The 61,562-nt window shown below is 45.8% G+C and overlaps 1 protein-coding gene across 1 annotated transcript; it reads right to left on the reverse strand.

Moving 5' to 3' along the window:
- Positions 1-22,266: 22,266 nt before the first annotated feature.
- SH2D7 (SH2 domain containing 7) lies at positions 22,267-54,692 on the reverse strand. Its single transcript, XM_065412702.1, has 7 exons — positions 54,480-54,692; positions 45,407-45,600; positions 43,010-43,099; positions 33,779-33,944; positions 25,324-25,542; positions 23,046-24,041; positions 22,267-22,317 (listed from the first exon to the last, which is right to left on the reverse strand). The coding sequence occupies exons 1-7, from the start codon at positions 54,690-54,692 to the stop codon at positions 22,267-22,269; spliced, it is 1,929 nt and encodes a 642-aa protein (XP_065268774.1).
- Between the last annotated feature and the right edge of the window lie 6,870 nt (positions 54,693-61,562).

Here is a 61,562-nt window from a genome sequence, read left to right on the forward strand (position 1 = left end):
CATCTGGGAAGATTTACACTGCAGAAACCCAGTGCTGCTTACGGTTCCACTATTCTCCAGATGTTGAGTGGGTCATTTTTCTTTGAATAATTATCCTGTCATTTTTCTTGAAACAGAAGTCAGGCTTATGGAGCAGACATTGGAAGGCATCCCTTTGCTTTCCCCTTTTGAAAATTAGTCTGTTGTGCCTTCATTCTGGCTGGCCTTGATGGTGGATTCCAGGCTGCAGGCTCCCAGTGATGGAACGTCCACCTGGAGGGGAGGACACAAAGTAACTGGAGCTACTTAAGACAGCCCAAAGCGTGAGCAGTACTGGGCAAGGAGGGTTTGGGCCAACGCACCATGTCTCTTGGGCAATCTCTCCTAGCAGGGTTCCAAAAGACACCTGTCCTGAACTTAAAGCTGCGCTCTACTAGCAGAGAACCTGTGGCGGGATGTCCATGATCCTTATGCCTGGCCCCATTCTGAACGACTACCCTGGAACAGCTGCCCTGCCCCCCACAAGCTTGAGGGGGGGCACATTACCCTCCACTGCACTCATGGTCCATTTTAGGATTTGGCAGCCTTTGCTAGACAGATGGATTTTATTCATTCCTCCCATTATATTTACTCCCAAGGGCCCTGGTCCAACTCCCGATAGAGCCAAAGAGTCTTACCAGTGACTCAGTGGGTTTTGGACAGGGCCCCAATCTTAATTTCTCAATATTTGTTTTGCTGAAATCCAATCCCCTGGTGCTATTGTGTCCTGTGAACCCATTCATTTATTAACCCATTCCTGGTTATGCTGCCTCCTGTGAACCCATTCCTCGCCACACTATTAACCTATTCCTGGCTATGCCACCTCCTGTGAACCATTCCTTACCTAGCCACGCTGCCTCCTGGGAGCCCCTTCCTCCCCACGCCGCCTCCTGGGAACCTCTTTCTCGCCACGCTACCTCATGGGAACCCCTTCCTCCATGCCACCTCCTGGGAACCCCTTCCTCGCCACGCCGCCTCCTGGGAACCCCTTCCTCCATGCCGCCTCCTGGGGACCCCTTCCTCGCCATGCCACCTCCTGGGAACCCCTTCCTCATCACGCCGCCTCCTGGGAACACCTTCCTTGCCACGCTGCCTCCTGGGAACCCCTTCCTCCACACCGCCTCCTGGGAACCCCTTCCTCACCACGCCACCTCCTGGGAACCTCTTCCTCCACACCGCCTCCCAGGAACCTCTTCCTCACCACGCTACCTCCTGGGAACCCCTTCCTCCACACCGCCTCCTGGGAACCTCTTCCTCACCACGCTACCTCCTGGGAACCCCTTCCTCATCACACCGCCTCCTGGGAACCCCTTCCTTGCCACGCCGCCTCCTGGTGACCCAATCCTCACTATTCTGCATTCATATTGTGTTGTAGTTCATGGCCACTACTTCTAAGCTTCTCTCCTACACTCACATACTCAGTGAGTTCCTCCCTCTTATCAGTTAGAAGTAGATCCAGTGGTTTCTCCTCTGTAAGGAAAAGAAAGCTAGAGGGTGACAGGGAACAAAGAAAAGGGGGAGGAAACAATAGTAAAAGTGCTAAAATGCATGTCAGCTGCTATGTGGGGAGTGGAATAAAACAAAAAAGACTTTAGTAGGAGCTACAAGAGCTCAGCACCTTTGAAAAGATTCTCAGCACCCTGCAGCATTGGGCCCACCAGAGTAATGGAAAAGTCTGGAATAGTTTCCAAGTAAATAATTCTCCATCAAGATGAATAAAAAGTGACTGCTCATAGAAGGTCCATGCCCAGCCAGAGGGAATTTGTTACTGAGCTAACTTTCAGAGAGAAGAGGGTTGGGAGAGGCAGCTGGCTAATAGAGGATTTTCTCATACAAGAGAGGTTATTAGACTCTTGATGTATTATGATGCATCTGAAGAAGTGAGGTTTTTACCCACGAAAGCTTATGCCCAAATAAATCTGTTAGTCTTTAAGGTGCCACCAGACTCCTTGTTGTTTATGATGTATAGATGTTATCAATTTTGATGTCATCAGCCGATGTTTACAATCTTGTTCCCTACTAAGGGATAATAAGGAAACAAGCCTCTTCTAGACATAAACAAAACAATACAATGGAAGGAGAAACGTCTCTTTGAAGATGACTCTCCCTGTTGGATGCAGGTGCAGGGTTGGAAGGCTGCACCTTCCATATAGCAGTATCAATGGAAAAAGCATAGAGCCAGGTCTTGGGGAGAGGGTGCAAGGAGCCTGGAGCATTCACAGTCCTGGGTCTTGCACTTTCTGAGTCACAGTGGCCAATGTTACTGAGGCCTGGTCTACACTAGGAGTTTATGTCGAATTTAGCACCGTTACATCGAATTAACTCTGCACCCGTCCACACCACGAAGCTATTTAGTTCGACATAGAGGTCTCTTAAATTCGACTTCTGTACTCCTCCCCAACGAGGGGAGTAGCGCTAAATTTGACATGGCCATGTCGAATTAGGCTAGGTGTGGATGGAAATCGACGGTAATAGCTCCGGGAGCTATCCCACAGTGCACCATTCTGTTGATGCTCTGGACAGCAGTCCGAGCTCGGATGCTCTGACCAGCCACACAGGAAAAGCCCCGGGAAAATTTGAATTCCTTTTCCTGTCTGGGCAGTTTGAATCTCATTTCCTGTTTGGACATCGTGGCGAGCTCAGCAGCACTGGCAACGATGCAGAGCTCTCCAGCAGAGATGGCCATGCAATCTCAGAATAGAAAGAGGGCCCCAGCATGGACTGATCGGGAAGTCTTGGATCTGATCGCTGTGTGGGGCGATGAGTCCATGCTTTCCGAGCTGCGATCGAAAAGACGGAATGCAAAGATCTACGAGAAGATCTCTAAAGCCATGGCAGAGAGAGGATATAGCCGGGATGCAACGTAGTGCCGCGTGAAAATCAAGGAGCTGAGACAAGGCTACCAGAAGACCAAAGAGGCAAACGGACGCTCCGGATCCCAGCCCCAGACAGCCCGTTTCTACGAGGCACTGCATTCCATCCTAGGTGCGGCCGCCACCACTACCCCACCACTGACCGTGGACTCTGAGGATGGGATATTGTCGACGGCCGCTTCCTCGGACATGTTAGCGGACGGGGAAGATGAGGAAGGAGATGAGGAGGACAAGGCAGTCGACAGCGCTTACAACGCTGATTTCCCCGACAGCCAGGATCTCTTCATCACCCTTACAGAGATCCCCTACCAACCGTCCCCAGGAGTTAACCCGGACACAGAATCAGGGGAAGGATCAGTCAGTAAGTGTTTTAAACATGTAAACATTTATTTTTAACAGAACAGGAATATTAACAATATTAACAATGGCTTTTTCATGATTACTTTGCCCTAGGCGCTTAACGTTTCAGTCCTTGGCAGTGCAACTACTGAAAAAAAAATCTAACAATGTCCGGTTTAGCATGATTGTTTTGCCCTAGGCGCTCTACTGTTTAGTCCTTGCCAGTGCAGCTACAGTAAAATCCGGTCTATATGTCCGGGGATAGAGCAGAAATCCTCCTGGGACATCTCCACGAAGCTCTCCTGGAGGTAATTGGAAAGCCTTTGCATCAGGTTCCTGGGGAGAGCGGCCTTATTGGATCCTCCGTGGTAGGAAACGTTTCCGCGCCAGGAGACAATCAAGTACTCGGGTATCATTGCCTTGCAGAGCATGGCGGCATACGGCCCTGGTCTTTGCAGGCTTTCCCGAAGCATCCTTTCTTTCTCCGTCTCTGAAATCCTCATCAGAGTGATGTCGCTCATGGTGACCTGCTTTGAATTAGGTAGGGGAATGTTAGTATTGGGACTGCTTGCCTGTTCCTTTACAAAACTGTAACCGGCGGTTTACAGCCACGCGGTGGAGGCGGGAGAGGAGCAGCATACAGGGATCTTTCCCTGGGACAGCCGCGAGGGGGTGGGACAGGGGCAGAGTTCATGCTTGCCGGATTGCTGGCAGCAGGGACTGGCATTGCTTTGAACGTGAAAGGAGGCCAGTGCTATTATTAAAGTTTTAAGCAGCCACAAGTCTACGGCTTACCATGTCAGCCTGTTACCCAAATTCCGCTGTCCTGTCCCGCTTGTCTGATCTGCACTGCAAGACCCCAGGCACTGAATGCGAAGGCTGAAAATTCGACCTTGTCCTGAGTGCACATGTGATAGGTGCAGTGCATGGTCTTGTTCACAGAGAAAGACTATGTTCTTTGTTCAACCAAAAATTTATCTTTCTGAGGAATTCACTCCCTTTTTCCCATCCCACAGCTGCGACTGTCTCCCGAACTACCCTGGCATCACACTCCCAGAGGCTAGCGCAGATTAGGTGTAGGAAGAAGAGGACACGGGAGGACATGTTCTCGGAACTTATGGGCTGCTCCCGAGCCCAGGCAGCCCAGCAGACCCAGTGGAGGGAGAACTTGTCCCAAATGCACCGATCACACATGGAACGGGAGGAGAGGTGGCGGCAGGAAGACCAGCAGGCGACTCAAACGCTGCTTGGACTAATGAGGGAGCAAACGGACACGCTCCGGCGCCTTGTGGATGTTCTGCAGGACCGGAGGCAGGAGGACAAAGCCCCGCTGCAGTCTATCTCTAACCGCCCTCCCCCGCCACAAAGTCCCATACCCCCCTCACCCAAAGTCCCAAGAAGGAGGGGCGGCAGAGTCCGTGAAAACTCTCACTCCACCCCTGCAGACTGCTCAAGTACCAGAAGGCTCTCATTCCCCAAAATTTGATAAGTCCTTTCCTTCCCGCCTCACCCAAGCCCCCGTCCCAGTTTCATCCCCCAGTTTCATGTGTAGTTGCTAATAAAAAATACGTTTCTGTTAATTACTGTTTCCATCATGTTCTTTTACAGGAGAGTCTGTTTGAAGGTGGGGAAGGGGGTTGGTAATTGGACAGGACAGTCACCTTTACCAGGGTACAGACGCAGGGGCAGGTTCAGCAGCAGGGCACACACACATTGCATTCACTAGTTACCCTGGTCAGTCTGGGAGGTGGTTTTCATGTTCGGGGGGGGGGGGGGAGGGCTATGTGACTTTGTGGCGGGGGAGGGCGGTTAGAGATCTTATGCAGCGGTCCTTATCCTGGATCACAGAGCCACGCAGCAGGGGATCTGTAACCGTCCTCCCCCTGCCACAAAGTCACATAGCCCCCACACACAGAGTCCCGAACAGGAGGGGTGGCAGGCTCCGTTGAAACAACCAGTCCACCAGTGCGGAGCCTGTCATTCCTGGAGTTTAGAAGCGTCCTTTGCATCACTACACTACACCCGCTCCCCACCACAGTCTGCGTCCCAGGTTCAACACTTTCCCGCGAAAACAGTAATAAAGAAAACGGTGTTCATTAACAAATTTCAAGTGATTTTATTTTTAAACGTGTGTTGGAAGGGGGGGAACGGGGTGAACGGGGTATGTAACTGGAGAGGATAGTGAACATTTACTGGGTAAAGAAACGGGGGCAGGTTCAGCTTCTCTGTAAACAAACTTAATAGTCACAGGTTACCCTGCTCACTCAGGAACCTAGCTTTCAAAGCCTCCCGGATGCACAGCGCGTCCCGCTGGGCTCTTCTAATCGCCCGGCTGTCTGGCTGGGCGTAATCAGCAGCCAGGCTATTTGCCTCAACCTCCCACCCCGCCATAAAGGTCTCCCCCTTGCTCTCACACAGATTGTGGAGCACACAGCAAGCTGCAATAACAATGGGGATATTGGTTTCGCTGAGATCAGAGCGAGTCAGTAAGGTTCTCCATCTCCCCTTGAGACGTCCAAAAGCACACTCCACCACCATTCTGCACTTGCTCAGCCGGTAGTTGAAGAGTTCTTTTTCAGTGTCCAGGGCGCCTGTATAAGGCTTCATGAGCCAGGGCATTAGCGGGTAGGCTGGGTCCCCGAGGATGACTATAGGCATCTCCACATCCCCAAGAGTTATTTTGTGGTCCGGGAAGTAAATACCTTCCTGCAGCCGTCTAAACAGACCAGAGTTCCTGAAAACACGAGCGTCATGAACCTTGCCCGGCCATCCGACGTTGATGTTTGTAAAACGTCCCCTATGGTCCACCAGTGCTTGCAGCACCATTGAAAAGTAGCCCTTTCGGTTAATGTACTGGCTGGCCTGGTGGTCCGGTCCCAGGATAGGGATGTGAGTTCCATCTATAGCCCCACCGCAGTTTGCGAATCCCATCGCGGCGACGCCATCTATGATGACCTCCACGTTTCCCAGGGTCACTACCTTTGAGAGCAGTAGCTCAATGATTGCGTTGGCTACTTGCATCACAACAACCCCCACGGTAGATTTGCCCACGCCAAAGTGGTTCGCGACTGACCGGTAGCTGTCCGGCGTTGCAAGCTTCCAGAGGGCTATGGCCACTCGCTTCTGGACAGTCAGGGCTGCTCGCATCCGGGTGTCCTTGCGCTTCAGGGCAGGGGACAGCAACTCACAAAGTTCAAGGAAAGTTCCCTTCCGCATGCGAAAGTTTCACAGCCACTGTGATTCATCCCAGACCTGCAGCACTATGTGGTCCCACCAGTCCGTGCTTGTTTCCCGGGCCCAGAATCGCCGTTCCACAACATCAACATGACCCATTGCCACCATGATGTCCTCGGCGCGGGGTCCCATGCTTTGTGACAGGTCTGTGCCACTCTCAGACTTCAGGTCCTCACCGCGCTGCCGTAGCCTCCTCGCCCGATTTCTCAGCATCTGCCTCTGGGAAAGGTGGACGATAAGGTGCGAGGTGTTGACAACGGCCATAACTGCAGCGATGGTCGCAGCGGGCTCCATGCTTGCAGTGCTGTGGCGTCCGCGCTGTCACTGACCAGAAAAGTGCGCAAACTGATTTCCCGCCGGTGCTTTCAGGGAGGGAGGGCGGGAGTGACGGTTGGATGACGAAAGTTACCCAAAACCACCCTCGACACATTTTTTTCCCCAGAAGGCATTGGGGGCTCGACCCAGAATTCCAATGGGCAGCGGGGACTGCGGGAACTGTGGGATAGCTGCCCACAGTGCACCGCTTCCACTGTCGACGCTTGCCCCGTTAGTGTGGACTCACAAAGTCGAATTACTGTCCTTAGTGTGGACACACACGTTCGACTTTGTAATATCGATTCCACATATTCGATTTAAGTAAAATCGAACTACTCTCGTAGTGTAGACATACCCTGAGTAATGTGTGGTTAAGGATTAATGACAGACTGGAAACTGTTGGAAATATATGCCTTCTAAACTGGTGGAATTAATTTCAAAAGCCATGGGGGTTAGTTGAACCTGTTAATGAGAATTGAAGACAGGTGGAGCTTTACTTTCCTGGAACAGCAGGAAGCACAATCTATTTTGTCTGTTCATGCAACCAGACATAAGAGCACCAAACCCAAGCTCTGGGCACCTTTGACAAACTCTTAAAATTACTTTCATACATAAACAGACTCTGGCAATTACCCACAGACAGGGCCGAGTCCAGGTTTTCTGCCGCCCCAAGCAGCGGAAAAAAAACAACAGCTGATCGGCGGCACTTCGGCGGCAGCTCAATCGCGCCACTCCATTCTTCGGCGGCACTTCGGCGACGGTCCTTCACTCCCTGTCTTCCTCTTCGGCGGCACTTCGGCAGCAGTTCAAAGAGGAAGAGAGGGACTGAGGGACCCGCCGCTGAATTCCCGCCGCCCCAATCACGGACCGAGTGCCGCCCCTTTGTATTGGCCGCCCCAAGCACCTTCTCTACTCCCGTAGTTTAAAGATGCAGTGCAATTTGGTAATCCCCCATCTGGATTTCACAATTGCCAGAGAGGTGGTCATGTGCCTGTGATATGTAAAAAAGAAAGTGCTATGTGGGAATAGAAGAAGAGAGGAGAAATTAGAGAGACTGTGTATTGGATCCCATAGTGTGGCATATGGAGTGAAAAGTTAAAAGCAGATTTCAGAAATGCACTAGATTAAAAGAACATATAATGCGGCCTCTCCTATCCCTTATCACCACCTTATTAATTGTGATTCTGAAATTTAAAAAACATAGATATGGATTCAACCCCCCTTGTACTTTAAGGAAGTTTTCATTACTGAAAAGTAAGTTGTAATTAAAAATATTTCACTTGCAAGTTTCAGAGTGATCTGATTTCGGCCTCTCAGGGTTAATTACTTCATCACTGAAATTGTTCATGGGCAGGAGGAGGAACTGAAAATCTTTGATTGTACCATAGTCAGTCATTATACAAATGGTCTTCCCTTAGATTTGTATGATGAAAATGTCAATTGACATAGACTATGTCATTGACATAGTAACCACACCAAGATCAGGGACCCATGCTCCATTCTCCCTTTTCCTCCAGGACTCAGATTTGTTAAATGCTCTGTGAATGATTCAAAGGTCTTAGTGGGCATAAGACATAAGAAGACATAGACATAAAACATAAGAATGGCCATACGGGGTCAGACCAAAGGTCAATATCCTGTCTTCCGACAGTGGCCAATTCCAGGTGCTTCAGAGGGAGTGAACAGACCAGATAATCATCAAGTGATCCATCCCCTGTCACCCATTCCCAGCTTCTGGCAAACAGAGGCTAGGGACACCATCCCTGCCCATGCACAATGCCTAATATATGCTTACAATCCAGAGGGAGCTCCTGCATAGGCATGTGGGGAAACTATCCCTGATTTATGCAGGTAGTGAGCATGTGCAAGTCAGGCCTGTGCATTCCTCAAATGTAGGCTAAAGTGTCCTCCCTTTTTGCTGTAACTTTTTCCTTCTCAAAGCCACTGTGTCCTTCCTTAGGCTCCAACTGACCTCAGTGGGCATTTTACCTGTGTATGGACTTCAGAACTAGGCCCTCAATTACTATTTTCATGTAAAGCAAGAAACTCCAAATAGTTGTATACTAGTAGTGTAAGTGTGGTGGGCTTTTGAGGGAGAGGATTGGATAAGTTCCTATAGGTTAATGTCCTAGCAAGCATCTATATAGGATCATTAAAGTGAGTGATGGAAAAGACCCATCACAGCATCTGGGCCATTTCCCTGCAAACATATGATATAACCCCCGAAAGAGAGGCCGGGTGGATAGTAAGCTAATGCTAATGTTGAAGTAATCCTTACCAATATATCCATGCTACTTTAACAGTGCTTAGATGTTACAGAGATAGGTGCATTAGAAATGCCTTTGATAGATTCCATTTAAATTTTCTGCAAACTTTTGTTTCCCTAAAAAAGCAAATGGTCTTCTGCAGATCCAGTAGAGAAGTCTACTCCCCTTTGTCTTCATGTCAGGATGGACTGTTATAGAAAAGGGGAGAGTGATGGGATTTTAGCTAAAACAGAAATTTTGTTTTCAGAAAATGAATTTAGGCTCTGATCCTGCAATTGACCTCAGTGGGTCTGCACATGGGAGGAGAACTTCACACAAACAAAGCCGGTTGCAGGATCACGGACTCAATTGGAACATTATGAAGCAAATGTGAGGGAGGTTGCTCCACCTGAAGAAAGGGAATAGTAAACATGCATGATCTCAGAAGAGGGTTTGATTCCAGGAAATTCAGTGAGGCTCTTCAGTTACATAGAAGCCCTGGTGTGTTATATAGACATTTCAATGACCATAATTATTTGAATGGTAAAAACACAGATCAGAATGAAATGGAGATACATTCTCTAGCATAAATTTACATTTCTTAATGATGTCAATGGCACTAGGCTTGATATTTTCACTGGTCATTCTTTATGCACTGATTTAGCTTTGGCCTTCCATTGAACTCTCTAGTAAATGTTCCTCGTAGAAGCTGGGAATGAGTCTTATAGGAGTAATTCACTGCCAGTATTTTTCCATTTTCAGTTATTTCCTGTCATTGACATTACAGAAGCCAGGGGGGGTGCGCATGGGAAGAGAGGAGTCCAGAAGGCTGACTCCACATCACTGGGCTTTTTGGACCTTCTCAGAAATTCACAAAGTCTGATGCTGAGGATATTGATGCTGTGAGTCCAGCCTAAATCTGGCTAGAAAGCTACGTGCTTATCTCAGTGTGGTGGAATCAGGATGGATAGCTGATAGCCAAAGACAGACAGATGACTTTTAAAACCTTTTAAGCCAATGGAAGTCAACAAAAAACCTCCCATTGACTTCAGTGGGCTTTGGATCAGGTACTTAAATAATATCTTCCTTTATTCAAGCATATGGGTGAATAAAGCAAGTAGATGACAAACCAAAGAGGGCAGATGACAAATGGGCTCTATTTTCTGTAGAACATTAGTACGGATTCCCCCCTCAAAGAGGGTATGAAACGAGGTTTGCTGCAATGCCAAGCAACCTTCATTATTGTCTCATTGCACTGTTCAGTGGGTGAGGTGCAAGAAGAGAAGAAAAGACGCTAGGCTCATTTTTAGAAAATATGTTAAGGGAAGGTTTGGATTGTAGTAGGCACTAGAACTGAGGGGAGCAGTGAACTTTTGTGGTTCACAACCAATCTGGTAAACTTGGGTCATTTTTAGGTAAGGTGGGACTGGATTTCAGGCAACTCACATTCTACTCACTGGGGGAGGGATTTCCAGTGTCAATTGGTATTCACATGAGACTCAGCATTTTCAGCCAATTCCCCTTTGGCTTCTCCAGCCAGCACCTTCAAAAGTCAAAGCAAAACTGCCAAAGTGTGAACCCTATATATGAAAAATGAATAAGGAGAGTTACTGAATACCCCATGAGCCAGCACTGCTGAGGCCCGGTGCCCTAAATCTCTCACATAGTTACAATGAAATAGTTCACTCAATCTGTTCAAAGCAAACTTCTTTGTTATGGCCTGCTCACATTTAATCACATTGCTTCCTTCAGAAGAAAATAACAAACTTTCTATTGAACCCCGTAATTTCTGGTATAATTAGGCATTCAGGTTTATAATGTTAATAGTCATGCCAAGTGAGTCACCAAATCATCATCCTTTTCTCCCAGGAACATTGCCCTTGGTCCTGCAGCCCAGGACTCAAGCACAGAGCTGCACTCATGTGCTCTGCGGGTACCACACAGCAGAGAAAAATGTGCATCATGCCTAGCAGGAAGGCTATTAAATTAATAATTTTCTGTTAGTGGCTTTTTCTACTATGTCCTCTCTTTAAGTTACACCAATTTCAGCTACCCTATTGAGATGTACACAAAACCTCTAAATTTTGCCCATTGAGGGCCCAGTTATGTTTCCCTTTTACTCACAATGAGTAGCATCATTTTGTACAATAAGTCCCATTTGTTTCACTGGGTCAGTTGCAGACTAAGGTGTTAATCAATGCTGGTAAAGCGGAGACAGAATAAAGCCCTGAGTGTAGTGTGAAATGAAACTGAAACCAGAGCTGTCTAACCTCATTGTGCCTGGTGCACCTTTCCATTTGAGGTTTGTTGAGTGTACGCTACCCACAGCAATGAGCACTGGGGTTTTTATGAAGAGCACTGTTCTTTGAATGTGCATTGTATTCTCATTTCCTGTAACATTCTACAGTGAACTCGTCTAGCATTCGCCATCATGCCCCTAGTTGAGATGAGTACATCTTGTACATATGGCGGCTGCATGCTGCTTGCCAGCAGCATTTCCTTTTCCTTTGGCATTACTGAACGAGCACTTACTAAAAGTGTACTGATAAAATATTCACTAGGAAATATATAAAATAATGAACAATATTTTGAAATTATCATCAATAAATGCACCCCAACTCCAACCTCAGCCTTTTGAGAATTCCAGCCTCTTATTTGCTGCTTTAGAGGTTTATTCATTAGTTACTCTCATTTCTTTAGAGCCAGTCAGAGGACTGAGTTAGTGGAATAGGTCTGGCATTAATATCCTTGTCTTTCTGGGCCACATTATGTTTTTCAGGCGCTACAAAGGGAATTTGCTTTTGGGTCTGATTCTGATCATGCTGATGTAGCCCACGAGTAACTCCCCTGAACTCAATGGATTGGTACTGGTGTAAAAGTTACATAAGTTAGAGGAGACTCAGATCCACTGTCTGTATGTTTATACATTTTATTTTGATTTATTATGTGTACTGCAGTAGCACCTAGGAGTTCCAGTCACAGGCCGGCACTGGGCACTCCATTGTACTAGGCGCTGTACAAACACAGAACAAAGAGCTGAGAAGGCAAGTAGCATCTGCATTCCATCAGCTGGCAGCTTTTTATTGTCCCTGTGAGCAGATGTCTTTCCCAGCTTGCCCTAAAACAAAGTCCATGCATGGTATAGAGTCAAAACTCCACACTTTTCCTTTGGCTTGACTTTATTAAGAAATTAGTAACACATAGTTACTTCTCCTTAGGTTTGGCTACTCCTAGGGTTCTGATTTCAGGCCTGATCAGTTTATACTTTAAATCCTCTCTCCTCCAAGAGCCACTCCTGCCTCCCTTATAGCCAGTGGGGTAATGAGTCACCTGCCTCAATGAGTCATCAGGATCCACTTAACCCTTTCCCCAGCAGAACAAACATCTGCTCACAGGTTGGGCGGTTCAAGAAAACACTGCCATCTTGTCCAGATTCAATTTTGTAAAGTATTCTGATTAGTAATGGCTTTAAAAATGCATTAGCCCTTTAATAGCGTAGGGGGCTGGGCTTGATGATCTCATGACATCCTTCCAGCCCTACATTTGTATGATTCTATGATTCCTCTCCAACAAATTCTTGGCCCATCCAGCATATGCAACCCAAGTTAAATGAATGCAAGTATTTTGTTAGCAGCCACCTACTACATAAAAAGATTTAAAATATTATTTTCCATTTCCTTAGTGCAATATGGCCACACTCAAACATTCAAAAGTCATGAATCAGATTTAGCTTTAAAAAATTATGAGATTAAAAAAAAAAAAGAATGTTGGATTTTTTTTCCTTCTGAGCTTTTAGCCTTAACTTTACAAGCTTTTCTCTACAGTCATGGGGGCTAGAAACATTTTTTTTTTTAAATGAAAGCAAAAATTCTTACATCATCAGAGAACACACAGGAACTGGGGCTTTAAGAAAAACACCAAATATGGCAAGATTCATAATACAGTCACAAAAGCTAGCAACATTGCTAGCACCTCTCACCTAAGTGTCTCAAAACTCTTTATAAAGATTAACTAATTAAGCCCTTGTCTATCCACTCCAAAATTGTGCCTGCGATGGGGCATGTGACTCCACACAGGCTTCAAAAGGGTTAATGTGTATCTGAAATGCCAATTAACATACTGGGCTGTACCTGGAGGAAGAGCCAGGCTTAACTGAGGATGAAACCCAGCTGGTGAGGGGCTGGGTGAGTAACTATAAACAGAGGAAGTTGAAAGCAGAAAGGAGCTGGGGGAAATAGTGCAGATAAGAATATTGGACAAATATCTGAGGAATGCTGGGCATTAAGCAGATGAAATGCAGCTCAACACAATAAACTGCCTCATGCTGTTAGTGTTAAAGTGTGAGTAAAAGAATTATTTGAAAAGAAATGACTAGAAATTAAAATCTATAGTTACAGGGGTAGTAAATCATATCTGCAAAATAATCTCTCTGGATGTGGATTTAGAATTATATGATTAAAATAAAGGGGAAGAAAGAGTCATCCTATGTGGCAGGTAAAGTTTATGACAGTGGCACAGGAACCAGGGGGCCAGGGCCCTCCCACTTTTTGAAAGTGGACAGGCCTGGCCTGGCCTATCCACTTTTTGCCAGGGCAGACCCCGCCCCCTTCCCCTCCGAAGCCCTACCCTGTGTCCAGGCCAGTGTGGAGCCCGGCCAGGGAGCCTGGGAAGTTGGGAGCCACGCAGACCTTCCACCTGCCCGCAGAGCGGGGAGGGCTGAAAGCAGCCCCCTGCCCATGTCCCTGCCCCCTGGTCCCCAAGCCCAGGGCAGGTGGAGGGACCCAGGCTCCCCACAGCTGCCCACGTGGCTCTCCCCGACCTGGCTCCGGCCAGGGCGGTGGGGCTTTGGAGCCACAGACTGGCCATGGTAAGAGCCACACCGCAGGCAGCTGTGGGGAGCTGGGGAGCCTCTACCTGCCCTGGGTGGAGGGTCCGGGGGAGTCCTGGGGGTGGGGGCTGCTCTCAGTTGGCCCCCCTGCACCATGGGCAGGTGGAGGGTCCGCCACAGCTCCCCACAGCTCCGGGCATGGCTCTTATCATGGCCGGGTTGTGGTTCCAAGGTCCCGCCTTCAGCGGGAGCCAAGTCGGGGAGAGCCATGCGGGCAGCTGTGGGGAGCCTGGGTCCTGCCACCTGCCCTGGGGGGTGGGGACATGGACAGGGGGCTGCTTTCGGCCTTACCCCAGGCGGGCTCCCCAGTCCCGCTCTGGCTTCCAGCTTGGCGAGGCCTCGGGGACGGGAGGGGCTTCGGGGGGGGGGTGGGAAGGGGATCCCAGCCCTCCCACTTTGGGGAAGGCTCCGGCACCCTTGGTGTATGAGTTTACATATGATAAATGGAGTCACTTTTGCGTTGCCAATATATACTAATGGGTCTAAAGATGAAAAAACAGGACTAGTGGGAGCAGCCTCTTGCCTCCCTGAGGTTGGAGTTAGGAAATCTAAAAGAATATCTACTTTTGTAGCAGTTATGACAGGTGAATTGGTGGGAATACTGTTAGCATTAAACTGCATAAGTGATGTACTAAACTGATGGCTAAACTGAGACTGTGAGATTAAGGGCCTGATACTGCAAGGTGCTGAGCTCTTGCAAAGTCCTTCATTGGGAGTTGAGGGTGCTCAGCACCTCACAGGGGGCTGGTAGCACTTAGAAACCCAGAATCCTGACTCCCTGTCCCTCCGCTCTAACCACTACAAAACATCCTCCCTTCCCCATCCCCTCCCCCCCTTCACCTCGGGTAAAACGTAAAGGGAGTGGAATGTCTGAATTACTAGCTAATCTGCTGCTGCAGAATCTAATCGAGTCATTATTACAAATAATGTGACTTCTGTGTTTGGGGCTTTGGCTTCTAATTAATCTCCATCTTCCGTCACACTAAGGAGGGGAAATGATGCATTGGCTGCCGAGGAATAGAGTCAAGAACACTTCCCTGGTCTCTGTATGACAGATTTATTCTGCCCCCACGTAGGACCCTTAATCACCTCCATGGCTGCTGAGGCAGCCAATTTCTAAACTCTTTTTCAGTTTAAAAAGTCATTATAAGTACAGGAAGAAAAGTCAGCTGGGGTGAGCATTTTTAATCAAGATTTTTAGAGCATTTTTTTTTCTTGCAAGGGATTTCCCCCCCCCCCTAGTGTGGTTTTTAATTCTCTGAATGTCCCCTTTACTCTTAAGCATTCTGTAGATGATACTGACTGTGTATGTATCTCTTTATGATTAAATTCATGTATATATTTAGGACCCAGACTTTGTTTAGTTTAATGATTCTTGTTGGATGAAAATTAACCTCTGACTTTTTGCTGTTTTCAGTTATGATTTATAGCCATCTGCAATGCCTAGTAATGACTCATAATCTGAACTCTTCTGACTTTTCTAGCTGTGTTTTTTGAGATTGTGAAATATATCTTTAAAAAATATAAATAATAGCTGTAGGCAAGCTTGAAAACGTCAAGGAAGGTATGGGAGTTTGGCTCTGATATTTCTTTGAACAAATGTGGTCAATAAATCAAACTGGCCAGAAATTATACAAGAACAGGCTTTATTGCAAGATTTCCAGTGCTTCTAGATTTGGATGAGAATTGATGTATCTTTTCATGATATTTCTCCCTCCAGTCCCTGCTGAAATGAAGTTCAGAGAGATGCAAACTTTTGCTTTTAGTTTTGGGCAAAGATTCTGATGGGTTGTTATGACAGACAAGCCCAAGGTACAAAGTTTAGATTTGGATTTTGAATCTCACAAAGTTTTGGAGGTGTTCAGATCATGGGTTTCGGCTTAGCCCACCATACAGCTAGGTTGCACAGGCAAAATTTGGATTTAGAATCTCCCTCAGTTTAAGGGGGTTGGATACAGTAGATGGGAAAGCCTGATTCTTCCCTCAATCCCACTGATGTAAATTATGAATAACTCCACTGAAGGCAGCAGTGTTATAGGTGTAAGACCAGTGTAATTGAAGAGAGAATCCAGCCTGGGCATTTGGCCCAAGTTTAATTGTTTTACCTGAACATGTTTACCCACTAACTTAAAATGGTCTTCACAATAATTTAGAAGGAGTGTTATGTTCTTTAAGGACATCTGAACAGATAAACAATAAATTACCTAAGCTTCAGTAGGGGAAAAAATGTTGTCTGCCAGACTGGGTGACTTTCACTCCAGTTTCCCAATTAATCTTCCCCATGCTGTGGTAGTTTCCATTCATACTTGTATTAGAGTAACACATGGAACTGCATAGGACGTGGTACAATTGTTTCATATTCCACTTGTGCACAAAAGACCTTGCATGTAGACAGCCTATATCTGATCTCCCTGTGGGGAGGAATCAGATTGGCTGGGTTCTCCATAAATACATCCTCAGAAGAAGCAAATTGCCTCATCTCTGACACACTATAGGCCAGATATCTCTGCTCATGCTTGACTCCCTTCCTGACTAGTCTGGAGCCTGAGGAGCATGAGCAAGGCTGGCTCCTCTTTGCTGATCAATCACTCACACCAGGATTAATAATATCTGGAGGATGCTTCTAAGATTATTATTTATCTTCTGCAGTTCCCTGTGAACGTTGCTGTGGGTAGTCTCCAGCAGCTGTCTGCGTTCTCAGGAACAGAAGGGGCTGTGTCAATACATTCCCATTAGTCCCCGATAGTTTCCATTCTGGACTACATAGGACTCTTGGGATGATTTAAAACATTGTACATATAGGCAGCAAGATCCAGGAAAGGATAATGCGTCTGAGCCTGTGTGATGGCTACCATCTCGCCCAATACACTGGGGCTTGAACTGGGGACTTCCAGAGCTAAAAGCATAAGCTGCTATAACTTGAGCTCAGGAGCCAAGGCTCATTAGCTGGGGTCTGTAATAACTCCTCTCCTCTGCGGATTGGCACAGAGGGGACCCATAAGACACACTTACCAGTGGGTTACATGCAGTGATGAGCTCCCAAAATCCTAATACCGGGTCCTCGGCGGCACTTCGGCGGCCGGGGGGGCCTTCACTCGTCCGGGTTTTCGGCGGCGGGTCCTTCACCCAGAGCGAGTGAAGACACCCCCACCCCCCGCTGCCGAAGTGCCGCCGAAGACCCGGTAGGGAACCGCACGGTGAGTACAAGCCCCATGTGCCTGTCTTTCCCCCCCCCCCATCCAACCCCAATCCACTTCCTGCCTTCGACTGCCCCCCTCAGAACTCGCAACCCATCAACCCCACCGCTCCTTGTCCCCTGACCACCCCCTCCCGAGACCCCCCCCACCCTAACTGCCCCCCAGGACCCCACCCCCTACCCAACTCACCCCGCTCCCTGTCCCCTGACTGTCCCAACCCCATCCACCACCACTACCCCGACAGATCCCCGGAACTCCCACGCCTACCCAACCCCCCCCCATTCCCCGTCCCCTGACTGCCCCCCCAGAACCTCCGCCCCCTCCAACCGCTCCCTGCCCCTTATCCAACCCCTCTTCCCAGCCCCGGCCCCCTTACCATGCTGTTCAAAGCTGCAGGAGCTGCAGAGCTGCCCAGAGTGCTGGCGGCGCGGCGCGCTGGGGCTCTACGAGAGGGGGGCAAGTGGGGGAGGGACCAGGGGAGCCTCCCCAGCTGGGAGCTCAGGCGGGCCGGACAGGACGGTCCCGCGGGCTGGATATGGTCCGCAGACCAGACTTTGCCCACCCGCCGGCCCCTTTACAACCGGTTCTACACCGGCTTCTACATTTAACAACCGGTTCTTGCGAACTGGCTCCAGCTCACCACTGGTTACATGACCTACTTCCTCTGCTCAAAGAAACTTCTCCAAGTATATGAGGTCCACAGTGGTTTGAATCCAGGATGGGCCCCCACTTGTGTCACAGCTGCCATCTTGCCTGACACACCAGGGGCTGAACTAGGGTGACCAGATGTCCTGATTTTATAGGGACAGTCCCGATATTTGGAGCTTTTTCTTATATAGGCACCTATTACTCCCACCCCCGTCCCAATTTTTCACACTTGCTATCTGGTCACCCTAGGCTGAACCAGGGACCTACAGAGCTAAATGCACACGCTGCTACAGCTTGAACTAAATAGGTTGCACCAAGCTGCTATACCTGGGGACTGTAACAACTACTATCCCCTGCACATCAGTACAGAGGAGGAACTGTAACACACACACATACACATGGGTTACACCTGAAGTCAGTGTCAAAACTCTGATTAACTTCCAAAGGACTAGAATTTGGACCAACGTCTTTAGAAATGCAGTGAAGCTGTTTGCAGAATTGGCCAGGTGATGAAAAAGCCCCTTGGCAATTCTTTTTTACATGTATTGTGAATCTGAAACCACCTGTTGCACTTATGGGATCAAAGTCTCAATAGGCCTCCTCAGTTACATGCGCAAAAATTCACTTTTGCGGCCAACAGATGCACTAGCAAGTCTTGTGGCTGCAGCAAACGAGGTCAGTTGAAATGTAGAACGTGACACAACATGCTGTTGGAGCTCTAACTTTGAGCTACTGAACCACTAAAACTGCAAGTACAAGAACTACTAGAGTAAAGAATATTCAAGATAAAACCATGTTGCTCTGGATCTTCTGTTTAATGTGGCCAATTTGAGGGGTGTTGTGTGCATGCACATTTAGATTTCATGTCCCACAACACTCAGCTCAAACTAAGCCTCCCCTTTGAGTTAAAATTTTTGGTTATGCCCCCCGCAACCCAAACAGGCTGGGTGGCCTGCTGAGGTGAGTCAGGGGATGGAGGTGGCATGGACACTCCCTCCCTGAGCCCCATAGTGCAGGGCTGGCCCAAGCCACCTGGTGTCGCTGCTCCTGCCCCCCAGATGTTCCTCTGCACTCCCCATGGGAGGGTGTGCCCCACAGTTTGAAAACATCTTGAAGCTGTTGCTAAATAGAAGGCAGAAACCTAGGGGGTACGTGCCCCTGTGTGCCCTCCTGTGTCGCCTCTGGGGTGTACGTGATAGACTACATTATTTGGAAAGGGGTACGCAGCCGCCAACATTTGAAAACCACTGCCTTAGGGGGCTGTGGGAACAGAAAAATGTGAGGCTTAACGTTACACAACTGCTGAGTAATCCTTAAACAACCCCAGGCACACATGCCAATGTGAAGATTAACTAACATAATGGCTGTGTAGCATATTGGTAAGCACCAGCCACACACTGCCCACCAGGTTATAAGGCAGGGACTCAGAATATTCCCCAAATAACACAGATCCACATTTGAGTGTGATGCCTCTGTAAATCCCGGCTGCGTGGTGAGCTGATGAATACCTACAAACAGCCCTTTCTAATGGCAGCACTATTCGGTCTAACTGTAAGATGCCTTCCAACAAGAGTGGGATCTAGCTAGAAACTGTGGATCACCCTGTTGGCTTGTGCTAATGCCTGCTCTGCAGTAAATTGAGAGTAACTCTGTTTATGTCTATTGGCCTGATCTCGCAACCCTTACATCAGCAGTAAACTCAGTTTCAACAGGATCACTGCCATGAGTAAGGACTACGGGATCAAGCCCACTGATTCTTCTCTCACACCAGTTTTACACTAGTCTAACTCCACTGTTCTGAATGGAGTTGTTCTGGATTTTGTGCTGGTGCAATTAGGATCCAGAATAGGCCCCTTAGGTTTTACCAAAAGAGACTGCAGTTTGCTGTATCACACTTAGGGCATTTCTCCTTGATTTGAAGATGGGCAGCGGCTCCATCACTGAAACACAGGCACACTGACAGTGCACTGGCAATGGACCTGAGCTAGGTACAGGGATACGGCTATAAAGAAGACTTCTTAGAAGGAGGCAGGTGGCTTTGTGACTAACTCTCCTGCCCTGTCCCCATCACATACAGTATAGTGATCTGTTTCTGAAGCTGTTCCACAGAACATGCAATATCACCATTATTGTGTGAAATGAACCACAGGCAGTGAACAAAATTAATTTTAATGGCTCTGAACAAATTACATACAGGATATGAATGTTTGTATCTTTGCAAGATGCAATCTTTATAGCTCTGATTGAAAAGATACATGCAGGAAAGAGGGCACATTTCCAAATAAGCTACAAATAGCAGGATAATTTATTTTTCGTTACTGTGATGGGGCGTCTGCCCCACACTGGTGGAGAAAGGGTTAAAAGCAGGCCTGGGGAGGTTGCGCAGCAGACAGCCAATCAGAGAGGGGCTGCAATGAGCAGCCCATCAGGGCAGAGCAGGCCCATATATAAAGAGAGCTGCAGGGCAGAGGGGACAGGGCAGAGAAGGTGCTAGGGATACGGGGAAGTGGCCAAGGGAAATGGATGGCGGGAGTTGAAGTAGTGGTTTTTTAATCTCTTGACCACCCTAATAAAAAGGTGGGTATGTGTGATGTGAATTGTGGAGCCCCAGTCATAGACCAGAACTTCCTTGTTTTAAGCACTGTACAAAGAACAAAAGCACTGACAGTCCTTGCTTCCAAAGAGCTTATAGGCTAAGAATAAGAGTCACAGGTTTCTACAGATAGATGGGGAACATATGTTCATATATGCCAGTAGTTCTTATTACAACAAGGTCTGCAATATTGTTCATAAATTTGTATGTTCAATAAAGTTGTTGTTGTTGCACTGCAGGTCCAGGATTGCTTCCTAGCTGAATAGCTCTAAATTGGTTCCTTAGAAACAGATATAAAAACAGTGCTGTCCCTGTTGCCCTACCCAACCAGGGACACACAAGGCAAGATGATTCACACTTTCAGCTAATCCACACAATCTCTCTCTCTCTCCCCTATTCCAATTTAAAACTGTCTGTGATTGAGGGATTGCTTCTAATAATAATAATAATTAATGGAGATATCCCATCTCCTAGAACTGGAAGCGACCTTGAAAGGTCATCGAGTCCAGCCCCCTGCCTTCACTAGCAGGACCAAGTACTGATTTTGTCCCAGATCCCCAAGTGGCCCCCTCAAGGATTGAACTCACAACCCTGGGTTTAGCAGGCCAATGCTCAAACCACTGAGCTATCCCTCCCCCCACAGGCTTGGGGGAGAATTGGCATGGGGTGGCCAACTTCCACCATGTGCTTCATGCTCCTGGGCTTAGGACTCTAGGCAGAGGTGAAAGTAAGCCAGTACGCCCCGGTACGGCATACTGGCAAGAGCCGGTATTCCGTACCAGACCGGCTTCCCCAGGCGGCAATTTAAAGGGCCTGGGGCTCCCAGCTGCGGCTGAATCCCCAGGCCCTTTAAATTGCTGCCAGAGCCCCACTGCCGGAGCCCCAGGTAGCGGAGGTGGCCGGGACCCCCAGGGCTCCGGCAGCGATTTAAAGGGCCCGGGGCTCTGCTGCAGTAGCGGCGGCTGGGAGCCCCTGGCCCTTTAAATCACCGCAGGAGCCCCACCACCACTACCCCAGGGCTCTGGCAGCAGGGATCCAGCAGCAATTTAAAGGCCCCGGGGCGGCTGGAGCCACGGGCCCTTTAAATCGCCGCCTGAGCCCCGCTGCTCGAGCCCTGGGATAGCGGCAGCTGGGCTCTGGTGGGAATTTAAAGGGCCCGTGGCTCCGGCTGCTGCTACCGCCCCGGGCCCTTTAAATCTCCACTGGCTCCGGGAGCGTGGCTTGGGCAGTGATTTAAAGGGCCCGGGGCGGTAGCGGTGGCCGGAGCCCTGGGCCCTTTAAATCACTGTCCAAGCCCCGCTCCTGGAGCCCTAGGGTAGCAGCAGCAGGGCTCTGGCGGCAATTTAAAGGGCCTGGGGCTCCGGCTGCCACTACCGCCCCGGGCCCTTTAAATCTCCGCTGGCTCTGGCAGCGGGACTCAGGCGGTGATTTAAAGGGCCCAGGGCTCCCAGCCGCCACTACCGCAGCCGGAGCCCAGGGCCCTTTTAATCTCGATTGAAAGGGCCGGGGCTCTAAAGGCCCCGCCTCTTCCAGTTGAGGCCCTGCCCCTTCCGGTTGAGGCCCCAACCCCTGCTCAGGACTCCGGAGTACTGGTAAGTCCTGTAAGTTACTTTCACCCCTGACTTTAGGTCAGTGCCTGAATTTGGTCCTAAATTCACATAGCTCAAGTGAAAAGAAAATTGAAGTTGTGCAGATTTCTATGAACTGAGGGCTTTGTAACTAGCTGACAAACAATAGATATTATTCATTTTCCAGCATGTCATCTCTATTTTTGCTTTCATAAACAGTACAGGCTAAACATGTCCCTGGTTAAACCCACAGGCGTTGGGGAAATTACACAAGGAACAAATTTGTCCTTGCATGTTTTTCTATGATCTTTAGTCTAGGCTAAATGGAACAAATTTAAAACTCTCCTTCATGATTTATTCTTCTTGTCAGCAAAAAAAAATCTTCTTCGCTTGTCCATCTGCCAATAAAAAAAAAGGAGAAAGTATGTATTTTAGATAGATGGAAAGAAATAGTTCCCAAGTCTCTGACAGCACAGTTGAATATTCTGTATATTTACAGTCATTAATACTTGAAAACTAGCAAATACACAGATTCAGTGACTGGAACAAACCACCTCCAGATGTTAAACTTTTAAATGTACTTTTATGTATTTAACCATAAACTCATGTTAGAGATTAAAAAGTTCTATTGGGCCCATCTGGTCCATCCAGTCCTGACTGTTTTATACAGTAGTTATTATACAGTAGTTAATGCATTGGCCACTGTAGTTTTGTATGTCCAAACCAAGGGTCCACCACCTCTCTTGAGAGAATATTCTACAGCCTAATGCATCTCCCTGCCAAAAAGTTCTGTTTTCAGGATATATGGTGATTTCTTTTCCTTTATCTTGCCCTGTAATCGGAATACTGCCTATAACAACAAGCTATAATTGCGAGAAATGTTCATTTTTGGTCATCCTGATGCCTGGCTTTTTTTTTCTTTTGATATCTAATCACAAGCTAAAGATGTTTATAACTTTGAGCTTTCTGTCCTGAATGGTATCCTTTAAACAACCCAAATCATGTCCTAAGTGCCTAGAGGTTTAGGACTTTGGAAATTTGCCTGAGGAAAACTGGATCTGATCCTTTTGAATTATTCTGAATGGTACTTAGGTTTTATTTTTAAAGTCTCTTAATTGTACTGTACCTTCTGGTTTGGTTTTGCTTCTTCTCCCTTCACAAGGTCTAGGGAAATTTGCTCATACGTGTTATCAGGAGCAGGAATTTGCTTTGCAGATGAGCCTTTCTGGAAATTTTCAGGGATCTTTTCATATGTATTTTCAGTACAGTTCTCTGTTTTGGAGGATCTTGTGTTCAAAGACACCTCATCATAAGTATCATTGGGTTGTACTAGAGAAGACTTAGAAAGTCTCTCAGAAGCTTGATCATGGGTAGATGACTTTGGCCGTCCGACAGGAATCTGTTCATAAGTATTGTTTCCATTATCAGAGCCAGAAGCAAAAGGCTTACAAGCTTTCACTTTCTCAATCTGCCCATATGTGCTATGTGTTGATGAATCATAAAGAATCTTGTTGTTTGGTTTTCTAAGCCCTTCATTGCTTTGGAGGGAGGTTGCATAGGTTGCAAATAGCTGTTCTGAATCTTGGGACTCCACAGAGGTCCTAGCTTTAATGGGTAACTTCGGAGACAACTTAGGGGGTGTTGTAGCAGGAGTACTTAATGTCAACTTCTTTGTGTCTGCAGAAGTTGATGGACAAAGGGATAGGGAATGGACCCTTTGACTCCAAGGAAGTGAGGAATTGCTTTTGCCTTGCTCAAGCATAATTTCAGAATAAACAGTTTCTGGAGGTGATGGCTTTATAAGATCAATTTTTTTGTCATAGAAACGTTCGGCTTGCTTAGCCAAAGCATACACTGAGCTGATTTTTTTGCTAGGAGAGTAGTTTGCTTGGTCTGGTTCTCCTGGTTTTTGCTGGGTGTCACCTTGTGATAAACAGCCTGATTTCTCAATGAGGATTTTGTCAGTGGCAGAGTGGGTCTCCAAACTAAGGCCTCTGCCATTCATATGGTGTTTGTTCAGCTCCGCATATACAATGTTTCCTTGATCGTTTAAATCTAGCTTGAATGTCTCCTGCATAAGCAAGCTGCTCCTATCCGGCAGTGGTGGGGCTATGTCTGGATCCTGATATGATGGAGAGGAAAGAGAGGAACATAATTTTCAGGAGTCAGTAATGAATATAAAATGCAATGCATCAACAAAGGTGATGAGATACATTCAGACCATGGTTACTCCCAGGCAACTTCAAAGAAATCAAAGAATCCTTAGGCATTTAAAAAATCCTGTAGCACTTACTACATCCTTACTTAGATCCGAGTCCTTCCTCAGAACTCTTATTGAAGCCAATGGGGAATTTGGCCCGATTCAGAATAAAGACAGTGGTTGAGATTTTCAAAGCAACATAGGGGACTTAGCTCATTAATTTTCAAGGAGGATGTATGGTTACATTCTCTCTAGTATTTCTATGAAAATCTCAACCAGCAAGAATTTGGGCCTGTCTCTAGAAGTCAGTTCCTCACCCCTGAAAAGCGGCAGCTGTTCAGCAGCTCTCTACCCTTTTTTTTTTTTTTTTGGTGGCTGGGGTGGTCAGACGTGGGCCTTAGTGCACTGTGGAGAACCACAGAACCAAATGTTCTACTCTAGGTAAGGGGTCACCAGAGCCATACAGTAGAAGAGACCATCGCCTCCTTGCTCTGTGACTTGATGCCTCTGCTTATGCAGCCCATGATTGCACTGGCTTTTTTGATGCCAAGTCACATTGCAAATTAATATGCAACCTGTCCACAATCACTGCTAGATCCTTCAGCATCACTGCTTTCCTATGACACTTCTGGGAAAAACAGGGGATATGTGTTTATAGGATTACATTCATCCCCGTGCGAAAGGCCAGTTCAAGGCCTGTGTACACTTAAGTCCCACTTAAAGCTCTATTTTGAGAACCCAGGCCTTACACCTGGACCACTGCATAGGGGTGAACTTCACTCTTCACTAGTGGCCAAAAATATGATCACATTTTGTTTGCCTAGTAAAGTCACCTCTGGCAGAAGCTGAGAATGGATGATAGGGGATGGATCACTTGATGATTACTTGTTCTGTTCATTCCCTTTGAAGCACTGGCAATGGGCACTATTGGAAGACAAGATACTGGGCTAGATGGACTTTGGTCTGACCCAATATGACCATTCTTATGTTGACAGAAAATAATTCCAAGGGCGATGTTACAATGTTACTGAATCTGTATTTCTGATTCTGAAACATCACCAAATTGGTACGGCACTTCCTGGAACATGGTCGCAGCACAGCAGATCACCCTAGCGACACTAATTAATTCAAGATACCTGCTGTCTCTGCTTCAAACAAGTCCCCAACAGCGGGACATTACTTCTGCATTCTGCATAAAACCTACCTGGGAGTTAAAGTTCTTTCTTTCTCCTGATAAGTTTTTGTGCTCTTTCTTTGACTTTGGAGGTAGAGAGGTGGCTTCCTTCATTAGCACAGTGGTTTGTGAGCTGCCAGACATTTGCCTCATCAGCAAGGGATTGACTTCTCCACTGTTTGATTTACTTTGCTTTGAAGAGGTTTGCTGATCCAAAGCGATCTCATCATATAAACTTTTCTCAATTGGCTGTGGGGGGAAAAAAAATAGTAGTTAATTACTAAAACATGTCATGAATAACTACTATGGTGGTAAGTGGGATGTTCATGCCTTTCCTGAGAGATCAATAGCATGAACTCTTCACTTTTTAATAATGATATAAATAAGTTCAGTTAGCAACTTTGAATTATTCATTCTGCATAAGGCAATACCTTCTTAAATAGCTTTATATAATACTCCACAAGAAGTGTTAGGAACATCAAATTGCTGTACCCGAACAGACCCATGGTCCATCTAGTCTGATACCCTATTTCTGACAGTAGTTGAGGTGGGATGCTTCAAGAATCAAAGCCTCAGGAATTGTACACACTACCACTTATGTTGGTGCAACATATGTCGCTTAGGGGTGTGAATAAGCCATCCCTCTGTGCAACATAAGTTACACCAACTTAAGCACTGGTGTGGACAGCGCTATGTCCCGCCAACATAGCTACCACCTCTCATGGAGGTGGAGTAGTTATGCCGACAGGAGAGAAGTGATGCACCAGACGTGATGCAGCAGCATAGCTGCATTGGTTCAGCTGCGCTGATGTAGCGCTCCTAGTGTAGACTAGCTTTCAGATGCACCTATTTGCACCGGGGGATATTTCTTCTTTTTGTTTTGTGCTGTAGAAATAAGATGTGCCGGTAATCTGAAATTACAGCCAAAAAAGGCCAAATTCTGCTCTTAAGTATGGTAGTTCAAATCTTTAGCAACTCCCTTGACATCAGAGGAGCTATTTATGATTTACACTGGTGAAAATGAGAGCAGAACTGGGACTAAAGTGTATCTATTCTCCATGTCTGATAACTACCTATGGACTTAGACGAGCAAGAGCCTTTGACAGCAGTGAATTACCAGCAACATCCACAGTGAAAAGAGTGTTTCCTGATGGGCCTCTGATCATTGAGACACTGTGATGTTCTCTGCACTAAAGCAACAGTGCTTATATTTTAACATTCTTTTCTTGAAACATTACAGAACTCTAACACAACAGCAACCAAAGCCTGCAGCCTCAGCTGCCCTGGGCCCCATTTTCCAACACAGAGGAACTCTTTAGTCATACCCATGTGCTTACACAATAACAGCTACTTCATATATCCTTCCCCTTATTAGTAAATAAATAAATAAACTTCTGTTCTTTCTCCATCAAACTATTCCTCAAAGATTCAGCAATGTTCAGTGAGTCTGTGGGGTTTAACTACTCTACCACTGTGTGTTTTTTATGGGAGTTGCATCAGGCCAGTCAGCAGACTATACTGAAGATGTAGCTGCTTCTTGTTGTAGCCGACATCATTAGTAAGTGAGCCCAGTGGCTCTGTGCAGACGGGTATGGCCCTAGACAAGTACACAGATATTGTGATGGGTGAGTACACAGAAGAATGTGCCTGTGAAAACTCAGGTAAGTCATTTGTTCAGTGGATCACTGGAAGCAGCAACAGGTGTTTGTGTTTTTGTTTCAGCAAGTGTGCTCTGACTTAATCTAGTATCATCTTGGGGCAAGCAGGTATCTGACCTCAGCCCTGTCTCCCCAGCTGCCATCAGTCCAAATTCTAACAATTTTCCTGGTTTAAACGTCCTTGGGTATACAGCAGTTTTGGCACAGTGATAGTCTTTGTTTTTCCTTTTTATTAACTCTCACATTTGTTTGTGAGTTTCTCTTTGAGCTGTACCCACATGGGGAAGTTTTGTCCTGATCTGACATCCCAGCAGTAATTTAGCATGTAGCATATCGCTTTTTAACAGTGTTGCCAAGTAATTTAGCAAAATAATGAGAGAACCTTCCATTGTATGTGTAGTCTTTAACAACTTTGTAAAAAAATTAACTCCATATTCTGCCAGTTTATTATGCTGAGGGTATGTAGGACTGCAGGTTACATGATGAAATCCCAAATCTTCTGTGAAGGCCTTAAAATCTTTGCTGGCAAACTGAGATCTGTTAGTTTTCACTATTTAGAAATCCCAAATCTAACAAAATAGCTCTACGCTTTAAGATCATCTGCACTGATGTGGCCTCCTTTAGCTGAGCCACCTCTACATAGCTTGAATATGCATCAATGCCAGTTAAGTATTATCTGTCCTCTAAGATTAAAATATCCACAGTGTCCCAGACTCCAGCTAATGTGCCTATACTTTTTTTTAAGGTAGGGATGATCTGTATATTTGACACGTGACACAAGCATTTACTATGCGAGTGACAACTATGCTTACTCCTGGCCAATATATTGCTTCTCATGCCCTCCTTTTGCATTTTCCATTTCTATATGCCCTCATGAATGAGCCTTCACATTTATTTTGAGTACAAATGGAATCACAAAACCCTTTCCTAGAAGAAGAACACCATCTGGAATTGAGAGAGAATGCCTGCAATATACACAGTGGTTGGCCATGAACAATTTTTTCCCTCTGGAATGTTCAGCATGCAGCATGGACTGTAGTGTCTCATCCTGTGCTGTAACACCTTGTAACTTTTCCCATGTGTGACACAGCACCTGAGTATTTTCTGATGTTGATGTCAATGTCCAATTTACTTGCTTGATTCTGATCTCAGTGGATCTCATGTCAGGTGATGAACAAACTGTCAGCTACAATTAAAACAACTTGCTAAATACATTCAATAGTGTAGTCATATTTTTGAAGCTTCGGTAGCAGGCTTTCAATTCTGGGTGGGGCTTCCCACAGACCCTTCTTTGAGATAGTTAATGGGGATTTGTGATCAGTTTATGACAAATGGTATTTCATAGACAGAACTCTGAAAATCTTTGTGCCCTAATGCAAGTCTCAGAGTTTCCTGTATTCTGCTGCATGATAACCTCACATATGGTTTCTTGACTCTCCCCCTTCCTTAAAACATATGCAACTCACTGATCAGTGTGTTACATGTTCTTCTCTGTGCCTGATCCACTGAGCCTCCAGGTACACAGCCTGGTCCTTAGGCTCAAGCTGTAGAAACTCATGCTTACAACTCTGAAGATCCCTGGCATCGGCCAAGATGGAGCCCATCGTACCTGCCTGCATCTGCAAGTTTGCCAGTTCTGCTGCTTTGCAGAGCTGTATGGCTTTTTCTAAAGTTAGCTTATAATCTCTGATCAAATTTACTCCTGGGGGAATTCTGCGGGAAGCTGCACAGGGGGACGATCATGGGCGGTTTTTTGGGAGGGGGATTGCCTCGAAACAGCGGCGAGGCATTTGGGGCACACGGGGTTACATGCCACTGCCCCCACTCATTTCTGTAAGCATAGAGCTGCCCAGTTGAAGGAGGCTGTGTCTGGGCTCCACTGACTCTGCAGCTGAACGTCACCTCCTGGGTCCTACTGCCAGTCGTGCTTCCCTTCGGTGTGCGGGGACCTTCCTGTTTTCTGTGTGCAACAGTGAGTGCCTCTGGTGGGGCTGGGTAAGGTGGGGTGGGGGAAATGAGGGAAGGGGGAGCGAGGGGAAGAGGCAGTGGAGAAGGAAGGGGGATGGAATAGGGCAGGGAGAGGGGAATGTGGGAGTGAGGCATAGGTGCTGGAAATAGGGGTGCTGCTGCACCCCCTGGCTTGAAGTGATTTCCATTATACACAAAGTTTTCACTTTGGTTCAGTGGCTCTCAGCACCCCACTATACAAATTGTTCCAGCACCCCTGGAGTGAGGAGAGGAGGATAGGGCATGGGCATGAGATGGGGAAGAAAAGGGGTTAGGGGAATTGCGGGGGGGAAGTGGGAGCCAGGCATGTGGCATCCCCTTTGCAGCAGCTGGGGCTCCCACATTAAGCAGACCCATCAAACCCTCACCCTGACAAGCCCTACCCCCCCACATCTCGATTTCCCTAATGAGCCCCCCACACCCAGACCCCCACCCCACTGAGCCCCAGTCAGCTGCACCTGGACCCCCCACCCCATCAAGACCCACTCCCCCAGCACCTAGACCCCCCACTGACCCCTCCACACCCAGCCCCCCTGCAAAGCCCCATCTCCCCACACCCAGACCCCTCCCCCACTGAGCCCCAACCACCTTCACCTGGATCCCCTCCAGAGTCCCAATGCCCCTGCACTCAGAACCCCCTAACAAGCACCTGTGCATCCAGATCTCCCACTGAGCCGTCCGCACCCAGATTGCCCCACACAGAAACCTCTCTCCCCACAGCTGGATCCCCCACACTAAGCCCTCCACACTTGGATCCTGCTGGGATGAGCCTGCCCACCCACACCTGGTGTGCCTGGCAGGACCCCAGGGTGTTTCTGGGGCAGGCCCAGCCCTTGCATTGTGTCAGGGTCAGGTGCAGCCTCACTGCTGAGTCCCTGTACTAGGGGAGGTAGGGGCTTCAGGGTGATCTCCCACCTCAGTGCAGCCATTGGCCTGTGCTCCCCACTGCCATGCTGGAGCCACATTTATTTATTGACAAATAAAATGTGCAGAATTTTAAAATATCGTGTGCACAATTTTTATTTTTGGTTCAGAATTTTTATTTTTTTGGCACAGAATTCCCTCAGGAGTAGCTCATGCACCTTCGCATTGCTGCAACTTACCACCCACTCTGTCTCAAATTTAAACCTTTTAAGGGGCCAAAATTGCAGGCCTGATCCTAGAGCTTCAAGTCTGTAGTGTACTCTCATATGGAGGAGAAATATTTCATTCTTTCTAGGTACACAATAAACTTCAAACTATACTGCTAAAATCCTATCAAAATCACTCTGTCAGTACTGTCCAGGGGCCAGAGTTGGAAGCTGTTAAGAATATCTAGGACCTCTGCACCAGCAATACCTAATAAGGCAATTTTCCTAACACCACCCATTCTGTCTGCATCCACTGCAATCATACATAATGGGCACAGCTGACTCTTAGCCTGGTCACTAAGCAAACTCAGGTCTACTAGTGGCTTCAAGCCATTCATTTTTACTGGCTGGGTGTGTGAAGTTCTGGCATGTGAAATCACTGTGAAAATTCTTCCTGATGGGTCTCAAATCCATCCACTCCTGGTAGTATGACATGTTCTTTGTATTTTAATTTATTTTATTTTCATGTTACATAATTCTAACACAACAAAAACCAGAACCTGGTGCTGGCTGAAGCCTGCAGCTCCTGATATAATCCGAGCTGTCCAGCCACACCCCCGTCCTTATACAACAGCTGCACCTTGCAGATATTGTGTCCAATGCATTCTTTCACATATTTTAAGTTCTATCTACTTGTCTAATTTGGCATCAATACCCAAGGCAGCTTACCAGGGTTGAGAACAAATTTTTTGCTTCCTGCACATAGGTGGGAAGACATGGGGGCAACAAGAGAGAACATGGGTGGGGGAAAATCAAATCAGTATCTTAGATGTCTGTATACTAATATGAGAAGTATGGGGAATAAGCAGGAAGAACTAGAAATGCTAGTTAATAAACACAACTATGACATAACTGGCATCACAGAGACTTTGGGAGACAATGTACATGACTGGAATATTGGTATAGAAGGGTACAGCTTGCTCAGGAAGGACAGGCAGGGAAAAAAGGGAGGAGGTGTTGCCTCATATATCAAAAATGTGTACACACTTGGAGTGAGGTTGAGATGGAAATAGGAAGCAGACTTGCTGAAAGTCTCTGGGTATGGATTAAAGGGGTAAAAAAAAATAGGTTGATGTCATGGTAGGGGTCTACTACAGCTCACCTAATGAGGAAGAAGAAGTGGATTAGGCTTTTTTTTTAAACAACTAACAAAATCATCCAAAGCACAGGATTTGGTGTTGATGGTGGATTTCAACTACCCAGACATCTGTTGGGAAAATAACACAGCAGGGCACAGATTATCCAACAAGTTCTTGGAATGTATTGGAGACAATTTTTTATTTCAGAAGGTGGAGAAAGCTACTAGTGGAGAAGTTGTTCTAGATTTGATTTTGACAAATAAGGAGGAACTGGTTGAGAATTTGAAAGTGGAAGGCAGCTTGGGTGAAAGTGATCATGAAATGATAGAGTTCATGATTCTAAGGAATGGTAAGAGGGAAAACAGCACAATAAAGATAATGGATTTCAAGAAAGCAAACTTTAGCAAACTCAGGGAGTTGATCCCATGGGAAGCCAGTCTAAGGGGAAAAACAGTTCACGAGAGTTGGCAGTTTTTCAGAGTTTCATTATTAAGGGCACAAGCAAACTATTCCACTGCGAAGGAAAGATAGGAAGTACGGCAAGAGACTACCCTGTCGTAACCAGGAGATCTTCAATTATCTGAAACTCAAAAAAGAGTCCCACAAAAAGTGGAAACTAAGTCAAATTGCAAAGGATGAATATAAACAAATAATACAAGTATGTAGGGAGAAAATTAGAAAGGCCAAGGCACAAAATGAGATTAAACTAGCTAGAGACATAAAGGGTATCAAGAAAGCATTCGACAAATACATTAGGAGCAAGAGGAAGACCAAGAATAGCGTAGGCCCATTACTCAGTGTGTGGGGGGGAAAGCAATAACAGAAAATGTTGAAATGGCAGAAGTGCTAAATGACGTTTTTGTTTGTTTTCACCAAAAAGGTTAGTAGCAATTGGATATCTAACAAAGTAAATGCCAGTGAAAATAAGATAGGATCAGAGGCTAAATTAGGGAAATAACAAGTTTAAAATTACTTAGACAAATTAGATGTCTTCAAGTCATGAGGGCCTGATGAAATACATCATAGGATACACGAGCTGACAAAGGAGATATCTGAGCCATTAGTGATTATCTTTGAAAACTCATGGAAGATGGGAGAGATTCCAGAAGCCTGGAAGAGGGCAAATATAGTGCCAATCTATAAAAAGGGGAATAAGGACAACCCGGGGAATTACAGACCAGTCAGCTTAACTTTAGTACCCGGAAAGATAATGCAGCAAATAGTTAAGCAATCAATTTGCAAACATCTAGAAGATAATAAGGTGATAAATAACAGTCAGCTTGGATTCGCCAAGAACAAATCATATCAAACCAACCTAGTAGCTTTCTTTGACAAGGTAACAAGTCTTGTGGATAGGGGGGGAAGTGGTAGATGCAGTATATCTTAACTTTAGTAGGGCTTTTGATACTGTCTCGCATGACCATCTCATAAACAAATTAAGGAAATACCATCTAGATTGAGCTACTATAAGATGGATATATAATTGGTTGGAAAACTGTTCCCAGAGAGTAGTTATCAGTGGGTCACAGTCAAGCTGGAAGGACATATCAAGTGGGGTCCCACAGGGATCAGGTCTGGTTTTGTTCAATATCTTAATCAATGATTTAGATAATGGCATAAAGAATAGACTTATAAAGTTTGGAGACGATACCAAGCTGGGAGGGTTTGCAAGTGCTTTGGAGGATAGGATTAAAATTCAGCATGATCTGAACAAACTGGAGAAATGGTCTGAAGTAAATAGGATGAAATTCAATAAGGACAAATGCCAAGTACTCCAATTAGGAAGGAACAATCAGTTGCACACGTACAAAATGGGAAATGACTGCCTCAGATGGAGTAGTGCAGAAGGGAATCTGGGGTCATAGTGGATCAGAAGCTAAATTTGAGTCAACAGTCTGACACTGTTGCAAAAAAAGCAAAGATAATTCTGGGATGTATTAGCAGGAGTGTTGTAAGCAAGACATAAGAAGTAAAATTCTTCCGCTCTACTCCACACTGATTTGGCCTCAACTGGAGCATTGTGTCCAGTTCTGGATGCCACATTTCAGGAAAGCTGTGGACAAACTGGAGAAAGTCCAGAGAAAAGCAACAAAAATTATTAAAGGTCTAGAAAACATGACCTGTGAGGGAAGATTGAAAAAATTGGGTTTGTTTAGTCTGGAGAAGAGAAGACTGAGGGAGGACACGACAACAGTTTTCAAGTACATAAAAAGGTTCTACAGAAGGAGGAGGGAGAAAAATTGTTCTCAGTAACCTCTGAGACTAGGACAAGAAGCAATGGGCTTAAATTGCAGCCAGGGCAGTTTAGGTTGAACATTTAGGAAAAACTTCCTAATTGTCAGAGTAGTTGAGCACTGGAATAACTTGCCTAAGGAGGTTGTAGAATCTCTGTCATTGGAGATTTTTAAGAGCAGGTTAGACAAACACCTGCCAGGGATAGTCTAGATAATACTTAGTCCTGCCTTGAGTGCAGGGGACTGGACTAGAAGACCTCTCGAGGTCCCTTCCAGTCCTATGATTCTCTGATTTTTAGCCTCAGCCAAAAGCAATAGTTACTACGTTTGATCTCATTTCATCAGGAACTAAGTGAATTCTGAAGAGTTGAACTTACCTGAGCACAAACTGTTGTAAGATTTTCTCCAAAAGGCTCGATTTCTGAAGTCTGGTAATAGCCTATCAGCTGTGCAAGGCTTTCATGGGTACAGGTATCCCCTGATACTACATAATGTCCATTCCGTAGGTGATTAATGACGAAATGCCGACATCGATCTTTTCCTCTGCAATTGAAATACATAGTTTAGACTTAAATAGCAAGCACAACACACAGGCTGAGAAAACTTCTGTTTTTGCACTCATGGTTCAGGTTTGCAAAACCAAAACCTATGGGTGTTTGGAACCAGCTTCCATTTTATTTGAAACACTGAAAGAAGAGATTTTGAATGAAAGGGTCTGATTTGGCCTATTGTTTCATGGACAGCCTTAATTCTGGAATGTCCTAACTTTTGAATGCTTGACTTTTTCAACCTTAATATTCTTTTAGTGTAATTTTTAAATGTAATCTCCTACATTTAAAAAACCTGAAAAAAATTGAAATTCCATCATGTGGAACTGTATTGACTTCAAATTGGGTCCTCAGCAAGATTGCAACTGGTAGCATTAGTAGGCTGTTATCCTCCATGTGGACCAGCCACTAGTAAGGGATGAGAAACATACTCTGGCAGTGGATTTCACAGATACTTGCTGACCGTGGAGGAATGGTGAGATCCAGGAATAAATGGGCTCCATTCCAGGCCCTGGAGGGGAATGTGCTGTAGTGGACAGACCTTCTGTCCCAGTGCCCCCAGCCTGTTTCTGTTCCCCTTTGCTCCTATCCACCCCTAATCCCAGCTCCTGCCCTGTCCCCCTCTGCTCCGATCCACCACACCCAGTCCCGACTCCTGCCCTCCTTCCCCCTCTGCTCTTATCCATCATGCCCAATCTTGGTTCCTGCCTTCCTTCTCCTCCTCTACTCCTATCCAGCCCTCTGGCTCCTGCCCACCTCCCACTCTGCTCCTATCCAACCCAATACAGTCAGGCCATTTCTCCTTCTCACTGCCTGGGCACCACTTTGGGAAGCATTGTGAGCCCAGGAGAGGCAGTCTCCCTGCTCTCAGTTCTGGTGCCTGGGGCCACTGTGGCTGCAGGAATGCAGGAGTGGCTGTTTCAGGGAAAGACCAGCTCAGACCCTGAAGCCCTGGGATGAAACATGCTCAGTGCAGGCAGAATCTTTGAAGAATTTAGTGGTCATGTGCAAATTGAGATGTTTCAAAGGCTTTTTACATGGTGAAAATGTGGTTGTTTTTTCCCACAGGAGCAGCTAATGACAGATTTCTGGCACCATCTCACACATCACCTCTGAATCTGATCCCATGAACTTAGGGTGACCAGATCGCAAGAGTGAAATATCAGGACACATTGGGCAAGCGGGAGGGAGGGGACGACAACGACAGACACAGGTGCACAGAGCCATGAGAGGGGGCCCTAGGAAGCTGCGAGAGGGGTTGTACGGCCCCTGCTGCAGCCCGCACCACAAGCCACAGGACAAGGACACCTATTGAATTCAATGAGAATTTTGCATGTGAATTGATGTACCTAGTTCTGAGATTATAAAGCCAGAAGGGATCCGGTGATCACCTGGTCTCACCGCCTGTATAGCACAGACATAGAACTTTCCCAAAATAATTCCTAGAGGATAGCTTTTAGAAAAAGCTTTTAGAAAAACACCATGACCCTTAGTATATTGTTAATCGTTAATTACTCTCACCATTGAAAGGTATGCCTTATATCCAGTCTGAATTTGTCTAGCTGCAACTTCCAACCGTTGGCTCATGCTCTACCTTTCTCTGCTAGACTGAAGTGCCCATTATTAACTATTTGTTCCCCATGTAGATACTTACAGTCTATAACCAAGTCACTTCTTAACCTTCTTTTTGTTAAGCTAAATAGATTGAGGTCCTTGAGTCGATCACTATAAGGCATGTTTTATAATCCTTTAATCAGTCTTGTGACTCTTCTCTGAACACTCTCCAATTTATCAATATCCTTCTTAAATTGTGCACACCAGAACTGGACACAGTATTCCAGCAGTAGTTGCACCAGTGCCAAATACAGAGATAAAATAACCTCTCTACTCCTGCTTGAGATTCCTCTATTTAGGCATCTGGTCACCCTATTTCTGTATGCATTTCCCCAGGTTTTTTTGTAAAAATCAAAACTGAACTGCCCCAGAAATTCTGTCATGTGGAATCATCGTGAAACTCACATGGCTCCAACCCTGCCGATGAACCTTTAGATCCACTGCACAGACTTCTGCCACTTGAGCTAATGGAGTAAGTGATGGCAGAGGTAGCAGGTTGTCATCCTATATGTGATAGATCAGCTCTATAGGGGGATGAGACACTTTTTTTGCCACTGGGTTTCACAGATATCTGCTGACAGAAGAGGAACTGTGAAACTCAGGAATCCTGGGTCTATTCCAGGTTCCTGAACGGAGTGGTCTCTAGTAGTCAAAGACGCTTCTTCCCCGTCCCCTCCAGTCTATGTCTATCCTATTGCTGTCTAACCCACCCCAGCTCCTAATCTGATTTCAACTGCCCCCCACTACCTCTCTGGATTCCTTGTCCCAGTTTCCTGGTCCTATCTCACTCTCCTCTCTCCCCGCCCCCATCCCTCAGATGGGATGTTCGTTCCAGACTGGCAAAATTATAAGGCTTCCCAACATTTCAACACTTCCAATTCTAAATTTTCGGTTGCTTAACTATAGGCTAGCTCTGCCTACAACAAAGCATATTCAGAACCTCTGATTAAAGGGATTATAAGTGTAGCAACCTCCATCATAGCTAGTCACCAAAGATTGAACCCGAGCCATCCAGACTTAAAAGCATGAGCTTCTACTACTTGAGTTCAAGCTATAACTCCCTTAGCTGGTAGCTATACAGTTATCCTCTAAAAATCCACCAGAGGAGAGCACAAAACACATGTTGGACAGTGAATTACAAAAGTGCCAAATATTATTATTAGACCTGCAATACTTTTCACAATGAACATCAGCGGGGGATAAACTGGGAGTTTAAGAATATTTGGGAAACAATTTTAGAATAACATTCAGTGCTGTGGTTTAAAAGAAAAAAAAAACCTGTTAAAACTCATAACTTAGCAGCATTCAGTGTCTGAAAAAAAGCAACTTCTAGGAGCTATGGGATACAAGTTAAGAATGTTGAAACAGGAAGATGTTATGCTTAGTTACCACATGGGCAAGGCGGCATGCTATGTAATACTTGCAAGATTTCACTGTAATGTTTTACAATATATAGCAGCGCAATGCTGATTCCATTGATATTGTTGAGCAATTCATGCTGATTTTATTTCAGCCCACATCTTAATAGTTTTGAATACTGTAGATCACAATTTTCAGCTCAGTTGGTCTGAACATGCAGCGCTTTAAAATTGCTATGCTCTAAACTGTATATTAACTACAATTTTATAAACCTGCATGTCAGAGAACTGTGTGCCACTACTATTAGACAGTGGCACAAGGCAATTCAGTGTGAATCACAGAAATGTAGGACTGGAAGGAACATCAACAGGTCATCTAGTCAAACCCCTGCACTGAGGCAGGACTGAGTAATAACAACACTAGACCATCCTTGACAGGTGTTTGTCTAACCTCTTAAAAAACTCCAATGACTGCTATTCCATAACCTCTCTAGGTAATTTGTCCAGTGCTTAACTACCTTTACAGTTAGGAAGTTTTTCCTAATGTCTAACCTAAATCTCCCTTGCTACAATTTAAGCCAATTGCTTCTTTTTCCTGCATGTCCTGAGTGGGACGGGGGTGGGTCCAGGCAGTGGGATTGGGGGGAGGGAGGTCGAGGGAGTCGGTGCGTGTGTGGGGATGGACCGGGGGAAGCGGGATGAAGGAACTGAGGGGGACAGGAGTGAGACTGGCGGAGTCGGGGGGGCTGAGGGGGATGGGACAGGACTGGGATGGGGGGAGTAGGGTAGGGGCTGAGGGGAGCATGAATGGGACCGGGTAGAGAAAGCTGTGTAGAGTGGGGCAGGGCGGGGAAGACAATGGGGCTGGGCTGGGGAGGGTCAGGGGGTTGGGGAGAGGGACAGGGTCTGGAGGAGATGAGACAGAGGGGAGCAGGACTGGAATGGGGGGAAGTTGAGGGGGTGGGACAGCAGGGGGAGCGATGGGGGTGGGATGACGGGAGAGGCTGAAGAAGAGATTTGGGGTAGGGCAAGGCTGAGGGCAGTGGGTTGGGGGGAGTAGGGGGACTGTGGGGGGGGCTGTTGGAATGGGGGCAGGGACTGAGGGCAGTGGGTTTGGGGTGGGAGGTACAGGGGGGACTGCGGGGGAGGCTGAGGGAACAGGGTCAGGGTGGGGGCTGAGGGCAGTGGGTCGGGTCTGCACTGGCACCTCTCAGCGTTGCTGTGCCGGGCGGCAGACCTGCACCAGCGCTACCCTGGCGATGGAAGAGTCCTCAGTGGAAATGCAGACTTCATGACACAAACCCTCCTCGTCACTTCAAACCTGGTGCTGCTCTGGTCAGTTGCTTGGCTCTTGTCACTTTCAAACCCATGCAGGGTATCTGGCTCTTTTTCAGTTCTCAGGTTAAGAAAAGCCTCTGCATTTTGTGAGGGCTTCAGCATTCACTTTCCTACTTGACAAACTGTCTGCCTGACACATTGCTCCCAGGGCATTCATCTTTATTCATTATCGGCAGGTCCATCAGATTAACGAGCAACACAGGGGGAAGCAACACAATGGTGTCAAGGATTTTTAATTTTTCAAACCACTTTGGCCTCAACAGGGATAACAGCAAATCTGGACAGAGCAGATGGGTGTCAGGATGGGTTTGGGTATTTATTTATTTATTTAAGTGAAAATGTTTGGGTCTGAGCAAAGGCTGCAAACTTCCCTTTGGAAACCTCTGCTGATCTTTTGCCCCAGGGGCTAACGACAGCCTGGAATCCGGGACAGATTTCCACATCCATGCAGGGTGAGATGATGGGGGGGTGGGAGGGGAGGGACTGTGGGGGAGGCAGAAGGAACAGGGTCAGGGGGGCTGAGGGCAGTGGATTGAGGGTGGGGACACAGGGGGGACACTGTGGGGGAGGCTGAGGGAACAGGGTCAGGGTGGGGGCTGAGGGCAGTGGGTCTGAGGGGAGCCCCCCCAGAGGGACCTGCCAGGGGGCCAGGTGAGCCCAGCAGTGCTTACCTGGAGCGGCTCCCAGGAAGCATCCAGCAGGGGGCAGGGGCGCTCTCTGCCCGGCGCCCGCTGCCCGCTGCCGGAGTCTACAAGCCCCACCCCGCTGCAGCACACAGGGGAGCGAGACCTCCTCGCTGCCTCTCTGTGTGCCCGGGGCAGGGGCACGGCTGTGCTCTGCAGGCTCCTGCCTGCCGAGCGGCAGGCCCCGTGGGCTTGCGCCGCGGCGCCAGGAGCTCAGCTGCGCGCTGCCCCAGGGCCCAGGGAGGAAAGGTGAGTGGCGCCGGCGGCACCGGCTTGCCGTGGTCCCCCTCATATAGGGTGACCAGATGTCCCGACCAATGTAAGGTCGGGACGCGGGACAAGTCCCCTAAAATCGGGACTGTCCCGATAAACATTGCTCTACAGCCAAAATACTTCTGAAATAAATGTAGTCAAACTTTACTAATTCTGGGTCACTGAGAACGAAAATGATGCTTAAAATTGTTGATTGGCTCTAGTTTTCAAGATATGCTATTGGGTCAGTATATATGACCCTTTACTTGGGAATGGCGGAGGATAAGTGAGTTATAAAGGGAAGGGATCTCAATTTAAACCAGAAATGACTAAAATACATCTTTGACTGGATCTATGAATAAATCCATGACTGGGTTTGGACAGTACTTGCTTTTTAGGCAAAACAATGAATGATGCAATCTGAAGCTGGTATTGCATCATACATGATATGAATTGCATCATGTTATTCCTAGAAGTCATGGATGATGCAATCATAACGAAGTTTACATCACTCTGCTGAACAAATTGCCCTATATCAGCTCTAGAAATCATACAGTGTCGTGCTCTCTTATTTGTCAGTGTTTGATTTTGCAAAGGGACACATTTCTGTTTAGCCAAAGTGAGCAGAGATGCCTCGTACTTGTGTGAACCGTGCAGATAACTTCTGCTATGTTTGTGGTGAAGTGACTTTTGCATCACAAAAGCGCAGTATAACCACTATGGTTAAGAAAGCCTATCACCTTTATTTTGGCTGCAAAATTGGAGATCAGGACAAGAGGTGGGCCCCACACATATGCTGCAACACTTGTGCAACAAATCTTCGCCAGTGGTTGAACAGGAAAAGGAAATCTATGCCTTTTGCAGTGCCAATGATTTGGAGAGAGCCAACAGATCATACCAGCAATTGTTACTTCTGCATGGTGCCTCCAGTTGGGAAAGGTGTGTCAAAGAAGAAAAAGTGGACTGTGCATTATCCAAACATTCCATCAGCTATACGCCCAGTACCCCACGGAGAAGGACTGCCGGTTCCTGATGCACCAGAATCATTCTCACTTGAGTCAGACGAGGAAGAGGAAGAGGATTAAACTTCTGGTCCTGAACCATCAATGTCACAGGACCCACATTTTCTCCCATCCTCCTCCTCTGAACCACACCTCATAACATGAACTGAATGACCTTGTCAGGGATTTGAAACTACCCAAGAGTAAGGCAGAGCTGTTGGGCTCCAGACTACAGCAGTGGAATCTCCTGGCAGGTGATGTTAGGGTTTCCATGTTCCGTGACCGTCAAAAGGATCTTGTCCCATTCTTCTTCATGGAAGGTGATCTTGTAGCCTGCAACAACATCGATGGTGTGATGGCAGCCCTCAACATCGTTCACGATCCAGATGAGTGGAGACTGTTCATTGATTCATCGAAGACGAGTCTTAAAGCTGTTTTACTGCATAATGGCAATGTTTTGCCATCAATTCCAGTTGGTCATGCAGTCCATATGAAGGAAATCTATGACAACATGAAACAACTTTTGAGGTGCATAAACTATGACCAACATCAGTGGCAGCTTTGTGGTGATTTGAAGGTTGTTGCTCTCTTGCTTGGTCTGCAGACTGGATACACAAAGTACTGCTGTTTTCTCTGCGAATGGGATAGTCGTGCAAGAGATTCCCACTCAAGAAAGATTGGCCACTCCGACAGTCATTGGAGCCTGGGAGGAAAAGTGTTCAGCATCCACCACTTGTTGAATCAAGGAAGATTTTGTTACCACCCTTACACATCAAGCTGGGTCTGATGAAGAACTTTGTCAAGGCCATTGACAAAACACAAGCAGCTTTCAAGTACCTCCGTGGAAAATTTCCAAGGTTAAGTGAAGCTAAGATAAAGGAAGGTGTCTTTGTTGGTCCTCAGATTCGTGAACTTCTTCGAGATGATGCATTTGACCATGCACTGCGTGGCAAGGAAAAGACGGCATGGAAAGCCTTCCAGTTAGTGGCAATAAATTTTCTCGGAAACAACAAGGCAGACAACTACAGGTTGTTGGTGGAAAACCTCCTCAAGGCATACAAAAGCCTTGGTTGCAACATGTCACTAAAGATACATTTTTTGTACTCTCATCTAGATTTTTTTCCACCGAACTGCGGAGCAGTGAGCGACGAGCACGGCGAGCGATTTCACCAGGACATTGCAACAATGGAGAAACGCTATCAGGGCAAATGGAGCCCATCAATGCTTGCAGACTATTGCTGAACAGTGACAAGAGATGCTCCATTTAATGAATATAAGAGACAAGCCAAGAAGCGCCGAGTAGACACTGAATAGGACTAAACTATGTACAGAATAGTTTTTTGCCTTTTGTTTCATAATAAATTTTATTTATATAACCCTTTTGCTGATTTTTAAAGTGTTACATAAACAGGACAGGTGAACTATTATCATGTAAAGCAACCATAAACACATGAAAAGACCTAGGTTTACAATTTATGATTAAAACTCTACTATCTACACAATATACATAGACATAAAATGTAAAAACTTAAATATCTTAGAAACAGTAGCCAATCAGTTGTTTTAATTGTCATATTTGAATTCAGCACATCAAAATACATAATAAATAGCACACTTTATCTCTGAAGCAGACGACTTCTCAAAAATTGTAGACCAGTGTAATATCGGGACGTCTGGTCACCCTACATGAACTTGACTGAAAATCTATTGCATCAGCAGCAAACCTAGGAAAAAACCATCACCAGTGACTAGCTATTGAGCTAAGTACCAACACCTTTTGGTAAACAGCAGTATGAGGTTTAACACCAACCTGTTAGCTGAAAAGCAGCGTGAATTCATGGTGAGTCTAATGAGGAAGAGGAGGTGTTGTCTGAGTTCTGAGGTAGGGTGTCAGTGTGAGAAAAGGAGAGGAGAAACTCCCATGACGTGCTGGTTGAAGCGTAAAACAGTTTTGCATTTGACCACAAAGAGTCATGCTGCTGCTGCTGCACACACAATATCTAACAACTGTGAAAGGCCAGCAGAAGTGTTTTGCATGTGCCTCTCCCCATGTCCTATACTGATCAGATTGCAGATCCTCTCTGATAATTGGGTTTCATGATCCCTTCTTTACTAGGGCCTTGGCTACACTGGCGCTGTACAGCACTGCAACTTGCTGCGCTCAGGGGTGTGAAAACGCCCCCCCCCCCCCCGAGCGCAGCGAGTACAGTGCTGTAAAGCGCCAGTGTAATCAGAGCCTGCAGCGCTGCAAGCTATTCCCCTCAGAGAGATGGAGTACATACAGCGCTGCGAGACAGCTCTCGCAGCGCTGGCGGTGCGACTACACTTGCGCTTCACAGCGCTGCCACGGCAGCGCTGGGAAGTCCCGAGTGTAGCCAAGGCCTAGAATGATCAATTTAAAATAGGCCTTGCTTTTTTAGTCCTATATAGGGCCCAGTCTCGAAATCCCTACTTATTTAATGGGGTGAGAACTCCAGGACTGGGCTCTTAGTGAATAAAAAAAATCCAAAAGATAAAATCATTACCATAGGCTTTGGTTTCCCAATAGCTGTAAATATGACACTTCGTGCCATTGTGTAGATTACTGACCTCTTTATTCTTTTGGGATATTTAGCTAGGGGAGAAAGTGTAAGAGAGATTCTCATTCCTCATGCCTCAAAGCATAAACTAATCACCTGAGCAGGTCAGGAAGCAAACTCAAAGGTGTAAAGGGTGCATGAATCAAAGTATGTAAAAAGAAGAGCAAATTACAAATGGTGACATTTCCCAACCAAATGGCAGCAGCTTTCTGTTCCTTGTAAAGTTCAGTCTTACCTATATGACAGAATGTAACCAATTGTTCTGTCACTTAGTCTGATAAGAAAACAGCCAACATCTTTGTCTTTAAGCAGCTCTTCACTCTGCCTGTAGAAAGAGAGTGAATTACAATGAATTTCAAGTTTCAGAGTGGTAGCCATGTTACTCTGTATCCGCAAAAAACAACGAGGAGTTCTTGTGGCACCTTAGAGACTAACAAATTTATTTGGGCATAAGCTTTCATGGGCTAAAACCCACTTCATCAGATGAATGGAGTGAAAAATACAGTAAGCAGAATATATATTATAGCACATGAAAAGATGGGAGTTGCCTTACCAAGTTGGGGGGGGGGGGTCAGTGCTAACGAGCCAATTCAATTAAGGTGGAAGTGGCCTGCTATGGGTACCTGCATGATCCCACAGTATGCCAACATTTGTATGGCTGACTTATAACAACGCTTCCTCAGCTCTCGTTACCCCAGCGCCCCTACTCTACTTGCACTACATTGATGACATCTTCATCATCTGGACCCATGGGAAGGAGGCCCTTGAGGAATTCCACCAGGATTTCAACAATTTACACCCCACCATCAACCTCAGCCTGGACCAGTCCACACAAGAGATCCACTTCCTGGACACTACAGTGCAAATAAGCGATGGTCACATAAACACCACCCTATACCAGAAACCTACTGACTGCTATACTTACCTACATGCCTCCAGCTTTCATCCAGACCACATCACACGATCCATTGTCTACAGCCAAGCTCTAAGATACAACCGCATTTGCTCCAATCCCTCAGACAGAGACAAACACCTACAGGATCTCTATTAAGCATTCTTAAAACTACAATACCCACCTGGTGAAGTGAAGAAACAGATTTACAGAGCCAGAAGGGTACCCAGAAGTCACTTACTACAAGACAGGCCCAACAAAGAAAGTAACACTAGCCATCACCTACAGCCCGCAACTAAAACCTCTCCAGCGCATCATCAAGGATCTACAACCTATCCTGAAGGACGATCCCTCACTTTCACAGACCTTGGGAGAAGGCCAGTCCTCGCTTACAGACAGCCCCCCATACTGAAGCAAATACTCACCAGCAACTACACACCACACAACAAAAACACTGACCCAGGAACCAATCCCTGCAACAAACCCCGTTGCCAGCTCTGTCCGCATATCTATTCAAGGGACACCATCATAGGACCTAATCACATCAGCCACACCATCAAGGGCTCATTCACCTGCACATCTACTAATATGATATATGCCATCATGTGCCAGCAATGCCCTTCTGCCATGTACATTGGCCAAATCGGACAGTCTCTACGCAAAAGAATAAATGGACACAAATCAGACATCAAGAATTGTAACATTCAAAAACCAGTAGGGGAACACTTCAATCTCCCTGAACACTTCACTCCACTCAATAACAGACTTGGAAGTGGCAATTCTTCAACAAAAAAACTTCAAAAACAGACTTCAACGAGAAACTGCAGAACTGGAATTAATTTGCAAACTGGACATCATCAAATTAGGCCTGAATAAAGACTGGGAGTGGATGGGGCACTACAAAAATTAATTTTCCCTCTGCTGATACTCACACCTTCTTGTCAACTGTTGAGAATAGGCCACTTCCACCTTAATTGAATTGGTTCGTTAGCACTGACCCCCCACTTGGTAAGGCAACTTCCATCTTTTCATGTGCTATAATATATATTCTGCTTGCTGTATTTTTCACTCCATGCATTTGATGAAGTGGGGTTTAGCCCACAGAAGCTTATGCCCAAATAAATTTGTTAGTCTCTAATGTGCCACAAGGACTCCTCGTTGTTTTTTTTAAATGAATTTCAAGTTAGTATCCAGGTCTATCAAGGTAGTACACTAAAATTCCTAGTGACTCCTACGGACACAAAATGCACTGTATTGCCATACTAAATACACTTCAACAAGTCAATGGACATTACAGTTATTTCCAGACGGAAAAGCACTTCTCATACCACCACCACCACCACCAAACAAAAACATTCATTTTTAAAGTTTCTGGTCAGAAAAATTAAAAACTGACACCTGGATGACTAAAGAATGTACAATGCATTACAAGCTGATGCAAAACTGCATTCAGGCATTCTCACCTCTCCAGAACACATGCCAAACACCAACATGTAGGTGATGAAACAGTGACATCGTTTAAAACCTGCTTTCTCTGCATATGAATGCCATCCTGTTAAACACTTCTCACTAGAAGAGCAATGACTTTAAAGTAAGCAGAGGTTGGTGGGTTGTTGGTTTTTTGCAAAGTAAGCTGAAACCTAGTCTGAAATATGAGAGGATTTGTGAAGACAGAGGCACTTGACAAGCATATTTATTTAATCTACTTTATGCTATACTGTAAGGTATAGACTGTCTTACTTTCTTGTAATGAATCCATAGAACCACTCAGGTAAAATACCATTCTGTAATATAAGAGGAACCTGCGTCTCCATAAACCACTTCAATGCTAGTTCTTTTAGCATCTCAAAGGACTGGTTTTCGGTTGCTGGGTTAGTTTCCCTTCCTAAGAGTAATTGCTGCTGTTTATTCTCCATGCTGTCTTGAGGTTGAATCTGAAGCATTTGAAGGGAGAAAAAAGAGAGCAATGCTACTTGTAAACCTCCACTGCTGTCTTTATTATGGGGAATATGAGATCTCATTTGCTTATTGTACTCTTCCCTGTGGCTCATTAATCAGATAATAACATATGCTCAATGCTGTCATTGTTATCTGGCTGTCATCTGGTGCTTTTCTCTTGTGCAAGGACTTTAAGGCAAAATCTTCCTCTCTGATCCATATGATAGAATTTGATCCCAATATTCAATATTTCTCTGTATACTGGAACAAAACTGATATCAGTGCAAGCTTTGGGTATGTAACAGGGAGCAGCAAATTATTATTTGTATTGCAGTAGCACCAATCTAGATATACCACAGGTCTGACAGGAAAAATTTTCCCTTACACTTTTACAAAAAAGTGTTTTGTCTTTTGAGTGGATTAAGTAAGCCTTGTTAAATATTGGAACTTCTAAACCATAGTCACTGAGGAACCTACTTTATTACAATTTTAGCCATATTGTAAAGGAATGTAAACATCTAAACGGCTCCAAACAATTTTTTAAAAATCTTTTATGTAATATGTTAGTGAAGAAGATCTAGCAGAAAGCATGATCCAGATTAACATAGATATTAACTCTGTTAGATGGAGACCTATATAGTTACACATAGATATACTGATGGGTTTAAAAACAGCAATAAGAAAAAAAATACACAGGAGACCAGTCCACACTGGTTGAATGCTGCAAGAATGCTAGTTTAAATTCTAAACATTTCTACCACGTGCGTATATTATCTCTTTATTATTTGCTCTTTACAAATATATTTTTGTTACACAAATGTGTGGGGAGTTGCTGTTCCTTACACAAATACCCATATGCATTACATTGTATCTACTCACCTCTTTTATAAAAGTGGGTTGGTGTATAGATTTGGGCAGTCAATTATTTTTTGTCAAGCTCCAGATTTCTCGGTCAAGGTCTGGATTCCAGAGAAACATTTTTCACACCACAAGTGCCCCTGTTTAATGAACACATATGATGCTGTGTAATATACCCAGGGCCTATTGCAGAGGTAGACAATAGGTGGACCGTGGGCCAAATCCAAACTGCCAGAGGCTTTTGACCGGACCATGAAACTCTGGGGGGCTGTGGGCAGGTAGTGTGGGTGGGGCGAGTGCGGGTAGAGGAGTGACTGGCTGCATGCTGGCAGGCTTGGGGCAGGTGACTCCTGGGCTGACATGTAACTCAGGGTGCAGGTGCCCCTCCCGCTGCCATCCCTAAATGGAGCCCTACCCCTGCAGGGCTGACAGCGGGAGCCCTGGCAGATGCTCCAGGCTGATTCGTAACTCAGGGAGGGCAGGTATTCCCCCACCATCTCTAAATAGAGCCCCACCAGGTACGCCGGGGGCACTGGAGCTTGGGGCTTCATTCCCACAGGAGGCACCGTGCTCCAGGCTTCAGCTGAAGCTTCCAGCTGAAGCCCCAGCTTCCAGCTGAAGCCCCAACCTCCAGCACGCCTGGGAAGGGCTGAAGCCCCAAGCCCTAGCATTCCAGGCGAGGCTGAAGACCGGAGTCCCAGCACAAGTCCCAGCGGGGCTGAAGCCCTGAGTCCCGCTAGGCCTCCTGCGGGGCTGAAGCCCCGGGTTCTGGCATGCCCTGCAGTCCACTGAAAACCCATCACAAGACATGAAGGATGCCAACATCATAATGCTGTACAAAAACAAAGGAGATTGGAGTGACTGCAACAAATACAGAGGAATTTCTCTCCTTAATGTTGTGGGCACGGCATTTGCACAGGTAATTCTCAAAAGACTGAAAGTTCTGGCTGAATATGAATACACAGAGAGTCAGTGCTACTTCTGTGCCAATAGATCACTTATCAAGATGGTCTTCAAACTAAGGCAATTGCAAGAAAAGTGTCAAGAACAATGAAAATTTATCTGTATGGCCTTCATAGATCTCAAAGGCTTTTGACCTGGTCAGCAGAAAGGGACTTTTCCAGTTACTAGAGAGATCTGGCTGCCCCTCAAAGTCCTCCTCAGTCTGATTCAATCCTTCCATGATGGCATAAAGGCTACAATCCAGTAAGATGGTGATCAATCTGACGGCTCTAAAATCTGCAGCGGTGTCAAACAGGGATGTGTTTTGGCACCAGCACTCTTTGTGTATTCTTCTTTCTGCTGCTTCATCACACTTTCTCATTTAGCACTGAAGTTGTACATTTCCGTGCAAGATCAGATGGAAAACTCTTCAACATTGCATGTCTAAGAGCAAAAAGTAAAGTCAAACACTTGCTGTTAAGAGAACTTCTTTTTGCTGACAGCACAGTGCTTGTCAGAGCAGCTCCAGAAACTTTGCAATAGCTTTGTGATAGTTGTTGATCAATTTGGGCTAACCATCAGTCTAAAGAAGACAACGATCATGGCACAAGATGTATCGTCTGCACCAGAAGTTTCAGTAGCACAACTTCTGCTATCTACGATCAACTGTACTGCATACCTTATCTCTAGATGACTAGCATAATTCTCACATTGGAAAGGAAGCTAACATATGAATTTAAGAACTGCCATGCTGGGTCAGACCAAAGGTCCATCTAGCCCAGTATCCTGTCTTCTGACAGTGGCCAATGCCTGGTGTTCCAGAGGGATGAACAGAACAAGAAATCATCAAGGGATCCATCCCCCATTGTCCACTCCTAGCTTCTGGCAAACAGAGGCTAGGGACACCCTCCCGCCCATCCTGGCTAATAGCTACCGCATTCAGCCAAGCATGTATGGGATAACAGGAAACTGACACTGAATCCCAAGATACAGGTCTACCATACGTGTATTGTGAGAATGCTACTGTATAGTGGCAAGACCTGGACCACTTACAGCAGGTAGGAGAGAAGGCTATACATCTTCCATACCCTTGGTCTTCCTCATTTTAAATATCAAGTGGGAAACCAAAGTTCCTGACATCAAAGTATCTGAGAAAGAAAAGATGCCAAGTCTAATCACTCTTCTCAAACACATGTCTCTGTAGGCTTGGTCATCTGCACCAGATGGACGATGGATGCATTCCAAAGGATCTCCTGTATGGAGAACTAGTGGATGCTCCAAGGCCGCTGTGACAACCAAGGCTCAATGTCAAGGACATTTGGAAGAGGAATTTTAAAACTTTAAAGCTGGTACTGCAAGCTTGGAAGATGCAGCTAGCAACAGGCTACACTGCAGGGCTGCGCTGCACCAGGGAGTCAATGAGGCTGAAGAGAGGTGGTTGAGAGAGAGGAGAGTGAAGAGGAAAGTGCAGCAGGCCTCAAGCACCAATAGTGTGCTGGCTTCATTCTCCGGCCCTGCTCCTTACAACAGCACTATCTGTGGCAATGACCGTCATTCAAGAATTGGATATTTTTATCCACTCACGATGCTGCAGCATGACATGCAGTAATAGAACTGCTTTGGTGCTTACACCATCATCTTTCAAGACAGACATTTGCCTGTGAGGTACACATAATTTATCTAAACCAGTTTCAATAAAATGAATCCGCAACCTCAAACAGCATCTCCCACTCATAGTCCCAGTCACTTGCCCCATCAGACCTTCCTTGGCCCTGGGAAGGTCTTGCAGCATGTCCTAAAGGTAACTGAGTCAGGACTCTTAAAGGGAAGGAAGCAGATTCCAGAACCAAAGACCGTCTTACCAAGAATGTCCTATCACTAGACCCTCTAGTTTATACCTAGAGGGGGGAGAAAGTGAAAGCACTTCAACTGACCTCAGCTGCTGCAGCATCCCCCAGGGGGAGAGGCAAACTATCTGGGGCTTGACTTCTCCAAAGAAGGGAAGTTAGGGTGAAAGAGGTAGCTGTGAGAGCTCACATAAAAATGAGCCTCAAGATTATGATGGCCCATTTAGGGAGAGCAGAGTGACAAGATTCAGAAAAGCCAGTGTGTACACTTTTCATGTGAGATATGTTAGTGAGCCAGTCATCCAAACAACTATAGATATGGGCTTCCTGCCTGTGCAGGTGTAATGCCATCCTCTTGCTGGCTAATATGGCATACTGGTGACAAGCATAGCATTGGTATAAACAGCATATGTTCCTGACATTTTGCTTCCAGACTGCATGGTCTTCTAGTTGGAGCAGCTCTGTTAATTTAACCCTATGTGTATAATATTCTCACTTGCATAGAAAGGGGCTAATGCTTGCAATGTTTTCCCTCTTGCTATGTTAGGGCCAGCAGCAGCCTGGATTGGGCACAGCACATCATTTTTACAGAAGGCGGACTCCTCCAGACTAATCAGTGTGGAGTTAAACAGTGACATTTATCCATTTACTTGAATAAACCCCTACTTGGTTTTAATTTTGAAACAACGTAAACTAATAAAGTGAGTTGCATTTGCTCTTGGGAGGGGTAAACACTTAGAATAGAGGCTCCTGTGCATTCACGTGAGCTGCTTTTCAGAACTATATGGCGCATCCTGATGTTCTGGCCACGTCAAATAGCCATTTCCCATTTCAGACTGTCTGTCAGTATTTCACTTCCACGTTACCTGCACAATACAGTAAAATGTTATAAAAGACAGCATCTTAAAAACCTGTCTAAATACATATCTAACTAAGAAATTAGATTGAGCTGATCTGTTCTCCTTCACTACTAATCACAGTAGGGGCTTTAAATATGTATCTACTTAAGTCATTGTTGTCATTGTTGCGTTACAAGGAATCTCACAAAACCAGGTGACTGGGCAACAAAATGGCAGATGAAATTCTGTGTCGATAAGTGCAAAGTAATGCACGTTGGAAAACATAATCCCAACTATACATACAAAAGGTGCTCTAAATTAGCTGTTACAACTCAAGAAAGAGATCTTGGAGTCATTGTGGATAGTGCTCTGAAAACATCTGCTCAATGTGACTGGCAGTCAAAAAAGCGAACAGAATGTTAGGAACCATTAGGAAAGGGATAGATAAGATAGAAAATATCATAATGCTGCTATATAAATCCATGGCATGCCCACACCTTGAATACTGCATGCAGTTCTGTTCTCCTCATCTTAAAAAAAGATATATTAGAACTGGAAAAGATACAGAGAATAGCAACAAAAATTATTAGGGGATGGAACAGCTTCCTTATAAGGCGAGATTAAAAAGACTGGGATTGTTCATCTTAGAAAAGAGACGACTAAGGAGGGATATGATAGAGGTCTATAACATCATGAATTGCATGGAGACAGTGAATAGGAAAAACAGGGGTCACCCAATGAAATGAATGGGCAGCAGGTTTAAAACAAACATAAAGTACTTCTTCACACAATGCACAGTTAACCTGTGGAATTCATTGTAAGGTGATGTTGTGAAGGCCAAAAGTATAATTGGGTTAAAAAATAATTAGATAAATTCATGGAAGATAGGTCCATCAATGACTATTAGCCAAGATGGTCAGGGATGCAACCCCATGCTTTAGGTATCCCAAAACCACTGGCTGCCAGAAGCTGGGGATGGTTGACAGGGAGGGATCACTCAATAATTGCTGTGTTCTGTTCACTCCCTCTGAAGCATCTGGTGCTGGCCACTGTTGGGGCACACGTTACTGGACTAGATGGACCAGTGTTCTGACCCAGTATGCCCATTTTTATGTAGGAACTGAACATGCTGGTCTTTCAATATTCCATTCCCTTGGGTAAATAAAAACGTTTTTTAAAACCTTTGACAAGAGGACCTTTTATCTTTTCTTTTTATAAGTGGAAAGAAATAATATTCCCATTTGACTAGAGCCTTTTACACTTTGCATAAGGGAACAAACGCTTTTGTTCATTCATTTGCAAACTGTTAAAAATAGGAATGTCAAACTGGTAGGTGTTCATTTTTCACAGAAATGCAAATTATCTGGACTCTATGTTTAGAGCTAATGTCATTAGCTCTTTCATCTTCACATGCTTTCCTGCAGTTTTAAGTTTAAAAACTTGCCAAATTTATAAAAGTGCCACTGATCTTTGGATGCCAAACTTGAGCTATCTGGGACTGATTGATTATTCAGAGGTGCAGAGTACACACAATCCCAGATGAAGTCACTGGGAGCTATGGGTGCCCAGCACCTCTGAAAATCAAGCCTGAAGTGTCTTAACTTGTGCACCCAAAAACAGAGACAACTAATAGTGCACACAGCTTTTGAGAATTTTGGCCTTAACACTGTATGTGTCTCTTCCGGGATGCCTTTTATTATTGTTCCCTAATACATAATGCAGATTGCTGCATGGAACAGAGCTCTGAGACTTAACATTGCTTTATGCAATGCTATACAGCAAGACTAGTTATTCTGTCCCTTTGCCTACTGCCAAGCCCCAAATAAGATCTTCCCTAGGAACACAAGGGCCAAATTTATCTAGAGTTTATATCAGCCTCTGCCAGCATAGATCCATGCCTGGGGTCCTCAGAACAGAAAATCCACTGGGGAAGAGGTTACAAAGCAGCTGCAACTTCTCCTTCACTCTGTACAGCCTGGATTAAAAGGGGCTGACCCAGCACAGAGCAACATCAGGATCTGTTGTTTTAGTGTAGAGCTCTAATCCACCTTTGCACATCACCCCCTAACTGTGCTCTGGTACAGTTCAGTCTCAGCCCAGGGTCTTGCCCATGTTTCTGCCAGAACTCTAGAAATGAGGCAGCTCTACAAATCAACAGGTATGAACCCTCCAACAAGCCTGGAGGACAGTTGACCATATAAACACTTGCATAGGGTCTGATTCTGCCCTGCCCCATGCATAGTCATTAATATCTGTGCAAAGTGGGTGTGAAATGCTACAAGTGCAATTTGGGAGCACATTTACACCTATTCTGCACAGGTACAAAGGACTATATTAGGGGCAGGGCAGTAGTGAATCAGGCCCATAATCTCCCGTGACTCCAACTAAAAGTTCTTGGGAGCAGGGCCCAATCTTATACCTAGTGAAACTATTGGGGATGAGAATCTGTGCTGGGGTTTTAAGAGCTGCAGCAAAGAATTCACACCCCATCGGGAGGAGTGGATAAGGTGACTTTACCTGCCTGCCTTTGCACCCCCCGCAAACCTGGGCGATCTGGGGGCCAGAGCAGCCCTGACTGTAAACCATCAAAGGGGCTTTGCATAGTTGCAGTTGCAGGAGCCTCCCTGGAGCTGTCCTATGGGTCAAAACACTGCCCAGAAAACCACAGTACTCCATGCTGCAGTCCTGCTCCAGACACATCTCTCTTGCTCCCAGCCTCACTCCCTCTATGCGAGAGCTTGCAAAGAGGTCCTCTGAGGACAGCCCTTGGCTGTTTTCTGCAGTATCTTCACCAGAGCAATTCTCCCATGGCTGGCTCTACAGATATCAGGGTTCCCTTACACAAAGGGGGGTGTGTGAAAACATCACCCTGGTTGTAATGCCACTGCTTTCAGCGGAAGCATGTTTAGACCTCTGTTGTGTTTATGTTTCTTTCATATGGTTACATAATCTAAGCAATCATTGCTTTACTTCAGCTTTTTAGGCAGTATTCTCATTCAATCAGCAGGGATTTCTCTGTGAGAGAAACAGTAGAGGGAAGAGCACAGTGCTCCAGTGAAAACAGGTTGCTTTCTAAAGCACTGTAAATTCTTGCTGTCTGTTTTTCACAACTCTTGATTTGGAATGCTGATAAATGAGGTAAAATTTTCTAATCTTTAAATAGTGATTGGCTGAGTAATAATAACAATAATAACTTGATCTCACAGATTATATATAATCACACCAATGTATCACAGTGTTTTGTTGCCCCTTTTCGACCAGAGTGGCTACTCAAATTTCAGGGCTCTGGGATGTTCCAGATGGGAGTAGAAATTGGTGATAGTCAGGTAGTTCTTTGATGCAGTTTTATTTATTTACAAAGAACGTACAAAGTTCTGTGTCTGAATGCAGATGGAACCAAGAACAAAAGGAGCAGTTTCTTGGCTTACAGCCCCCAAGCCTCTTTAGCCAACAGACCCAAAAGTGCTCTCTAGCTTTTTCCACTATGCTCACAACTACTGCTTGGCTTTCTTCCTTTTTGCCTCTGCCTGCCTCTCTGTCTCTTCTCAGTTTCTGGGTGTTCTCTTACATACCCACACCTGGTCACAATTCCACATCGAACCTTCAGATTGTGCTAATTTCTAGGCAGACTCTTTTAGGTTTTGGGCTTGTCTACACTTAAAATGCTACAGCTGTGCCACTGTAGCACTTCAGTGTAGACATTACCTACACTGACAGGAGGGATTCTCCTGTTGGCACAGGTAATCCACCTTCCCAAGGTGTGGTAGCTAGGTCGACAGAAGAATTCTTACATTGACCTAGTGCTTTACAAATTTTATTAAAGCTAATGTTAAAAAATTATATAATACATAGGTTGAGAAAAGACTGTCTGAACATCTGGGTATAGTGTTTAGATTATCCACAAATACAAAGTTTGTTTTTAAAAGTCACATGATACATATAGTACATAATCAGCAATAACGCAAATTTAGGTGAATAGATTTAGCAATACAGTTTAGATATTAGAATCCGAATACTCGGGTACATCACCCATGAAGAGATGTACAGAGATTTGGTTGTGGAAAGCAAAAATATATGAATGAATGGAGATTGTCCCTCAGTAATTGAGAATTAAGTAGGTTGTCCATTTAGAAAATACAATCCATGAGGAAAGTATTTCAGTTACTTTCCTGACTGCGCTTCTCATCGGCACTCCAGCTCATCCCTCCTGGTATTGCTGATGTCCGGTGATGTGTTCTATGTAGATGTCCCTCGACCACCTGATGGCATCCGACACCATGAGTTGCTGCATCAGCCGAGCGTAGCGTTGACTAATTCTGCATTCTCTCAGCACTCGCTCGTTACTGGGGTCCCATACACCCAAGGCTCCTTCGATCAGCGCATCTGAACCTGGTAACCCTTAGCTCTCAAAGTTTCGGCCAGAAGGGCGTATTTCTCCACCTTTCGAGCTCGGGCATTGTGAAAGGTCTGGGTCCTGTTCTCGAAGGGCACTGTGACGTCCACCATGATGATCTTCTTCTGGTCCTGGTTGGTGGTGATGATGTCCGGTCGCAGCTGGCTGTCGGTTCCGGGGATGGCAGAGTTCACGGCAACCTTCCCCATGGGTGGCGGGATGGCTCTGGCCAGGCGATCTTGGATGGCTTTGTGTCACAGCTGCCAGGCTTTGGAATGAGGCTTGCAGCTACACAGGACATGGCATAGTGTCTCATTGGCATAGCCCCACTTCCTGCATCGCTTGTCCCAATTCCCGTGGTGGACGATTCCGTTCAGCGGGACGCAGTTGAGTCGGGCCCTGTGGATGAACCGCCAGTCGGCAAATTGGGTGAAGCTGCCCCCAGGGAGAAAGTTGTTGCTGGCATCCCACTTGCACGTTACCTCAAACGCCTTGCCCTTGTCCAGTTTCCATTTCAGGTTTTCCATGTATTGGTAGCGGATGGCATCCTTCAGGGTCCTCTTCAGCATGGTTCTAGCTCTGAGTGATGATAGTGTGATCTGTATTCTTCACCTGTGACACCAGGACTCCCACCTCCTGGTGTTCCTCGCACGACGACAAGTGGCTGCTGATATGCCTCTCCAGTCGTTGCGTAGCTTTGCGGGCACAAGTCCAGAGTGAAGCAAAGTCTCCCCCCTCTCTTCCAAATTCTCCTTCCAGGGAGCCGCTATGCTTCCAACACCAGCAACTTGATTTTTCCAGCTGTTGATTCTGAAACCTTTAACCTGATTCTCCATGGCCTTGCACCTTCTGTAGTCATTTACAACAGTGCAAAGTGAGAGTAAAATGCTACCATTCTAATTTGGTAGCATTTTGCACTGGAGTAAATGATTACAAGGTGCAAGGCCACAGAGGATAAGGCCCCTTCTTGCCAGTTCTTCTCTGTTGTTGATCACTTCACTGTGGGTGTGCAGGTCCTATATGGATACTCTGTGCCAGACGGTACTACTTCTGAGGGTTGAAAAAGACCTCACTCCAGCTCTTTTGTCTTCCAAGGAATTTTCTAGTGGAATTAAAACAAATCAAGCGTGATATTGTTAATGTAAAAATAAGCGGAATTAAAACAAAAACAAACAAAAACCTTCAGACCTTTATTCACCACAAAGAAACAAAAAGGGCAAATACCTATTTTTTTTTTTTTTTGCAGATCACCTTTAATAACTGTACAGATCATTCATTGTACCTTTACTTCAGTGGGAGTTTGGCCTGAGTAAGGATGAACAATGATTGCAGGATATGGCCCACTGTTATTCCATCTCATAAGGGTTGCAATATTTGGGCAAAACAGGATGTGATAACCACAAAGCATCAGCCTTCACTTGCCATTTCCTTGCGTTTTCTCATTGCATATCACAAAATTAATGCTATTGTTTGTATCCTAATGCTTTAGAGTGTCTGTCTTTGTTGTGTTGTATAAACATTGATGCTGAGCTAATTTCTAGAATGTGGGTGAGGAGCTCATGTTGAGCAGTGGTAATGCTTTCCTGTGATTCACAGCTCTTAGGTGACTGCCAGCTCATTGTTGTGTGATACGTGCTGCACAGCTTATAAATGCCTGTCTGTACATTATTTTTCCATTATGAAGAAGTGCTTTTTGCTGAATGGATTTTTCCCAGGTAAACGAAACAATATTTCTTACAAGTTTTGGAAGAAAGACTTGAGTTGCATACAGTAAGTTACTAGAATCCGAGAGATGTTCTCCCTTCAGTGTATTTCTAATCAGGGCCGGCTCCAGGCACCAGCGCAGCAAGCAGGTGCCTGGGGCGGCCAGCGGAAAGGGGCGGCACCTCAATCCCTCTCGGAGGGAAGGACCTGCCACCGAATTGCCGCTGAAGAATGAAGCGGTGACAGTAGAGCTGCCACCGAAGTGCCGCCGATCGCGGCTTTTTTTTTGTGTGTGTGCTGCTTGGGAGCCAGCCCTGTTTCTAATCAAATTTGATTCCCACTATCAGAGGAAAAAGTAAGCTGGTACGGTCTGGTATGGCGAACCGGCATGAGTCAGTACGCCGTGCCAGACTGGACCGGCTTCTGCGGCGGCGATTTAAAGGGCCCAGGGCTCCAGCCGCTGCGAGGATCCCTGGGCCCTTTAAAGCGCCACCGGAGCTCCCCAGGCTCGGGCGGGGATTTAAAGGGCCCGGAGCTCCAGCCACTGTGGGGATCCCTGGGCCCTTTAAATCCCCGCCGGAGCTCCGGCAGCTGGGCTCGGGCGGGGATTTAAAGGGCCCGGAGCTCCGCGGCGGCTGGAGCCCCGGGCCCTTTAATTTGCCCCTGAGCCCCGGGGCTCCCAGCCACCTCTGCAGCTGGTAGCTCCGGGTGATTTAAAGGCCCTGGGGTTCCCAGCTGCAGCCAGAGCCCCAGGACCTTTAAATCTTGAAAGGCCCCACCTCTTCCAGTTGAAGCCACGCCTCTTCCGGTTGAGGCCACGCCCCCCCGCTCAGGACTCCGGCATACCGGTAAGTCCTTTAAGTTACTTTCACCCCTGCCCACTATTACAGTTTATTATTCACAAGAGATCTTTTGAACCATGAGCTGAGCAGCAGTATCCCAAATCCTGAATCCTCTGGGCCCTCCTTGCATAAAATTCTCATTGATTTCAGTGGGAGTTTTGTCTGAATAAGGATTGAAGGGCTTAACCCAGTATACTGTACTGGCAGTGAACAGATCACATTAGTCATCATTATCATCTCTGTCACATCCTCATTTCAGAAAAATTCTACTTTTACCTTCCTCCTCACCTCCATCCCTCTACCCCCAAAAACCCATACCACATGTTATTTGTTAGTACTGAAACAGTATAATTCTCTCAAGGGAAATTGTGTTTTCAATGAGAGCTTTTAAAGACTGAGAGCTTAATAAAAGAGATACAGTGTTGTCTTGACTTACCAGACCCAGACAACTTCCCCCACTTGTTCAGGGGAATAAACCCCCAATGCAAACAATGTATTCCCTAATAAACAGCCAGGAGGGCTGGGAGTACAGAGAGAGCATTGGATACAGGGGAGAGGTGGATAGTTGGCTTTATGCACATATCCCACTTCCAGAAAATGTCAGCAGGCAGCAGTATTGAGACTGGGTAGCTATGTAGCAAATATTTAAATTAACTGATTAATGCCCTTAAAACATTCTAGATAGACTGTGCCTACTACACTTGCTGTGTGCACTAAATAATAGGCCATAATACCCATTGATTTCAGAGTACTAGGGCAGCAAGACAGGTTCCACAAATGACAAGCAGCATAGCAGTTACTTATATTTTAGATAGCACTCCCTAGATAGCTACCCTCACCATTTACAATATTTGCAGTTAGGAATATAATTAGTTGTCCTGTTTATGCGGACACTTTACATACTTGCTATTTTCTACAGGCATAGAAAGGGACTGATAATGAAAAGGAGATTGCTATATATGTGAGTGCTGATATAGCAATAGCAGTTTGGGGGAAAACACATACAATAAGTAGCACTAGACTCCAATAACCCAAATTGCTCTGAACTTTCCCTAAGCAGTTCTGAACAGATGACAGGAAAATCATAGATCTTAATTAAAAGTCTGAGGGAATTTTTCCTCAATCATCTGCACTGCAGATCTTTTTCCAGAGTGCAGATATCAGTGGTGTTATGCATGCAGTGTGGCTCAAATACAAGTCTGCTATATTTGTGCAACCAATATAGCGTCACTGGTGTAATGTAATGCTAGATTTGGCCCATGTCATACCAAATATGTACATCCATAATATGGATATGATAGGAGAATTTTGCCCTCATGCTTTAACACACAGTGCTAGTATCTGATATTTTTATTAGCCAACTGCTAGATCCAGATCTGAACTTTCCAGATTTTGAATGTGCCTCTTGATTTCATCCAAGACCAAAGCAGAGATGCCAAAATACATCCACTTGCCTTTCTTTTTTAAAGGGAAATCAACAGACCTGAGAACTGAGCTAGTAAGTAAAAGGATCTGAAGGACACTGGATTGCACAGAACCAGTCTGCTTATTATAATTACATTTTTAAGTAGCACTCATAATTGTACTAAATGCTTCACAGACCACATCAAACAAAACAGTTTCTGCCAAAGAGCTCCCAGTCTAAACTACAGATGTGAAAGTGGTACACGGTACAAAGAGGATGAAGAAGGTGAACAATGAGAGTTACAGCAGTAGGCAGTGTGGATACCCAGTATAGGTATGTGTTCATCTTTGAGGTTCACATACATGTTCTGAATATATATATATATTGAGTGTAACAGGGTGGCTTGCCCCTTAAGGGCTGGAGGACCTGGGGCTAGCAAACTCTGATTACTAAATAGGCCACCAGGGTTGGATCAGGTAACTCCCTATAAAGGGAAGCAAGTGGCTGCACTGCAGGGGGGGGGAGCAAGAAAGGCTTCTGTAGGGAAGACCTTAATACTAGGGGGTTTGGAAGCCTGACCCACAGCTAGAAACTTGAGGCCTCAACCAGGGAGGGCCTGCCAAAACAGGAAAGGCCCCACATGGGAAAAGCCTGGGAGTGACCTGAGAAGAGGGTAAAGCCAATGGTGTGTTTTTGGGGACTTTGTTTTATTTTGGAGCTTTATTTATGTGAATAAACTTGGACCCCTGAGAAAGATGGTGAATGTGTGGAGTTTAAGATGCCATTTAAAGGAGAAAGTGTTAGGTAGGCACTGCAGGGGCATGACTGGGTGCATGGGAGGTGGTTGACCCTGTTACACTGAGTCACTTCTTGGGAAGAACTAGTATCACTTGTTTTGCAATAGCCCCTAAAGACCTCAAATCAGATCAAGACCCCATTGTGCTAGGTGCTGTACAAATATGTAAAAAGAGACAGCTCCCACCCCAAAGAGATTACAATCTAAATAGACAAGACAGCCAAAGGGTGTGAGAAAGGTACTAGTGTTTTACTGAGGCCCAGATTAAGAACCTGATTTTCAGGGGCACTAAGCAGCTGCAATTCCTAATGAAATCAGTGGGAGCTAAAATCAGCCCTCAGTGACTGGCTCAGCATCACTTGGGAACTCTGTGACACAGCTAGGAACTGAAGCCAGATTTCCAAAGCCCCAGTCCAGTGACTTAACTGTAAGACTATCTTGCATCACATCTTGGAGAAGATGAGTCTTCTGCAGGGATTTAAATGAAGGGAGAGTAGTGACCTGCAGATTGGGTTAGTCAAGAACTTCATTCCATGTAAGGGAAGAAAGCAGGCACCAAGATGCTTGTGGAAGAAATGTAGTTTCATGGCTGGAGTCATTGATGAAGTAGAAGGGGCCAAGTGGCTGTGTGATGAGACAGAAACAGATGAAAATCAGGAAGGGGCAGATTAAAGTAAGGGGGAAAAAACTTCCATGTGATGTAACATGGAATGGGGAGCCTGTGCAGAATTAAGTAAGGGGAGGGATGTTGTCAAAATGACAAGCTCGAAGGCATTGTGGCTGCATGCTGGGTGGAGGGGTTCATGTGGGTATAGAGGATGTGAGGCAAGAGGAGGCTGCAGTAATTGAGAGAGATGATTAGGGCATAGATGAGAATTCTAGCTGTCAGGAGGAAGTGGAAGGGATGGATCTTTGACTCCCATATTACAAGCCTGAGAGTCAGGGAACACGGTGGTGTTTTCAACAGTAACAGAATGCAGGATGTGAAGATAGTTTTAGCCATGCTGTCTCCCATACTATCCTGTCTTATGGCAGCTTTGCACCAGCAGGAGTCCTCATAACTGACCATTAGTTAATTCCCTCAATGGAGGGGGATTGTGAAATGTTGTGGCAATACCTTGGTAGTTCCAACACCACCACTCTTCTGGCAATGGCCTAGGTGTGGAGCTCCCTTAGGCCCTAATCATCCTTGACTGTAGGAGTGACCCCCTTGGGTCCTTGGACAACCTGCCTAAATCATAGCAGCCTCTAACTTAAGCCAGTGGCTGGACTGTCCCTAGGATTGGGGCCTTCACAATTTCCTCTCTTGAGCTGCCCTCCGTGTTCCTCAGACACTACTCAAGATCTGGGCTATTGGAACACAGGTCAGGGAGTCAGGACCTCTGAGTTCTATTTTGGACTCTAATGATAACTTGGTGTATGCCCCTGGGCATATCAGTTAACCTAACCGCTCTGTGTGTCAGTTTCTCATTGTGTAAAATTAGGATAATATCTCACAGGGGCACTGCATAAAGCATTTTGAGAAGCCTGGATAAAAGGTCCTATGTAAATGCAAATAGTTATTTTAGATGAACTCTGTAGATTTTCTGGCTATAGAGCTTTGTTTGGTAAACTAAAGGACACCCTCCACTGGCTCTGCCATCACAGGCATGTTATGTAAATCATCACATCAGCTACTACATAAGAAAAGGTAGTTTTATTATTTCCTAATAGGAAAAATGCAAATATATTCGGATAGAGCTGATGTCATAAAACACGCTCTGAAACCAAAGACAATGGAAAATTCAAGGACTCTGTCACAGGGTAAGGTAGCCCTTTAAGGAAGCTGGGTTTAGCTCCCACCTGTGATTAATCACCTGCCTCCTAGCGGATGCTCCCAGACTAGGGATCAGGTGATAGCTTGCTCAATTCCTGCAGGAGTCTGGATCAAGGGAAAGAACCCAGTTCATATGTAACTGGCCTGTAGAGCAGTGGCTCTCAAACTTTTTTTTTAACTGGTGACCCCTTTCACATAGCAAGCCTCTGAATGCGACCCCCCCTTATAAATTAAAAACACTTTTAAATATATTTAACACCATTATAAATGCTGGAGGCAAAGTGGGATTTGGAGTGGAGGTTGACAGCTTACGACCCCCCATGTAATAACCTCACGACCCCCTAAGGAGTCCCAACCCCCAGTTTGAGAACCCCTGCTGTAGAGTGTAGCTCGGAAGGTAGCAGGCTAGGAAAGAGTGAAAAAGACACAGAGAGTAGATGGAATTGTTTTCTTGCTTCATTACAGCCCATTTGTAGTTGCTGCAGATTAACAGGAGAAAGAGCTGATGGTACATAG

This window comes from Emys orbicularis, chromosome 10 (genome assembly GCF_028017835.1).
Source record: "Emys orbicularis isolate rEmyOrb1 chromosome 10, rEmyOrb1.hap1, whole genome shotgun sequence".
Taxonomy (NCBI): domain Eukaryota; kingdom Metazoa; phylum Chordata; order Testudines; family Emydidae; genus Emys; species Emys orbicularis.

Excerpts from the sequence above, each read along its gene's own strand:
- SH2D7 (XM_065412702.1), bottom strand. The coding sequence starts at position 54,692 with ATGGGGAAGGTTGCCGTGAACTCTGCCATCCCCGGAACCGACAGCCAG. Across the intron at positions 43,100-45,406 it reads TATGGATTCATTACAAGAAA|GCAGAGTGAAGAGCTGCTTA; the intron begins GTAAGACAGTCT and ends CTCTTTCTACAG. Across the intron at positions 25,543-33,778 it reads TTACAACAGTTTGTGCTCAG|CCAATTGAGAAAAGTTTATA; the intron begins GTAAGTTCAACT and ends TTCCCCCCACAG.